The following is a 71,578-nucleotide window of genomic DNA, read 5'->3' as shown; positions in this document are numbered from 1 at the left end:
GAAGAACACGTCCTCCACGTCCGACAAGTCCTTCAGCGTCTTTTCGTTAAAGCAGAGAAGTGTAAATTTCATCGATCCACCATCTCCTTCCTAGGATACGTCATCGCTGCAGGACATATACAGATGGATCAAGACAAGGTGGGAACGGTGGTGGATTGGACTCAACCCTCATCCAGAGTGCAGCTGCAATGTTTCCTGGGGTTTGCTAATTTCTACTGCCACTTCATCCAGGGTTACAGCATCCTGGCTTCCTCCCTCTCAGCACTCACCTCTCCCAGGGTTCCCTTCATGTGGTTTCGAGCAGCTGACCAGGTGTTCTCGGACCTCAAATGTCGATTTACTACAGCCCCCATCTTAATCCAGCCCAGGACCAAAAGCTGCACCCCTGTTCTTTCCTCTCCCATCGTCTTACCCCTGCTGAGAGGAACTATGATGTGGGAAATCGAGAACTCCTCACCGTCAAGATGGCTTGGAGGAGTGGAGGCACTGGTTGGAGGGGGCGGAACACCCATTCTTAGTGTGGACAGACCATAAGAATCTGAAATATCTCCACACCGCCAAGCGCCTGAACTCTAGGCAGGCTCGTTGGCCCTGTTATTCACCCATTTAAATTTCACTCTCTCCTACCGCCAGGGGTCCAAGAACGTGAAGCCTGACGCACTCTCACAGTTGTATTGCCCCGCTCCTACTCCATCTGACCCCAAGACCATCCTCCCTACCTCCTGTCTAGCGGTTGCAGTCGACTGGGGTATAGAGAGCCTGGTCCGAAAGGAGCAGCGTTCCCAGCCGAAACCCGAAGGGGGTCCGGCTAACCGGATGTTTGTCCCGGTGCTTGAATGGGCACATTCCGCAAGACTGACCTGCCATCCAGGCTTTCGTCCGACTATGCTTTTGGTGGCCTTCCATGGTGCCGGATGTCTCCTCATTCGTCGCTGCCTGCACTGTGTGTGCACAAAATAAGACTCCCCACGGCAAGCTCCGGCTAGCCATCTTCAACCACTCCCTGTTCCTCACCGCACCGGTCCCATATATCCCTGGACTTTGTTATAGGGCTTACCCCGTCAGACGGCAACACTACTATCCTGACGGTGGTGGATAGGTTTTCTAAAACCACCCATTTTATTCCCCTTCCCACATCTTCCGGATCCATGGACTTCCGGTCGACGAGGTCTCCAATCGTGGTCCCCAGTTCTTGTCCCAGTTCTGCAAGGTATTCTGCACCCTCATTGGCTCGTCAGCCAGCCTGTCCTCTGGTTTCCACCCCCAATCTAACGACCAGTTGGAGCGAGCCAACCAGAACCTGGAGACGGCCCTTCGTTGCCTCGTCTGCCAACCCCACCAACTGGAGCCAGTAATTCGTGTTGGTGGAATATGCCTGTAACACCCTACCCTGCTTGGCCACTAGTCTCTCACCCTTTGAGTGTTCCTTGGGATATCAGCCCCTGCTCTTCCCTGAGCAAGAAGAAGTCAGCATACCCTCTGCCTCTGTTCATCCACCGCTGTCGCCGTACCTGGAAGAGAGCCCGGGACGCTCTTTTGAACACCATATCCAGGTATCGGCGACAAGCGGATCGCCACCAGACCCCTGCAATCGGCTCGGGCAGAGGGTATGGCTGTCCACTCGGGACCAGCCCCTCCGGGTGGAGTCCCATAAACCAGAGACTGACTAGTCTCCCAGTCCCTGCCGCTGAAAAATATCCCTACACCATGATGCTGCCACCACCATGCTTCACCATAGGAATGGTATTGGCCAGGTGATGAGCGGTGCCTGGTTTCCTCCAGATGTGAAGCTTGGCGTTCAGAGAGTTCAATGTTGGTTTCATCAGACCAGAGCATCTTGTTTTTCATGGTCTGAGAGTCCTTTAGGTGCCTTCTGTCATGTGCCTTTTACTGCGGAGTGACTTCCGTCTGGCCACTTTACCATAAAGGCCTCATTGGTGGGGTGCTGCAGAGATGGTTGTCCTTCTGGAAGGTTCTCCCATCTACACAGAGGAACTCTGGAGCTCTGTCAGACTGACCATCGGATTCTTGGTCACCTCCTTGACCAAGGACCTTCTCCCTCGGTTGATCAGTTTGGCCGGGCGGCCAGCTCTAGGAAGAGTCTTGGTGGTTCCAAACTTCTTCCATTTAAGAATGATGGAGGCCACTGTGTTCTTGGGGACCTTCAATGCTGCATACATGTTTTGGTACCCTTCCCCAGATCTGTGTCTCGACAGAATCCTGTCTCGGAGCTCTACGAACAATTCCTTTGACCTCATGGCTTGGTTTATATTATATATATATTTTTTTTTTCAGAAGACTTGGGGTGGGGGGGACAAATAAAATCAAAAATAAAATTTGGTAGTTGGGGAACCCTGCCGTAATGTCTTAGGGCCCTGAGGCTGGGTTTCTACTAAGCTAGCCTCTTCGTGTACCAGGCTTCCCTAATATGGGTAAGCCTGGGAACATTCATGGCAGAAAAATAACTAAATAGGGGTGTAGACCCGGTGTAAATCAGTGACGCCTCGCAACACGTCAAACCAATCAAATGCCTTGCTTGTCCGGTGCTCTAATAGTGCTCACTAGATTAGTATCGTAGGTGCAACAGTGCGTGACGATTCATTTTACAGCCAATTTTTTTTCACCTTTATTTAACCAGGTAGGCCAGATGAAAACAAGTTCTCATTTACAACTGCGACCTGGCCAAGATAAAGCAAAGCTTTGCGGCAAAAACAACACAGAGTTACACATGGGATAAACAAACGTACAGTCAATAACACCATTTTTTTTTTTAAATAGAAAAATCTATACACAGTGTGTGCAAATGTAGTAAGATTAGGGAGGTAAGGCAATAAATAGGCCATAGTGGCGAAATAATCACAATTTAGCATTAACACTGGAGTGATAGATGTGCAGATGATGATGTGCAAGTAGAAATACTGGGGTGCAAAAGAGCAAAAATAAATAACAATTTGGGGAATCAGGTAGTTGGGTGGGCTATTTACAGATGGGCTGTGTACAGGTGCAGTGATCGGTAGACTGCTCTGACAGCTGGTGCTTAAAGTTAGTGAGGCAGATAAGTCTCCAGCTTCAGTGATTTTTGCAATTCGTTCCAGTCATTGGCAGCAGAGAACTGGAAGGAAAGGCAGCCAAAGGAGGAGTTGGCTTTGGGGATGACCAGTGAAATATACCTGATGGAGAGCGTGCTACGGGTGGGTGTTGTTATAGTGACCAGTGAGCTGAGATAAGGTGGGGCTTTACCTAGCAAAGACTTGTAGATGACCTGGAGCCAGTGGGTTTGGCGACGAATATGAAGCGAGGGCCAGCCAACGAGAGCATACAGGTCGCAGTGGTGGGTAGTATATGGGGCTTTGGTGACAAAATGGATGGCACTGTGATAGACTACATCTAATTTGCTGAGTAGAGTGTTGGAGGCTATTTTGTAAATGACATCGCCCAAGTGTAGGATCGGTAGAATAGTCCATTTTACGAGAGTCTGTTTAGCAGCATGGGTGAAGGAGGCTTTGTTGCGAAATAGGAAGCCGATTCTAGATTTAATTTTGGATTGGAGATACCTAATGTGAGTCTGGAAGGAGAATTTACAGTCTAACCAGACACCTAGGTATTTGTAGTTGTCCATATATTCTAAGTCAGAACCGTCCAGAGTAGTGATGCTAGTTGGGCGGGCGGGTGCGGGCAGCGATCGGTTGAAAAGCATGCATTTAGTTTTACTAGCATTTAAGAGCAGTTGGAGGCCACGGAAGGAGTGTTGTATGGCATTGAAGCTCGTCTGGAGGTTTGTTAACACAGTGTCCAAAGAAGGGCCAGAAGTATACAGAATGGTTATCTGTGTAGAGGTGGATCAGAGAATCACCAGCAGCAAGAGCGACATGTACAGTATGTGGAATGTGTGTATAGAGCACACGTCTGGCGAAACACAATTACGTTTCTCCTTCAGGTTTTCTTCAAATTTCTGCAATGTTGCAAACTAGCATATGGACCAACTCTCTGCAAACTGTCTGACAACAATGACGAACATATAGTAGCACCAACGGGCGTGTGTGGGGGAGGGTTCTTTAAATGTAACATCCAATCATAATCTTGCTGCTGGGAGCCTGTGTACTATTCAAAGGCGTGAGAGCGACGTGATTTGAGGTATGGCAACATGAGACTACTAATAAGCTAACATATGGAATTGTTTTAAGATGGTCATACCAAGGATCATTTTGCTATTTGATTTAGAATTGTAGGACCCCTGTAGATATTAAAAAATTCATTCAAAAAAAAGTATTGGACGAAACATTGAATTTGGCCTTACTGCCATTAGCCCATAGAAACACATTTAATAACAGATTCACACATGGAAAAAAAAGATAGTCAAACATGTAATCAAAAGGAAGTATGTGTTGAAGTGTCTCTCCTATATTTGAGAGATATAAGAACGCTCAGGAAAAAAGTACAATCATTTTTATCCTGGAATTACCTGTATACCTAAATGCCCTTTCACATCCATTCATTTTTCGGCCCAGGATTTTTTTATTATTTATTTATTATGCCTCGAGTGGATCATGTGGAGCCTCAAGCGGAGAAATTATTTTATTTTATGCCCAGCTCAAGAGGCCCCTTGATGATGTGAGGCCTGAGGCAATTGCCTCAACTGCCAAATGGTAAGTCTGCCAGTGTGAATGGGACACACTGGTAGAAGGCAACAAATTAAATTGTATTTTTTACTTTAGATCAGAGAGACTTGAATCAGATTAAATCGAATAAGGGCATATGGTATAGCTCAGTTAGTCTCCATTGTCTAGTCAGGGTCATAGTGAACATCCCAGATGGCACCCTATTCCCAATAGTGCACTACTTTTGGCCAGAGCCCTCAAAAGTAGTGCAGTATATAGGGGATAGGGTGCCATTTGGGATGCAGAGTCATCTAGTCAGAGCAATTGATTCATGTAGCCCACATCCCATTTCAATCCCCAGCAGTGTCAGATTAAGTGTCCTCATTAACACAGCTAGCGACTGTACGTGACAATGTGAAGGCTAAGCCACATAGGATTTATAACACCTCCCGCTGAATTTATGATACACTCTCATCTATGATATTAACCAGCGAGAGCGAGAGGGGGGGAGAGAGATAGGGGGAAGAGAGAGAGAGAGAGAGAGAGAGAGGGGGGAGAGGGGGTGGGGAGATAGAGACCGAGAGTGAGAGGGGATAGAGAGAGCAAGAGATGCAGAGAGCGAGAATGGCTTAGCCATTCAGTGCCATCTAGTGGACTTGCTAGGGCAGTTCAGTGTCTTACTCAGAAAGCACCAACTCAAGGTCAGATTTATATCTCACTGTAAATGTCAACTATAACAGTTTAATTTGTAAAATAGGTAATACAAACCTCTGAGCATAGTAACCTTGGACTGTGCAAAACGAAGGCTATGAGGTCTTATGAACCACTTTATATGGTAAAGAGTGTTTCAGGGGTATAGAAAACTAGATGGAAGTCTGTATTTGGGAGGTAACCAAAACACATGGTTTGAGTCATGTAGGTGGAGTAGACTATTAAGGTAACGCCCAAACAACGTATTTAACGCATTGGACTGGTAAATCAAATGAGATGTGCAGGCTAAGGCTTGAACCGAGATCAAACGTAAAATGACGTTCAACTGGATCCTGGCAGACCTTCTTATCAGTCTGACAGGATCCAGTGGAAAATGTTAGACATGGCTTAAAAGCTGAATCATAAACAGATATGTGGAGAGAGACTGTGTCACACTGACCCTGTTGGTTGGTCTGTGAGATAATCAGCCTTGAGCTAGGTAAACATAATTTGACAGACAGACATAGTGAGAGAGAAAGAGACCCAAAAGAGAGGAATACAGAGATAGCAAGAGAGTAGCAAGGGTGCAGTGCCTCTGGTGACTCATTCTGATCCACATTCCACGTCAGTCGTTTCAACTTCAAACTCCCACTGTCTGCAATTCCACAAAGCCCTGTGTTCTCTGATGACCTCCAACTCTCTCTCTACCGTCTGGGCTCTATCGCCTGGGATAGAGCCTTTTAAAATTGTAAGCTTGGATTAGCTAACAGAAAGTACCATTGGAACACAGGAGTGATGGTTGCTGATAATGGGCCTCTGTACGCCTATGTAGATATTCCAGTAAAACCTGCCGTTTCCAGCTACAATAGTAATTTGCAACATTAACAATGTCTACACTGTATTTCTGATCAACAATGTTATTTTAATGGACAAATTATTTTTGCTTTCCTTTCAAAAACAAGGACATTTCTAAGTGACCCCAAACTTTTAAATGGTAGTGTATATATATGTGCATTCAGACCCCTTGACTTTTTCTACATTTTGTTCATTACAGACTTATTTATTCTAAAATGGATTAAATCGTTTTCCCCTCATCAATCTACACCCAATTCCCCATAATGACAAAGCAAAAACAGGTTTTTAGAAATGTTTGGAAAAGTATTACAAATAAAAAACTGAAATAGCACATTTATAGAAGTATTCAGAGCCTTTACTCAGTACTTTGCTGAAACACCTTTGTCAGCCTGTATTTGGGGAGTTTCTCCAATTCTCTGCAAATCCTCTCAAGCTCTGTCTGGTTGGATATAGAGTGGTGCTGCACAGCTATTTTCATGATAAAAATACAAACTACACAATCTTTAGCTTTGCATACATTATTGAAGACAGAGTATTGAAGACAGATTTTAAACGATTGTGAGGTGTCAGATTTTGTATGTTAACATTCTTTTGTTTGATAATTGAAAAGAGGACTATAAAAGAAATGTAATGTACAGACAGACAGACAAGAGAAATACGGTTCCAGCCCTTTGAATATCATAATTAGCAGCAGGTGGTTGATTTCAAAATATAAAAAAATTGCAGAATAAAAAAAAAAGGTAAGAGCTAATTTTGCAAGATTACAAAACTGTACAATAAAATCAAGTAGCAAAATCAGATGTAAACTATGTAGCATTACAGTAGGCTATTCAGTGATTAAAAACCATTGACTGGCCCCACGTAAGCCTAGCTATGCCTTAAATCTAATCTAGACAAACAATTAGACTAGTACATGTGAGAAAATGATTTGCTAAATATGTGAAAATATACACTCGTTATATTAGCAAAAAACAAAAGTGCAGAGTAAAAAAAAAAGTGTTAGAATTCAGTGCAACATTGCACAAAAACAAATATTTGTGCCTGCACTGGCACTGTAGAAGGCTATATCAGTCTGCTAATATAAGACTATTAAAAGGCCCAGTGCACTTCTGTGAAGAATTTATTTTTCTTCAATTAAAAAAAAAATGATTTTACAATTATATTCAGATTTCTTTTTTTTTCAGGGGGTGCTGCAGCACCCTTACTTCCAACAGCTATGAGGGAACCTATTGGTAGATGGGTAAAAATAAAACAGCAGACATTGAATATCCCTTTGAGCATGGTGAAGTTATTAATTACACTTTGTATGGTGTATCAATACACCCAGTCGCTACAAAGATACAGGCGTCCTTCCTAACTCAGTTGCCGGAGAGGAAGGAAACCGCTCAGGGATTACGCCATGAGGCCAATGGTGAATTTAAAATGGTTAAAGAGTTTAATGGCTGTGATAGGAGAAAACTGAGCATGGATCAACAACATTGTAGTTGCTCCACAATACTAACCTAATTGACAGTCTGAAAAGGAAGCCTGTACAGAATAAAAATTATTCCAAAACATGCATCCTGTTTATAACAAGTCACTAAAGTAATACTGCAAAAAAAATTGGCTAAGCAATTAACATGTTGTCCTGAATACAAAGTGTTATTGGATTTACCTGAAACATAACACATTACTGAGTACCACTCTCCATATTTTCAAGCATAGTGGTGGCTGCACCATGTTATGGGTATGCTTGTAATTATTAAGGACTATGGATTTTTTCAGAATAAAAAAAGTATTTAAAATTAACAGAATGGAGCTAAGCACAGGCAAAAATCATAGAGGAAAACCTGGTTCAGTCAGCTTTCCACCAGACACTGGGAGATTAATTTACCTTTCCGCAGGACCATAACCTCCCGAGTGGTGCAGCGGTCTAAGGCACTGCATCTCAGTGCTAGAGGTGTCACTACAGACCCTGGTTCATTTCCAGGCTGTATCACAACCGGCCGTGATTGGATGTCCCATAGGGCGGCGCACAATTGGCCCAGCGTCGTCCGGGTTAGGGTTTGGCCTTCATTGTAAATAAGAATTTGTTCTTAGCTGACTTAGTTAAATAAAGGTTACAAAAACTCAAACACAAGGCCAAATCTACACTGGAGTTACAGTTTTGACTTTAATCAACTTGAAAAACAATGGCAAGACCTGAAAATGGTTGTCTAGCAATGATCAACAACCAATTTGAACAGAGCTTGAATAATATAGAAAAGAATAAATGGGCAAATGTTGCACAATCCAGGTGTGGAAAGCTCTTAGAGATTTATCCAGAAAGACTCACAGCTGTAATCGCAGCCAAAGGTGCTTCTATAAAGTATTGACTCAGGGGTGTGAATACTTTTGTCATTGAGATATTTATGCATTTAAATTTCAATATATTTGCAAACATTTCTAAAAACATGTTTTCACATTCTCATTATGGGGTATTGCGTGTAGAGGCTCTCCTGGGTCAGCAAGCTGATAGCTTGTTGATATAAAACCACTGGTGCATAACAGATCAGAGGGTAGCCTACAACTTGATACCAGACAACTGCAACCTTAGACAACTCAAAATAAGGAGCTATGATCAGAAGGTCATAAAGTGAGTATAACTACATAGTATAATTCAAGGTGGACTGTGAATAGTTATGAAACCTGATCTTTCATCATAGCACTACACACAGCAGGCCTACCATACACTCATCAACACTCAACAACAGCGTACCTTGTGACACATAAAGCTCCTCTACTGATCCCGATTACAGACTTAAAGGACCAGAGGCCTTTTCATTGGCCTCCAATCCTCCACTTGAACACAAAGAGGAAGTAAATTCCCACCTCAAGTCTTTCAGGTGGACTGAATGGCATCCACCGCAGGAAAGCTGGATCAATAACGGTTTAAAATCAAAGTGCTTAAAGCAACTTAAACATAAAGGGATAATAAATTCATAGCATCACTAACAGTAATAAGATAGAATTGCTCCCAAGCATTGTGAAATCAATTACATTGTTTCTACCATGTGGTCAAATAACTTGAAGTTTAAACTTCCCATTAGGCAAAAACAGGTTGAGTCAACCTTGTTTCCATGCCATTTTAACCAAATAAATGTAATATGAAGACGTCAAATCAACGTGGAAAACTGATTGGATATGGATATGAAAAAAAAAGTAATCAATGGAAGATAATTTCATATTTTTAAAATCACCCAAATTTTAACCCAAATCCAATGACATGGTGTCATTTTATGTTGATTTCTCATTGAATTCACGTTAGTTAAAAACTCAACGAAATGTAAATCAAAACTAGACGTCGAACTGACATCTTTGCCCAGTGGGTTGCAGGCAGCTTTACATGTACGTTAAGGGTTAAAGCAGACGAACTGTAAAACCTCCTTGGCTACTTCGGCATGATAAGAGGATTAAGACAGAAATATTTAGCCTAACCAGGGCTGGCAATCTGGCCAGTTACTCAATAGATCATGTAATACCGTATTCTGTTAGTTCAGTATATTCATATAATGCCTGGGGTAAAAACCCTTAAGTATGTGTAACACCAGACATGGCCTATGCCACAAAAAAACAAAACACTTGTAGCATCAGACTATACCGCATTGTGTCTGTCATCCTGCACTGTAATAGTTCATTTGCTCTTTGTCGAGTGTACTTAGAGGCTATTCTTCAACCAAACAGATTTGACATGGGTCTGGATTTAAATGAGCTTTTCCTGGACCCGTTAAGCTCCTCTGTCTCACAGTGCGCTGGGAACGAAGTGCTGTGAACTATCTGCGAAGATCTGAAGCAGATCTTCTGAAGTTTTGGCCTAATCTTGCTAAGGGATGATTTCCTTCGCAAGGGTTTCTGTCTGGCCTGCCCTGCTCCATCACCTGTGTCCTCCTCACTGTGATTGTGCAGTTTGAGGGGCATCAGATTAGACTGGAGAACTTTAGACAACCTCCAATGCCCCCCATCGTCTGTGTCCTCTGAGTCCGAGTCGGCGCCACCACCCGCCCCGATGATGTCACGGATATCAACGGCCACACTGTTCGTAAGATACTGACACGCCCTTTTCCCATTGTAATCTCTGGCCTCTATGTCTGCGTCATAGGCTCCTACCAGTAACTTCACCACTTCAACATGGTTGTGCATTGCCGCTAGATGTAGTGGTGTGTAGCCGGCACTTGACCGGGCATTGATGTTGATGGGCACTGTGTGTTGTTTGGCAAAGTTCACGATAAGTGCCAGCAGTTCTTGTTTGCCTTGCTTGGCAGCCCAGTGCAGGCAGGTGAACCCAGTCACAAAGTCCTTCTTCATGGCAAGGTTCGGTTCACAGGAAAGGAGGCGGTGGAGACTCTCCCATTGGCCGTCGGCTGCACACATCATCCATTCGTGTTCCAATGGGTCCAGGGTGACTGAAGCTCGGTCTTCGTCTGTAGTAGAGGAAACCACAGAGGCAGAGTCACTGTCGCTCCGGGCACAGTCCCTGTACTTTGTAGACAGGTAGACGGAGTTCCTCAACACCATGCTGCTTCGCACCTGGAGGGAGCTGTTCATCATGAGCTCAATAAAGTTATTATGGCTACTTTTAGGTGTGTTGCTGTCACTCCCAGATTTGCTCAGTAGCGAATCATAATTATGGCCTTCGTCTGCCCCATCCTCTGATGAAGGGTGACTGGAAAGCAGGCTGTCCTGTGTATTAGTTGGGAATGGACGTCCAGGTAAGTGGAACATAGAGCCATCCGCGGCTGTAGGTAAAGATGACGTCTCAATCACTGCAATTTGCGGTGTGTCGTGCGGTTGCAATGTCTGAATGTCCTCCTTGGTCAATTTCTGCTCTCCATTGCCACCAAGGCCTAACGCATTTCCCATAATGTCTGATAAACTATTATTCTGAACTACAGACCTTGTTGACGCAGCTCTTTCTAAAATGTTACCTTCCAATATAATTCCTGAAATGTCAGGCGGTCTTACTCCTGCGGCATTGTCAGTTCCGTAACCCGAGCCAAGTGACATTTCTTGTGCCTCCTCGTTTGCAGTGGTTTCCCAAGAGCGCACACGCCCAGCAGAAGATGCTGACAGATGCAGCTGTGGTGCACAATCTTCTATCATGTTCTTATATGATTTTGATAGGACAGGGGTGCTGCTATCTTGTTCCAAAAAGGTGCCTGTCCCGTTGCCATTGCACGCGCTGTCTTTTGCCACTCGATACTTATTTTTTAAACATACACATTTCACTCCATTCTCAAACTTTACAAATGCGACGTTGTCCACGTATCCCTTGAATTTCTCCCGAACAATTGCTTTCTGGTCATGGTCTTCGGGGAAAACAGCTTTGAAAGAGTCAATGAATTCCTGTTTTTTCACTCTCCCTCCTCGCTCGGTCAGAAATTGTACGACCGCTTCTTGGGTGCACTCGGTCGCCATTACATTAGATTAGCTGGTAAAAACAAATACATACAAGTAGCCTTCGGTAAACCACTAATATACCCCAAAAATGATCTTCCCTTTTTTATGTTTATAAATTACCTAGAGTTGAAACAGCCAGTATAATTACGGGTTTCACCTGCCCTGGTTGGTGTTGTCCCATCACATCATCCTCACAGACCTTGTTGTGCTTCTTTGATACAGAATATAAATTAATAGAACCGTCACCCCTCCCCCCAGAGTTGAGTCGGGAAGGACCCTCTTTTGCAAGCAGACCTGTCTATCCGTTTTATTTATATGGTCACAGCGATCCACCCCAGAGATATTAGAGAAAGGAGGAGATAGGAATCATGTTTGGCAATGAATGGAGGAACGTATAACTAACCCAAGATAGACCAGAGCCTGTCGTTTCCAATGGGAGCAAATGAATCATGGTGGGCAGAACAAGCAAGGAGGTGGGCAGAGGCAATCACGAGCTAGTGAGATCCTATTGGCGCGTTCTAGCATTTATTTGCGTCAGAGAACGCATACTTTGAAGTGCGAGTGTGCAATAACTCAATTCGCACTCCTTAACGTTTTTTTTTTTACTTTGACAAAGGGTAAAGTCAGCAAAACGCAGTCCACTCTGTTTGTTACAGATTATAGTTTGGGAAACATAAAACTTTACGGAGATCAAAAGTTTAATCGATTAGAAAATTTGCAGAATGTTGGCCAAACTCCATCTCACTCCATCATCTCACACTGCCGGCCACTGGCCTTCCTCGCATCACCATATTTGGTAGTGAGTGGAAACGCCAACCGGATGCTTCACATTTACACATCCGGTTTAATATCTGTCTCATTGTTCTGTGGTATAATGCAGCGTTCAAAACACCTGGGAACTCGGGAAAATACGCTGTCAAATTGTTTTTACATTTAACTAGGCAAGTCAGTTAAGAACAAATTCTTATTTACAATGACGGCATAGGAACAGTGGGTTAACTACCTTGTTCAGGGGCAGAATGACAGATGTTTACATTGTCAGCTCGGGGATTCGATCTAGCAACCTTTCGGTTACTGGCCCAAAGGCTCTAACCACAAGGCTACCTGCCGCCTCAAATCATGAAGTCAGTGATCTTAAGGTCGGAAAGTCAAAGCTCTAGACAGAGTTGGAATTCCGAGTTGGATGGCTGTTCAAATCCATTTTCCCAGTTGTCTTGAACGCGGCATAACGCCCCAACAACAGACTGTCAAACGACCGCGTTCACTTGTAATGCGGCACCACGTGGTTGCAAACTAATCTTCTCATAATCCCTTCACAAAATCAGGGTATGAGTTGAGAAACCTGCCTATTTTCCTTGAAAGTACGTAATGTCACGATTCCAAAGCTATACGATATTTCAGAGAACAAGTTGATTATCTCACATATCGGAAATACTTATGTTGTACTTATTGTTCACTAAATTCATGCTAATGTTGTGTTTTTGAGCTAGCGCCCAGTCGACTCCCATTCACTGTTTGTCCCAGAATCCCAGGAATGCACCGCGTGGCCCATAGACGATACATGGGCAACGTACACAATGAACGTTATACGACTCCAATGGCGTTTTCCATCTCCTCAAAATTATCTCTGTCCACGCCTCTTTATCAACCACTACATTGGGAAACTGTGATCCTTGAAACGCCATTTTGGAATCTAAATTAGCGGCCCTTCAGTCAAAGTCGCAAAAGAACCAAAATGTCTACTCAGTTTCACACTATGTATGTCCAACGAATTTCCGGAAAATTGGTTTATACCATTCATTCTATGGGGGTCGCTATATGGTAACAAACAATCTTGCAGTTCAAAATAACTACTATGTACTCAGAATTTGATAAATACATATCACAAAATCAGAACATGTAGTACCTCATATGTTTGTAAGATATATCGTTTCTATTGTTTAACACAAAACTGTCACTCGTCTATCCCCAGCCATGGAAAAAGTTTGCAAGCCTACATTCCTTTCATGGCTACGTAGGTAGTCGATTTTTCAAAGTTTTTAGTTGAGGTTATTTTCTTTACAACCTGCTAGTATTTGTAGCTATTAGCTCCTGTATTCCGAGATGACTACGTCGGATATTGCTCAGGGGGTAATTGTTGTGTTTAATTTAATCGCTAAATAATGTAGGTTTACATTTGTAAAACTGACGGCTCGTTTAGCTTGCTAGTTAGCATGGTTATGTTCCAGGTCGTCTTTATTGCTGTTGCGCTGCGTAATCCTGAAATGTAAAATGTATCTGGGCGTTGTGAGATCTGACCGCCTGCATAGCAGGATTACAATAAGACGACCTGGAACTGATTCAGTAACTTTTTTACTATCCAGCTAGCTATGTGGCTAACACCTTAACTCCAACCAGAGTTTCTAAAAAGCAGCGTTTTACTGCCGGTTTGTTTACGCCCTTTGAGCAAGAATGAATATATGAAATACATATAGAACACAATTAGCCATGATCTGTCTAGCTAGTTTTCCAACGCATGGGTTAGTTTGCCGATGTGGCAGCCAGTGAAAGTTAACTTTCTGTGCTAGCTACAAAATCTAGCCAAATGCTGCTTAAACTGATCTGCCATCTATCTCCAGCCTTTCCAGGTCTATCCACAATCTGTACCACAATCAGTGTCAGTAAAGAAAGGGACAGGTCAGGTAGGGTGTCATTCATAGAAATAGGTCAATGTTTGTGTGTACTGTAGACAAATTTACATTTAGCCTTGTATGGGTAAGTAGTGTACAGACAATGAAAACAGGAATAGAAGATTATCTACCTAGGTTAACCAGTCCAAGCTGTAGACAGTCAGATATAGTCATACTGAGTTGGCCTAATGTTAGGCTATGTCTCCCTATAACAGGACAAAAATGCCCGGCCCCTGTCCTTGTCTGGCCATGTTGGCTTTGACAGCCTACCTCACCAGCTGGTCAACAAATCAACATGTCAAGGTTTCTGCTTCAATATCCTCTGTATTGGTGAGTAACGTTGTGATGTTACATTAAAAGTTCAGCCAGCAGATCAGTATCCCTTTTTTTAGATGGGAAAAATAAGTTGGCCCATTTCCTCTAAATTCATTTCTAAAACTTATTCTGGACTTATGCCCAGAATCCTCAATGTTGTTCTTTGGAACTCTCTAAAATGTGTTTTTTTTCTTCATTTTCCTCAAGTTTGACCCAAAATTTACAAAGCAATGTTATCACTAAGATTAGCAAACAATATTTCCCTCACTATCCAGGCGAAACTGGTATTGGCAAATCCACCCTAATGGACACACTGTTCAACACTAACTTTGAGAACTTTGAGTCGTCCCACTTCGAGCCCAAGGTGAAGCTGCGAGCGCAGACCTATGACCTGCAGGAGAGCAACGTGCGACTCAAGCTGACCATCGTCAACACAGTGGGCTTTGGGGACCAGATGAACAAGCAGGAGAGGTGAGAGAAGTGCAGTCATGATATACCTGGGTCGTATTCATTAGGCACCAACCTAACAGCCTACTTGAACTTGTCCAATAACTTCATTAAGAAACCCTTGTTTTAGTGTTCCGTTTCAAAACGTTTTGCTATGGTAGCCTATGCCCTAATGAATATGACCCTGATGCTGAATGATGAAACAAAGCACATTATTATGTCTTTCTATCCAACACAAATCAATGTTTTACCTCACAACTTCTGATGGAATATGTCCTCTCTGAATGTTTCCTTTGGCAGCTACCAGCATGTTGTGGACTACATTGACACCCAGTTTGAGTCGTATCTACAGGAGGAGTTGAAGATCAAGCGGTCCCTTCACAACTACCATGACTCCCGTATCCATGCCTGTCTCTACTTCATCGCCCCTTCAGGACACTCTCTCAAGTCCCTAGACCTGGTCACCATGAAGAAACTGGACAGCAAGGTGAGGGCCTAAAACTAAAAGAAGCTGTCACTATTGCATTTTTTTCTCTCTTTTGATTTTGTTTCTGGCACAGTTATACAGCATTAGTCTATAAATATAAACTTTCATAATTGTTGTTGTGTTTAAATGTAGAATTAAGGGGGTGTTTTTAATTTTATTTAGTGTTATGGAGTATTTGGGCAGTTTAGGAAGTGTCATGGCGGTTGATAAAAACTGCATGATGAGTAATTACTACTGTGTTACTGTGACAGGACTGAACAAGTCTGACAAATCAGAATGTTGACATTGGGCAATCACAGAAGTCTGTCCTGACTGTGCTTTAGTTGTATGTATTTTAATTTTTTTTAACCTTTATTAACTAGGCAAGTCAATTAAGAACACATTTTTATTTACAATGACAGCCTACCCCTGGCAAACCCTAACGACTCTGGGCCAATTGTGCGCCGCCCTATGGGACTCCCAATCACGGCCGGTTTGTGATACAGGCGAACCAGGATCTGTAGGGATGCATCTAGCACTGAGATGCAGTGCCTTAGACCGCTGTGCCACTCAGGAGCCCCATAGTTGTGTTCTACAGTACTGTTCTTTCACAAAGGGGAATTTGTTTCTTGTAAAATTAATTTGATGTCCTGTTTGATTCTTGAGGGAATAATGTCAATTCAGAAAGAAAATGTATTATTTATAAGACAAACTATGTATTTTTTGTAGGTCAACATCATTCCTGTTATCGCCAAAGCAGACACCATCTCCAAGAGCGAGCTCCACAAGTTTAAGATCAAGATCATGAGTGAATTGGTCAGTAACGGTGTCCAGATCTACCAGTTCCCTACCGACGACGAGACAGTCTCCAAGATCAACACTGCCATGAATGTGAGTTTAGAACACTCCCTTGGTTCCAGCCAACACATCCCTTGGCATCTTTCAGGATCTCTGCCCAATTCCATTCCTCACAGTGGTGAATTTGACTGTGCTAGACAGTGCACCTCAGTGAGTATGGCTACATGCACACAGTAACACGATTATTGTGGGTAGTTTGATGAAAACATTTACATGCTTTGCAAGAAGAACGATTTGCCTAATTATCCTGTTTACATGGGACTACCTGATAGGGCTTTGATCAATACAGAAAATATGCAATAAAAATAATGTTCTACGACAGCGACGTGTTATTTTTTTTTTAGAAAGAGTTCGGACATCTAAAGTTTGTATGGGAACTACTACAAATATTCCTACTTTCATTTTTTCCCGAACTCACTTCACTCACGCTAAAGAGGGAGGCTCACTCGGCTGGTGCTAGCACATGCGCAGATAACTTATTCATACCTCGCCTATTCCTCTCTGATTTAGAAGATACTGTTGCACAAACTACATGCTGATTTAGGCCTACAACAGCACTGGTATCAGGGTGTATTAGCTAGCTATGTTTGCTCTGACTCAGTACATGTATTAGCTAGCCAGCGGCTAACAATAAAAACATTTGCTAAGTAAAGGCACACTATCTGTTTGCAGACAGTAATATACACAAACTAATAGTGTCATTGTAGAACGCTTGTGGATGTGACAAGTACAATTGTGTTTTATTTTGATTAATATTAAGAAGCTAAGTGGAAAGCAGCATCGTTATCATCAACATATTCATGAGAGACGAGTCGCATATCACATTCAACAAACCAAACATTAAGATAACGTTATAGAAGGGAAAAAAAACGGTCCATGCATCAATACCGGTATATAGTAAATTAGAAGATACCGCCCAACCCTAGAGTATGCTTTCTTCAATTTTGACCGTACTCCGATTTAAGATATGCAGAGTAAGGTGTTTACATGACTAATGCCATACTTATCCTACTGCCAAAATCTGTTTCATATTGACTTAGTGTGCATGTAAATGTACTCAGTGTCTTCTATGCCTATGATCTATTTGCTAATGTCAGGGTATCCTGCCTTTTGCTGTTGTGGGGAGCTCAGAGGAGGTGAAGATTGGAAATAAAATGGTCAAAGCTCGGCAGTATCCCTGGGGTGTGGTGCAAGGTAGGTACACCTGTTTTACCGTGTAGGCTTCAGACTTATAGCTTGCTTTCTTTGAAGTGAAGTGTCTATGGCTCTGCAGTACAAATGCCAGGGGGTAAAGGTATGTCTGTCTGTCTTGTTTCAGTGGAGAATGAGAACCACTGTGACTTTGTGAAGCTGAGGGAGATGCTGATCTGTGTGAACATGGAGGACCTGAGGGAGCAGACCCACACACGCCACTACGAGCTCTACCGCCGCTGCAAACTGGAGGAGATGGGATTCACAGACACAAACCCAGAGAGCAAGCCAGTCAGGTACGGAGAGAGCAGTGTGTGCACGCACAGTTATCATTTTGGGCCTGTGATAACTAGATAAGCTGCATAGATTAAAAGGTCTGAAAAAGCATTTAACGTTATACAGCGAGAGGAGGCTGTATATTTGTATTAAACTGTGTGTCTGCAGCCTGCAGGAGACCTATGAAGCCAAGCGTCACGAGTTCCTGGGAGATTTGCAGCGGAGAGAGGAGGAGATGAGGCAGATGTTTGTCCAGAGAGTCAAGGAAAAGGAGACTGAGCTGAAGGAAGCCGAGAGAGAGGTACTGAACACACACACAGTGTCCTACTGTGACAGCATGCTATACAGGTCAGCAAGAGACATATAGGCCTAGACGTGGCGTTCAGACTCATGATTTGTAACCAAAAAATTGTAGGGGAAATCATCACAGAAAACCCATCTTCAATGATCTTTCATATTAAATGAATGTATTTTTGGTTGAAGAGATCCATGTGAGAAGCGTCTTTGGGTTTTAGAAAAGCGCTAGAAATTCGAGGTATTAAAAACACTGACGTTTGATGTTTTCCCCTCAGTTGCAAGGTAAGTTTGAGCAGCTGAAGAGACTGCACTCTGAGGAGAAGAGCAAGCTGGATGAGAAGAGAAGGTCTCTGGAGGACGAGATCAACACCTTCAGCAAGAAGAAAGCAGCTGCCGAGCTGCTCCAAGGCCAGTCCTTCAACACTAACGCCAACCTCAAGAAGGACAAAGACCGTAAAAAGTAAGATAAAAGTTTTGATACTTACTTAATCACACAGGCCTAAATGGTTGCAAAAAGGACAAAGACCGCAAGAAGTATGATGCATGTCCTTGTAAAATATGTTTCAGGACGGCTGTTTAATTCCCTTCGATGTTTATTGCTGAAATGTTTTGGGACAGCTCAAAGCTCTATTACACATTGTTAATCACATTCAATCATAACTTATTTCCCCTATTCAAACTTTATTTCCCCTCTCAATTTCATGATGCATGTGCAGAGACTAACTAAAATGTATGTACACCAGAATTCTATATTTTGTGTGTGGACTGCAGGCGTTATACAGTCATTTTAGTTCATCAGTGTGATTGCATTTCTGATTGACAGGAGTCCAGAAATGGAAGCTAAGGATGTTAACTTGACTTGTGACGAGGCTACTAACCAAAACCACAACTGTTGCTTCAGAAACCTGTGAAGTCAGTGAGATGATAGGGAGGGAAGTAGGGTATAAAGAAAACGTCAGTTTGTTTTTAGATGAGGAAACTATTGATTTGACAGTTGATAGGAAAGCTTAGTTAAGGAGTATAGATGTGTTGACACATTTCGCAAATGAGTGATTTTATATTTCCTCTTTTTCGTTGGGTCTCCTTTAGCTCTGGGTTCATGTGAAGAAATAAATGGACAAAGACCCCCTCCCATCAGTCAGAAGACAAATAAATACAAAATGGAATACATTCACCGATAGTCATCATTGTTTGCCTTATTAGTTAAATACCAGCCAGAGTATTGATAAGGCTCTTTTTAAGACTGGTAACCCTTTGTATTACTTTACTTTTCACTTCTACAGCTAGAGGGTGCCAAATGATCAAGGTCTGGTTAGGGTTATCGTTTGAAAATACTGTACTTTACACTAAACAGAAATACAATTTGTTTGACATTCAAGATGTATTTAATTGTCCAATCTCGGAATTTGTTTTCTTACCGGGTTGTCTTGAGTATTCACTTTAAATTGGATATCAGATAATGTTTGTAAACCTTCACTTAATTCTGCAGATAGCAGAATATATATTTGCATGTCTTTTAAAATATGCTATTCACCAGTAGTGTGTATTATATAGCTTGATATTTATTCCATGTGTTATTATTGTAGACTCGTGGGTTTCTGGATGGATTCCATGTTTAGAAATACCTAGCTCTGATCCAGGACATTAGTGCACGTTCCTCACATGTTACATTAGTGGAGGAACGCGCACCAACGACCAGGACCGGAGCTAAGTTATACCCACCGCATGTTACATTCCAATCACTGAGGTATTATTGATATTACATTCTAAAAACACTTATTATATGCCTTCCTGGTATTTTATTCAAACGCTAAAGAATGAAGCGGCTGCTGACATGGGAATTCGTTTTTGAAGAGTGAAACCATGTTTTTTTTGCTCAATGATCTAAATAGAACACTAGGTCAAGTGGTTTTGACATTGTAAAGAACCGTCATGCATCTAATGTCGTGTGTGGAATAATGATTGCCAAACATTTTTTTCCCCTCAGAAGGGATAGCTTTGAAAATAACTCTTACCTGCAATGCTTTTTTCTTAACTCTCAAATATGAACTGAGGTTTGTTCTTAGGTGTGGAGAAACAAGGGTTTATATCACTAAAAATAAAACATATGTTTCTCATACATACATGTCATGTTATTTCACTGTACTAATGAATTGAGAGTTGTTGGATGAGGTATTAATTCATGTTTATTTACATATCAAAAGTAGAACTCCATAAAATCACTCCAGCAAATACACAAAACATAAAAGGCTTTGTTACATAATTACAAAGCACCGGTGTTACTCTGCTCTTGACTTTAATGACCTCAGAACGGGCATGATGTCATCCAGACAGTCCACATCTGTAAGATCAACCAAAATAGACGTACTAATAACCACATGATCAGTAAACGATTTCAAACAAATGCATTATTGGATGGTAATAACATTTCCCTACCTAGAGTCTGGAGCAGCTCCTGAACCAAAAAGTAGAATGCAGGGAAGAACACCTCATGTTCCTTTACCTTCAAAATAATACTGACAAGCACACATATTTAACCCCAGACAATAGGCACATTTTATTACATTAACACATTACTCAACATAAATTCTGCTGCTTGTACCTGTCAATATCATTGGTTCCCAGGAGGACGTGGAGCTCGTGGCCAACCGTGGCCTCTGGGGAATTAACCAGACTGGCTACCTGGTTTACCACCTCACTAAGGGGTGCTCTGTCATCTGAAATTAAATTGTGTTAGAAGAAAGAAATGAATTACATCCCTCAGCCAAGTATACTGAACTAAAATATAATCACAACATGTCAAGTGTTGGTTTCATGAGCTGAAATAAAATGTTCCATACACACAATTCTTATTTCTCTCAAAAGTTGTGCACAAATTTGTTTACATCCCTGTTAATGAGCATTTCTCCTTTGCCAAGATAATCCATCCACCTGACAGGTGTGGCATATCAAGAAGCTGATTAAACAGCATGATCATTACACAGGTGCACCTTAAAATGTGCAGTTAAGGTATCTGTGACCACCAGATGCATATCTATATTCCCAGTCATGTGAAATCCAGAGATGAAGGTCTAATTCATTTATTTCAATTGAATGATTTCCTTGTATGAACTGTAACTTTAAAATTGTTGCATTTTTATTTTTGTTCAGTGCATGTTCTGGAGAACATGAATTGACCAGTACAGTATGTGCTGTAGAATAGCTCATGAGTTAGACACAGTCCTACCCAGGGCCAGGATGTCCCTGAGATTCCTCATAGCGTTGGTCATCTCCCCAAGCCTGGTGTAGACCTCGTTCATACGTGGATACACCCCGCTGAGGGAGGTTATATCAAACAGCTTCTGGAAGTGGGACACCATGGACTGGAGAGTGTTCTTAGTGGGGCTCCTCAGCACCTGGTTAGAGTTAGTTTCACATAAAGAGTTCGGCTTTCACCTATACACACAATTTTTCATACATTTTTATTAAGAAAAAGAATTGGACAATATCACTATCACAAACATTGTACATGAGAAATGATCTGAGGTATAATGTTTTGCCTCATCTAAAGTTGAGCTGTAATTTCCATGGTTGCTGTAAACCAGGACTACCAACCTTATCCTCCCCAGAGTTGGTCTCCTCTAGCAGAGTGTCCACCAGTAGCATAAGGTCCTCCACTCGAACACTTTCCATAAGACTAGTAGGGCCTGCTGGCTGCCATGGTAACAGTCTCAGCATCAACTTACTCAGGGCACAGTGCAGGTCCTAAGCACACAAAGAGACAGACAAGTAAAGACTTGGGTCTCTAGACGAGAGACAATGATAAACAGACGTGGTTAAAGCCTATTCTAGCCATACATATCACAGAAAACAGATGTTGTAGATATGAAGAGTTCTTCAACTCTGGCTTTCAGTGACAGGGCAAGTTGACACTGGACTATTGGACCTGGCTGCATACATGTTAGATGCGCTTTATAGACAGTCAGTCAGCTCTCACCTTCAGTGAAGCCAGTTGGTCAGCCCACATCTCCAGAGTGGAGAGGAGTTCGTCAAACTCGACCATCTCTGAGGCCCTGTTGGACAGCGGATGGCTGGTTGATGGCCTCGGTCTATGGAGCCTCAGTGGAGCCCCGGAAGTAGTCAAAACCGCTCTGATGTCATTCAGAACCTGAAAGTCAGGTAAGACAAATAGTCCAGCAAAGTCTGAATCAAAAACATAAAGTAAAGTGAGTTGATACTCGCTCCCGCTTTAGACAAGGGGAGATAAACGGAGTACCTTCTCGTGTCTGGCAGCCAAGGCCTTTGCCTTCACCACCTCCTGGTTACTCAGAGCAGCCCTCTCCTCCTCTTTAAACTCCTGAGCAGACCTGGGGTGTAGGTAAAGGTGATATGACTACCAATAGGACAGGCAGCATTCTAGGTTAAGGTAAGGAAGGGGTTAACTATGGGGTTAAGCTGTGGTGCTCGTCATATCCAAGAAGAATGACAGTTGCGTAATTTTTTTCCCCACCTCATGTTACTCTGGCGAATAAGTCTGTCCATGCGTCTCAGTTCTTTGTATGACTTCAGCTCTTTCACTGTGGGCCTAGATTCCAAGTCTTGCTTCAACTGCTGAATTTCATTCCTAAGCTCCTCCCTCTGAGCTTTGGTGTCCTTTAACTGTTCCTGATAGGACTATTGGGGAGAAGTAAGATTCAGAACTAAGATCATGATCATGGAATGTGGGGAAGAGGAACAGTTGTTACACTGTTCAAGACAAGTCATCCAGAACCATGAAGAGTTCTGGTGTTCATGTTCGAAAAGTACAGGAAGTCACCTTCAGGAGAGCTTTGTGATTGGGGGAGACCCCGGTGGTGATTCTCATGCTGCTCTGCGATTGGTCAGATGTTTGTGATCCCCCAGAATCTGCTTTGAGGGACCTGAGGGAAGAAGTAAAGGTTGGTTAGTGACATCCGTCTACTTTTCTTTAGTCTTACAGTGAGAAAGGGTGTTGTCATAAAAATGATGCAAAACATTGAAAATAACATTGTCTATACAATATTTACTTGATATCGTCGCGGAGCTGTTCCATTTGGGCCTCATAGATGTCAATTACATCCAACACCCTGATGGAAAAGAAAGGTATTTGAAATCCTATAACTTCCAGCCATAAATCTATAATAATTTTGTTAAGCAAGGGTAAAATGTTGTATTATGAATCCTAATCTATGGTCTTAACGACAGCAGCGGTTTATCTTACTGCTGGTCCACTGGTGAGCTGGGCCGAGCTGATCTCTTGTGGATCTGCTGAAACACCTGGTTCTGCCTAGCAACCCGCCTCTCTTCCTCTGTCACAGTGAAGTAGAGCTTCCTCTGTAGCTGGGAAACCACATCTTTCTCCTCAGACAGCTTCTGCTCCAGGCCCTGGCCCCATTTCTACCAGCGGCAGAGCAGACAAACAAAACAAGAAAAGACAAACAAGAAAGTTACAGTATAATCAGGGGATATCATGTGCTGTCGGAAAATAAATATTAGTGCCCAACTCTTGTGGCTAGTTCCCCAGACACAGATTAAGCCTCGACCTAGACTAAAAAGCATGCTAAATAGAGAATCTCAATTGAAAGTGCTTTTTAGTCCAGGACTAGACTTAATCTGTGTCTGCTGGTAAACCAGCCCTGGCTATTTCCAGGGCACTACCTACCTGTGCATCTCTCGTGTCCTGCTGAAGTTGGTGCACTTTGCTGTGCTGCTGCGCGGCCTTGCCAATGTAACTGTCTTCCAGGTCCTGCAGCTTGCTCTTCACCCCGTCCAGAACTCCCTCCAACTCAGTCACCCTCTGGGACTGACGGGCAGCGCGGCTAATGTGCTGCTGAGCCTCCTCTCTGGAACAAACACCGGTAACACTTTACTTAAAGCTGGCAGGTATAATGGATTATGATACAATACAGATAATTGTAAAGCAACACAAAGACAGAAATTTCACACTTCGAAGCATTGCTACTACTCCTTTAGGACACACACTTAACCTACTCCTTTGGGGCACACAATTAACCCTTACTAAATGCTTGATAGGATTTAATAATCCTATGTAATCCTACATTTACATTGGAACATTTAGCAGACGCTCTTATCCAGAGTGACTTACAAGACCAATTAGGGTTAAGTGCCTTGCACAAGGGCACAGACAGATTTTTCACCTAGTCAGCTCCAGATTCGAACCAGTGACTTTTCGGGTTACTGGCCCAACGCTCTTAACCGCTAAGCTACCTGCCGCCCTCCTATTTTATTGGATAATAAAAATTGAGGAGGGCCATATTGAACTAATTGGGATAAGTACATATCAAACTGAAGATCTTTCGCAGGAAATAATGGTTAAGAGAATATACATAATTATTCAAGTGATCAACAATATGAAATATAAAATCCAACTTTCAATCATATATTGATTCGTCAGATACATCAATAACCTATCCTAAAAAAAACATAGTCAAAAACCATCAATTATCTTTCCAGGAGAGAAGCTAAAGTGAGGTAGACTGGAATCCAAACTGATGTTTTGGGGGAAAAAATACCATATCAGATTGAATTCCAGGCTAAAAGAGAGGGTCTCTGACAGACAGGCTTAACATGGTGATAGATTGATATTCAGGCTAGGTGATCTCCCTCCGTCACGCCCCAATGGTTAACACTTGCTGGCTGAGCAGCTGGTGTAAGCCGGCCCCATGTCTACCTCTTACCCCTCTCTGTCTCACTGTATTAGGCTTACTACTCATGTCCACTAAGACTATTGTGTGACAACAGCTGGCAGGCACATGATCACGGATCTATATTATTAGGTAGATGGATGAACAACAGATCTGACAAAAACATATTTCTTTCTGACATGGAGATTATTCTAATAATCATATAAGGTGATGGAGGAATTTTTTGCGAGGTTAGAAACAGGATCAAGTAACTGTGGGTTCAAAAAAATTTGGCTTCAAGAAGTGAGGTTTCCTACATACTGGAAAAGCAATGTTCTGCATGTCCGTGAGTGTCTAAAATGATAAATATAACCATTTAATATGAATTTTATAACTACTTAAGTTGGTTGTTGGACTGGATGAGCTCCTGAATCAAGGTCTGTCTCCTCTCCGAGTCTGTAAGCATCGTCCGCAGCATAGTCCTGATGTCACAGGCCGACTTCTTCTCCAGAAGAACCAAGTCTATGAGCAAGATGACACACATTAAAGTAGAATATCTTATTGTCCATTTTCCTTCCAGTTCTTTTTACTTATAGGCCTATATTGTTTGGGCACCATGACCACTGCCTCACTAAATAACATTGAGAAAACTAGCCAGAAACATTGAGACCCTGGCTGGCAGCCTACCGGAAATAGAAGAGCCAGTAAGTAGAATAGGAGCAATGCATGCGCCAAATGGTTTCCCTTTGGGAAAAGGCTCATCACACAGAGGGGTGAGTTTGAGTGCTAACTTAGACGAGACAATGCACACCTAGAGCCAATAATTATTCATTATTTGCACACACAGAAACACAAGACAGACTGTAGAATGTTCAGCGGTCTAAAACATTAACACTCCTCCTTATAGACTTGTTCAACATGATCCAAGAAGTGAGTTAAGACATTTAGCTAAGATGTGACAGTTCAGAATGTTACAGCAAGAAGATGATACAAAAACCATACTAAACCATTACCTGCAAGGTTCTTATTCGCGACGGGATCAGCAAAGTGAACCGGCTTGAACCCATGGTGCTGGAGGAGTCTGTTCACAGCATCCCACTCTGTCTGCTCCTGCTGCTAGGTCCAAACACACAGCAAAACCACCACATCACACAGTCCATTACAATACAACACACAAAGAATGTAGTATGATGCAGATTATTCCCAATTATTAAAAAAATTCATGCAATGCTTAATATGAGCTCTGCTCTACCTGAAACTGGCTGTAGGTCCACAGAAACACGTATGTTTTGTCTCTTGAATGAAACACAGCATTTGTGTTCTCCCTATCCATTTCCTCAGTATGTTATACACTTTAGGCTATGCACACCACCCTGTCTGTTCCTGATGAGATAAAGAAATTCTAAGCGTTCCTCTTGCTCCATCTTCTATTTGACAGGAGGGTGTCGGTGTGTCAGCCGGCTACTGTACCCTCCCCCCCAGTCAACGCTTAACGTTATATGGGGTTATCGAATTACTTGGTCCCCCTTTGAGACCACCACCATGACAACACACAAACACAAATAGTTGTAATACCTGTTCCATCTCTTCTCCACCTGCAGAGGTGAAAATAGGTTAGTTTACTAGCTAGCTGAGATAGCAGTGATGTTGAACACATAGGCTACCTAGATAGCTATCTACTGTTAGCTAGCTAGCAATCTACGTTGCTAACTAGTTAGCCAAGTATTGCATGTTTCACCAAACAAAAGATAGAATTCCTAAAACATTCTGAATACTAATTTCCTACAATAACGTTTGGACATAACATATTCACCATGTATGTGCTTGTTGTGATGATTGGCTTCTCCAAAAATGTCAGTTCCCAAATTTCAAACCAAAAGCGCGGAAGTAAAGTAGAATTTATTGTGGACCGTTTCAACCAATAAAATAAAGCAAAATGTAGGGGATAGTTGATGTTGGATTTTGATTGGTGAAGCCAGATTTTTCTCAGACACTGGCGAGTTTGGTTTCTCAGTTCCACTAACCGAACACGTCAACCTTAAAAATACGTTCCATATCGTTTTATTGCAGTCACGCTGCGCAGGTAATTGACATATCGTGTGTCAAGATGCTCATTGCAAGTTGCTTTCAATAGTAAAAAGGTCAGTAATCATAATAGCTTTAATTCACAAACTATTCTTTGGCATATTCGACATCGGGTAATATGACAAAGAATAGTTTATGAATTAAAGCAATTATGATTACTGACCTTTTTACTATTGAAAGCAAGATGCAATGAGCATCTTGACACACGATATGTCAAACTTGCTCCAGTTGAATAAAGCCATCTATAAATCTCAAAATAACCTTATCATTGGTGGCACCTTAATTGGGCAGGACAGGTTCGTGGTAATGGCTGGAGCGCTATTATTGGAATGGTATCAACAATATAAACACAACATGTAACAATTTCAAAGATTTTACTGAGTTGCAGTTCATATAAGAAAACCAGTCAGTATCTGGTGTGACCACTGTTTTTCTCATGCAGCATGACACATCTCCTTCGCATAGAGTTGATCAGGCTGTTGATTGTGGCCTATGGAATGTTGTCCCACTTCTCTTCAATGGCTGTGCGAATTGGTGGATATTGGCGGCAACTGGACAACGCTGACGTACACGTATATCCAGAGCATCCCAAACATGCTAAATCGATGACATGTCTGGTGAGTATGCAGGCAGAACTGGGACATTTTCAGCGTTCAGTAATTGTGCACATATTGTGCACAAATGAGGCTGTGTATTATCATGCTGAAACATGAGGTGATGGCAGCTGATGAATGACAAGACAATGGGGCTCAGGATGTTGTCACGTTATCTCTGCCTTCAAATTGCCATCGATAAAATGCAATTATGTTCGTTGTCCGTAGTTTATGCCTGCCCATACCATAACCCCACCAACACCATGGGGCACTCTGTTCACAATGTTGACATCAGCAAACCACTCACTCACACAATGCCGTGCACATGGTCTGCGGTTGTGAGGTAGGTTGGACGTACTGCCAAATTCTCAAAAATGACATTGGAGGAGGCTTATGGTAGAGAAATTAACATTCAATTACAGTGCATTAGGAAAGTATTCAGACCCCTTCCCTTTTCCACATTTTGTTACGTTACAGCCTTATTCTAAAATAGATTAAATACATTTCTTCCCTCATCAATCTACACACAATACCCCATAAGGACAAAGCTAAAACAGGTTTTTATAAATGTTAGCACATTTATAAAAAATGTAAAACTGAAATACCTTATTTACATAAGTATTCAGACCCTTTGCTATGAGACTCGAAATTGAGCTCAGGTGCATCCTGTTTCCATTGATTATCCTTGAGATGTTTCTACAACTTGTTTGGAGTCCACCTGTGGTGAATTCAATTCATTGGACATGATTTGGAAAGGCACACAACTGCCTATATGTACAGTGAGGGAAACAAGTATTTGATCACCTGCTGATTTTGTACGTTTGCCCACTGACAAAGAAATGATCAGTCTATAATTTTAATGGTAGGTTTATTTGAGCAGTGAGAGACAGAATAACAAAAAAAAATCCAGAAAAACGCATGTCAAAAATGTTATGAATTGATTTGCATTTTAATGAGGGAAATAAGTATTTGACCCTCTCTCAATCAGAAAGATTTCTGGCTCCCAGGTGTCTTTTATACAGGTAACGAGCTGAGATTAGGAGCACACTCTTAAAGGGAGTGCTCCTAATCTCAATTTGTTACCTGTCTAAAAGACACCTGTCCACAGAAGCAATCAATCCATCAGATTCCAAACTCTCCACCATGGCCAAGACCAAAGAGCTCTCCAAGGATGTCAGGGACAAGATTGTAGACCTACACAAGGCTGGAATGTGCTACAAGACCATCATCAAGCAGCTTGGTGAGAAGGTGACAACAGTTGGTGCGATTATTCGCAAATGGAAGAAACACAAAAAAACTGTCAATCTCCCTCGGCCTGGGGCTCCATGCAAGATCTCACCTCGTGGAGTTGCAATGATCATGAGAAAGGTAAGGAATCAGCCCAGAACTACACAGGAGGATCTTGTCAATGATCTCAAGGCAGCTGGGACCATAGTCACCAAGAAAACAATTGGTAACACACTACGCCGTGTAGGACTGAAATCCTGCAGCGCCCGCTGCTCAAGAAAGCACATATACATGCCCGTCTGAAGTTTGCCAATGAACATCTGAATGATTCAGAGGACAACTGGTGAAAGTGTTGTGGTCAGATGAAACCAAAATGGAGCTCTTTGGCATCAACTCAACTCGCCGTGTTTGGAGGAGGAGGAATGCTGCCTATGACCCCAAGAACACCATCCCCACCGTCAAAGATGGAGGTGGAAACATTATGCTTTGGGGGTGTTTTTCTGCTAAGGGGACAGGACAATTTCAACGTATCAAAGGGACGATGGACGGGGCCATATACCGTCAAATCTTGGGTGAGAACCTCCTTCCCTCAGCCAGGGCATTGAAAATGGGTCGTGGATGGGTATTCCAGCATGACAATGACCCAAAACACACAGCCAAGGCAACAAAGGAGTGGCTCAAGAAGAAGCACATTAAGGTCCTGGAGTGGCCTAGCCAGTCTCCCGACCTTAATCCCATAGAAAATATGTGGAGGGAGCTGAAGGTTTGAGTTGCCAAACGTCAGCCTCGAAACCTTAATGACTTGGAGAAGATCTGCAAAGAGGAGTGGGACAAAATCCCTCCTGAGATGTTTGCAAACCTGGTGGCCAACTACAAGAAACGTCTGACCTCTGTGATTGCCAACAAGGGTTTTGCCACCAAGTACTAAGTCATGTTTTGCAGAGGGGTCAAATACTTATTTCCCTCATTAAAATGCAAATCAATTTATAACATTTTTGGCATTTTTCTGGATTTTTGTTGTTGTTATTCTGTCTCTCACTGTTCAAATAAACGTACCATTAAAATTATAGACTGATCATTTCTTTGTCAGTGGGCAAACGTACAAAATCAGCAGGGGATCAAATACTTTTTTCTCTCACTGTAGTCCCACAGTTGACAATGCATGTCAGAGTAAAAACCAAGCAATGAGGTCAAAAGAATTGTCCGTAGAGCTCTGAAATAGGATTGTGTCAAGGCACAGATCTGGGGAAGGGTACCAAAAAATGTCTGCAGCATTGAAGGTCCCCAAGAACACAGTGACCTAAATCATTCTTAAATGGAAGAAGTTTGGAACCACCAAGACTCTTCCTAGAGCTGGCCGCCCGGCCAAACTGAGCAATCAGGGGAGAAGGGCCTTGGTCAGGGAAGTGACCAAGAACCCGATGGTCACTCTGACAGAGCTCCAGAGTTCCTCTGTGGAGATGGGGGAACCTTCCAGAAGGACAACCATCTCTGCAGCACTCCACCAATCAAGCCTTTATGGGAGCGTGGCCAGACGGAAGCCAATCCTCAGTAAAAGGCACATAACAGCCCACTTGGAGTTTGCCAAAAGGCACCTAAAGGACTCTCAGACTATAAGAAAGAAGATTCTCTGGTCTGATGAAACAGAACAAAGTACAGAGAGATCCTTGATGAAAACCTGCTCCCAAATGTTCAGGACCTCAGACTGGGGCAAAGGTTCACCTTCCAACAGGACAACGACCCTTAGCACACAGCCAAGACAATGCAGGAGTGGCTTTGGGACAAGTCTCTGAATGTCCTTGAGTGGCCCAGCCAGAGCCTGGACTTGAACCCAATCAAACATCTTTGGAGAGACCTGAAAATAGCTGTGCACTGACGCTCCCATCCAACCTGACAGTGTTTGAGAGGATCTTCAGAGAAGAATTGGAGAAACTCCCCAAATACAGGTGTGCCAAGCTTGTAGCATCATACCCAAGAAGATTTGAGGCTGTAATCACTGCAAAAGGCGCTCCAACAAAGTACTGAGTAAAGGGTCTGAATACTTTGCTGAAATTTGCTAAAATTTCTAAAAACCTGTTTTAGATTTTGTCATTATGGGTTACTGTGTGTAGATTGATGAGGGGGGGAAAACTATTTCATCCATTTTAGAATAAGGCTGTAACCTAACAAAATGTGGAAAAAGTAAAATACTTTGCAAATGTACTATGTCTGGCAACAGCTTTGGTGGACATTCCTGCATTCAGCAGGCCAATTGCACACTTCCTCAAAACTTGAGACATTTGTGGCATGGTGTTGTGTGACAAAACTGCACATTTTAAAGTGGCATTTTATTGTCCCCAGCACAAGGTGCACCTGTGTAATGGTAGTGCTGTTTAATCAGCTTCTTGATATGCCACACCTGTCAGTTGAACGGATTATCTTGGCAAAGGAGAAGTGCTCACTTACAGGGATTCAAACAAAATTTGTGCACACAATTTGAGAGAAATAAGCTTTTTGTGCATATGGAACATTTCTGGGATCTTTTATTTCAGCTCAGGAAACATGGGACCAACACCTTACATGTTGCATTTATATTTTTGGTCAAACAAATGGTTTGATTCCATTCCATTCGCTCCTTTCCAGCCATTATTTTGAGCCGTCCTCCCCTCAGCAGCCTCCACTGACTACTAGGTATGAATTTTATCAATAATTTCATAGACTAAAACACAGTATGGACATTTGAAAATCACTCTGCCCTAAGATAATAATGTTAGTAAGAAAGAGACTAAAAGGATATCTGTCAACCTCTTACACACGAGCTGGTGCAAGCTGGTGGCATTTGATGTCTTTCTCCCGTCACTGGACAGCCACACTGGAGAAAGGGCAAGCCTGTAATTGTCTCAAGAAGGTCAAAATGCAAATCTTAGCCGCCACACTATCACCCATACAGTATACTCGTGAATAAACAGACGGTCTGTTTTTTAATTATTCTTTTGGCAGGCAAAAAAATATGAATATTGTACATTACCTGATGTCTCCCTTATTGGCCAATGTGGTGATGAAAAAAACAGTGGTCAGATACAGTAAACAACCACTTGAGACTATTGGATATAGCTGAACCATCTAAGAAATACCATATGTTATCCCTAGAGTATGTGTGAATGCTGTGAGGCTTTCAAATTCAGCTAGAGAATTTCTGTAGGCCTTATTCATTCTAGGCATCACCTGCCTCCCTGTGGAAGGTAGACTGGAGTTCATACAGGCAATAAGGAAAGGTCATCCCTTCCCTATACCATATGGAAATACATAGTGTTGGAATAGAACCATCCGAAGAGCCTCCATGGCTACTCACTGTCCCCACATACTGTACATCAAGTCCACCAAGCAGAATATTTTAATGGAAATTTAAGCCTTGAACTAGTGTGAATCCTGTTGACATAAGGCTGTGTTTACACAGGTAGCCCAATCCTGTTGACATAAGGCTGTGTTTACACAGGCAGCCCAATTCTGATATTGTTGGGATAGAACCGAGCTGATCTGATTGATCAAAAGACAAATTAGTGAAAACAAATCTGAATTAGATCCGAACTGGGCTGCCTGTGTAAACGCAGCCTTAGATTAATGATTCATGGTAGATGGGTGGTCCCTATAGAATGATACCTGTGAGCAAAGTGGATACTGGATATTGGATAACCACCATTACCACCAGCCATATAAATAAATGTCTTCAAATTTCGAGGAAAACAATGTTGTCTCAATAAATATTTACTTTGACACTTCTAAAAGTGTAAGATATTTTGCAAAGAACTAGTTAATTAACCTCATGTTGTTATCTGAAATGTAGTTAAATGCCACGTAATGTCGCCAAACAATTGCCTCCTGATTTCAAATGCCAAAAGCTGACATTCACATCACCTCATGCCACGGTCAGCTCTGCAACGTAGAATTTGGCATCCTTCTTTGTAAAAAAAAAAACGTACTTGGGGATTGTATAATCTTTTTTTAAATGATGCAGGTTTTTTATTGTAGTTTATTGTTTCTACTGCAAGTCGCCTATCTTCAGTTTGTGTCAGTTAATTAATGTAAAGAGCTTTTAATGCTGTCCTTGTGTTTTAAATGAAACAGTTTGGTGGCATCTGTTTCATGTGGCCTGATGGTAGAAATGTGTTTCCTTCTGCAGCCTCAGCAGAAAGCATGGCATTGGCTTCTGTTCTGCGGTTCTTCCAAGTCTCAGGAGACTTATTCTACGAAATAAACAACTAAGCAACGTGTAATGTGCCATCTGATATCTATTCTAAGGCTATTTGCATGGCACACTGGTTCATTCTGTTGTAGCTTTCTCTTTTGCTGACCAATGACTAACGTACTGTATATAAGTCAGCATTGTATCACCACTATTTGCAGTTGAGAATGAGATGCTCCCAAAACTAACATTAGGCCAACACAGCAGTATGGTTATAGTGCGGGTGTTATACTGCTGATGAGGATGTCTTTCTGCTGTTAGGAATGCTGCTATAGGAACTGAATGTTGTTAGGAACTCAAGTTTAGTTTTTATTGTGCAGTGCATGGGGCTGGGGCTAAGAGGGGAGGATAAACACTGCTGATGTAGAGTTCTGTCTGTTTCCTTACCATCTGTTAAGGACTAGTGCTGGATGTACGTTGGGTCCACCGCTCCATTAGGTGGGTAATGGAGGTTGATCATCATCGTCAGGGCAAATGAGCTGTGATAAATGAAAAAGATGTTCAATAGGATGGACCACTACTGTATCCAAGTCAGGAGGTGGGAAATAAAGGGGGGGGGGGGGTGTTACAAAAGTATGCACAAGGTATAACAAAAATAAATTGAAGCTATATGAACGTAAGTTTATGTCCATGTTGTATTATCAATGTCATGCAATTTAATAGACACAATATTATTGGAAAGCCAAGAAAGTAGCTTCCATTTTGACCGTATTCTACAACCAAATAATACTGCATATTTACATTTGTTAACTGAAGAGTATTGTCTTTTACAATAATATAACTTGATGTATCGTTTTGGACTTTGGAGAATTGTCTCTACAATACTATGAACTGAAATAGACAGGAGAGGGCTACAACAAATCTCCCAGCAGTCACATCTGTCAAGGTCATGGACGGAGAACCGTTTTATTTTTCACCTTTTAGAGACTTAACTTCCTGAAACATAATTTGCAGATAAAACATGAAAGTGGGGAAAGCATGAAGAGCACTCTCCACTAATCCCACTTCCCCTTGACACATAGCCACTTCCCAGCATCATTCTTTCATTTGTCAATTTCATTCATTCATTAATTTCTTACAACTGTAATGGGCAAAAAAACAAACATATTTGCCACATTTCCATCTAACAAATCTTTTTTGTTGTTTTGTATTTGGTCAATTATTTTTAGAAAGGTGTCAACAATCGGAATTGGCATGGAACCTGATTATTGAGAAGGTCTCTCTCGCTCTATTTTCTGTTTGTTTTGCTCCCTGTTGAGGCAGAGAGGACAGGTAATCCACGCGGAGATTATCTGGCTCTCATGTAGCACAGGTGCAAGAGGCTGATATGACACAAAGTAACATCCCTGCACCACCTCATGTGGAGATAGTGTAAGGGATTGTCCAGATAACATTTAAAGTCTCCGTCCTGCGTTCCAGATTTCTATGAAATATTTACCTAAAATTAAAGGTAGACCCAATGAAATGACGTTGCCACAAGCAGAACTGGAGATATTGAGATGAGCGAGATGCAACACTTCGCTCTCACACAGTATCTGCGCTTGTGCACGGGTTCGCTTCACACTGCGTATAGCGTGGTAGCCACAGGACCAAAACAGCGGAGAAATTGAACCTCGCGCTTCAACGCTTTTAGTTGTTGCAGAAATTGACCCATTATGCAGTTTACTTTCTGCATCTATGTCATATCGCTGAGTCCACCTTCAATTAAAATATGAACGAAATAGATGATAATTAAGGATGTTAAAAAGCTGATTTTCTATGTGCCCCTGCTTGGCCTGAGTGGAAACAACAGAGTGGTTTGGGCAACAACAACAAAAAGCATACACTTGGATATAAAAAGTAGCTACCAAATCCATATGGGGCAGGGCTGCACACAGCCTAGCAGGGCTAACCCTTCCCCCCCAAATAGCTAGTATGGATGTTCAGGATTTGGAAATATGATGGAACTACTAGGTCACTTTACTATAACAGCAGTGATTATTTCACAAGCGTGAGTCGTTTCCGTCCATTGCTTTCATTATTCCTGTATTTTTGTTTGTGGTTTCTAGGCGCTACTGTAAATTAGCTAGCTAACTGCTGCTACATATATCAGTCAATCACAGCAAACTATGTTTCCCCATTGACATCCAACATTTAACTACAAACCACAGGATTTAAAATAGAAGGGGACGACGAGATGGTTGTTGTGTGGAGGATCTACTTTGGCTGGCTTTCTTGTTGGCTAGACAGCTAGCTAAGTTAGTCTCGATAGATAACGTTAGCATACTAGTTTACTGCTTCTAAACAGCCAGCAGGCCAACTCTTACAAACCACAACATTTGAAATAGAAGTGACTGGCGAGATAGTTGTATAGGCTTTGTCCTGTTTGCTAACACTCCTTCTCCCCACCAGAGAATTTGGGGGTAAAAAGGAAAGAGCTGCTGGACCAATCACAGACAGGCCTGTCCCGGCCAAGGAGGATGATATCATTCTCCAAGCAAATTTCAAGCATTTTTTGAGATGGGGTTTAACTGAGTGGGTTTTCTCAAATGTATTATTTGTCCACAACTACAAGTAAAGGACGAGTCAACATCATTATTTGGGTATGAGCAAACAGAATATAAGCTTTTAAATTTTGATTTTCACTGGACAGTTTAATGCAAACAGAGCAGCTGCCTAGCATTGTGTTAACACCATTGCTATTACACTATTTTCTATATAATCATCATAGTGCCACTTTTTACTTTTCATACATTTCTGTTACATGTTTTAAAAGTATTGTATTGTCAATATATATATATATATATTAAAAAAAAAATAAAAAATAAGAAATTACTTAATGCAGTGAACTTGGCAGCAAATAGTGTAGGAAATAAAGACAACTATATACAACATCTACCTATGTTACCGTTTATTATATTTCTCATTTATAGGTCTTTTCTCATTTTCTACATGTATGATTTTTGTTTATCTGGTTTGTTTTATTTGATTTTTTCCTCATGCTTTATAGCGAGAGCTCATGCATTAGGGTCCTTATTCTAGAGACTACAGTGGACTGGGCACATCAATCAAACGGTGCATGAACCACTACAGGACGGCAAAAGACCCGGTCAAAGTTCACAGTCAACGCTCAAAACTTGGTCAGAGAAAGCAAACATACGTAGAGCAGACCCCTCATAGCACCCAAAGGTTGGGAGGGAGTGATCAAAAGTTATTCACAATGGTTAACCAGCCATTCACTACTGATGCAGTTCAAGTGTTTTTTTTGTTGTTTTTTTTAAACATCACAAGTTGTGCTTGGTCCCCTTTCAAAAACTGCAATTGCCTTGATTGTTGTGGATTCTTACAACTCTATTCAAAATAAACAAATAAGAAAACATGCCAAGTGCGGATGAGAAGTGTGACAACACAGAAGGGGGGAAAATTACAAAATGGGCTTTTTCACGAGAGTTGTCTGATTCCAATGAGTATACTTAGATAAAGTACTGTACATGAACATTTCCGAGCCTGTTAGAAATACATTTTGGGTATATTTTCTTTTTTTGGTAACATGTTAATTGTTAAAAACGACACAGAACAGGTCAAAATGATCTACAGTTTCATACTTTTAAATTGCTACATTAAAACAAGGATCCATTTCAATTCATTTAAAATAAATAGTCCACAGAGATGACATTGAGCAGTATAAAACACAGCAATCAAAATGAAGTGACCAGAAACTTTGTTCAAACAAACATTACAGATTAAAGAAATAAAAAGCAAATAAAAATAATCTTTGGTGAGGTAAGGCTTATGATGACAGACAAATAAAATTAGCTCAAGTTACCTCAACAGTCATGGCTAAATATGAGCTAAAATAATTTCAGTCGTTTTTTTTGTCAAGCTCCCAACAAATGCTACATGATGATAGCAAAATGTTGTCTGTGTGTTCAAATAAAAAGCAGTACATAAAGTCCACTGCATCTGTCTGGCAACCACTAGAGTGTGAGCCATTCTGCAATTGCATAGCAAATAACCGCGCTGCAAGAATATCTTTCCATAAAAATGTACGTTTCAAAGGCCATATGCACTTTAGTATAATTTATGTCATTCACTGTAAAGGGAAAAAGGAATCAAATATTTTTCAGCAGTTAATTAGGCCTACTTCAGATAGACTTAGATAAAACATGTCATTATCAGAAAGCATTCTCAATCAAATTTTTGGAATCAAAAAACACACGTATCTATCACTATTCAAAAACAAACAAACATATCGTCCTCAGACAGTGCAATGCTTTACATCTCACAGCAGAAACGAAGAAAAGACTGCACATGAAAAGTGCAAGAGAGGACATCAGCCTTCAAGACAAGAGGAACGGGCACAACACTAATACTTAGGAAAAAGACAGCAAAATAGTTATTGTTATGACCACTACTGGGAGGTAAGCTTGAACGCTTTCTATATATTTGGCATAATCATACAGTGAGTGTAGACAAGGTTTGTCTGTAGATAGCCAACTGATTTCAGTTGATTTTTGCATGTATTGATTTATAAAATGTAATCAACAAAATCCGTTTAAAAAATCCCAGGTTTCCAGTTGTACAGCTGTCATATGTCACGTGTTAGGTTACTAGTGTAAGTGGAATAAACAACATTAAACTAACAAAACATCAATAACAATCATTCTGTTGACGCCAACAATAATGAAAACAAGGCTTTACAGTGAGTCATTGAGGAAAAACAACAAGACAAAATTCAACCAAATTCAATGTCTCAACGGTGAAAAGTGGAGTGATCGGGAGAGGGAACAAGGGGTTGGGTGAGCGTCATCCACACACGGAACAAATAAAGTCGAAACAGCTGGTAGGAGTAGTATCTTCATCTGAGCCTCCTCTTCCTCCCGTGACAACAACCATACACATTTTAGAACAACACAGCCATTCTATTTCTACGAAAACAATCCACTCAGGACTGGAGTGAGAACTGGTCCTGTTCGATAGGCTTCTTGACCCAGGCTCCCAGTCCTGCCTTGTGGAACTCCTTGGTCAGAGTCTGCTTGGCAGCATGGTACTCCATCGCTGCCTGTTTGGCGTCATGGTACAAGCTGGGTTTGGCACCTTTGATTCTCAGAGTCTGTGAAAGCTAAAAAGGCAGGAAGGGAGAGGTTTTAATTGGACAAGAACAAAAAACACAGTAAGAAATGATTCAACAATCAAGTGAACAAACAGAATGTTAAACCTTTTAAATGGAGTTCTTGGAACATAATACGTCTCAACTACCCAGCCACGCACAGCTACAGCTACCTGAGAGTATATAAGGTGTTGTGCGGGTTAAGTAGCCTACCTTGCAGTATAGGCGCACCCAGCGGCTGTAGAGGGCGTGCTTGCAGAGCCTCGAGGGCCGTCCCAAGTCGTCCTTGCCTGTCATGGCGTTGATAACCTCTAACCCCTGGTCTCCCACAGCCCAGTTCACACTGAAGTTAGGAGCTTTACCCGGTTGCCGTGCTTCTGCGTTGCTTATTCCTGCAGAGAAGAGAAAGTGACATAAAAAGATTCCTTTGTGAGATATATAGTACCAGTCAAAAGTTTGGACACACCTCCTCATTCAAGGGTTATTCTTAATTTTTTACTATTTTATACATTGTAGAATAATAGTGAAGACATCAAAACTATGAAATAACACATGGAATCATGTAGTAATTTTATATTTGAGATTCTTCAAAGTAGCCACCCTGTGCCTTGATGACAGCTTTGCACACTTGGCATTCTCTCAACCAGCTTCTTGAGGTAGTCACCTGGAATGCATTTCAATTAACAGGTGTGCCTTGTTAAAAGTTATTTTGTGGAATTTGTTTCCTTCTTAATGTCTTTGAACCAATCAGTTGTGCTGTAACAAGGTAGGGGTGGTATACAGAAGATAGCCCTATTTGGTAAAAGATCAAGTCAATATTATGGCAAGAACAGCTCAAATAAGCAAAGAGAAACGACAGTCCATCATTACTTTAAGACACGAAGGTCAGTCAATGTGGAAAATTTCAGTGCAGTCGCAAAAACACTCAAGCGCTATGATGAAACTGGTTCTCATGAGGACCGCCACAGGAAAGGAAGACCCAGAGTTACAGTACCTCTGCTGCAGAGGATAAGTTCATTAGAGTTACCAGCCTCAGAAATGGCAGCGCAAATAAATGCTTCACAGAGTTCAAGTAACAGACACATCTCAACATCAACTGTTCAGAGGAGACTGCATGAATCAGGCCTTCATAGTCGAATTGCTGCAAAGAAACCACTACTAAAGGACACCAATAATAAGAAGAGACTTGCTTGGGCCAAGAAACACGAGCAATGGAAATGTTTTAGATTTTTGGTTCCAACCACCATTTCTAGGTGAACGGATGATCTCTGCATGTGTACAGTAGTTCCCACCGTGAACCATGGAGGAGGGGGTGTGATGGTGTGGGGGTGCTTTGCTGGTGACATTGTTAGTGATTTATTTAGAATTCAAGGCAGACTTAACCAGCATGGCTACCACAGCATTCTGCAGCGATACACCATCCTATCTGGTTAGCGCTTAGTGGGACTATCATTTGTTTTTCAACAGGACAATGACCAACACACCTCCAGGCAGTGTAAGGGCTATATGAATCCATATGTGTTCTTTCATAGGTTTGATGTCTTCACTATTATTCTACAATGTAGAAAATAGAACAAATAAAGAAAAACAATTGAATGAGTAGGTGTGTCCAAACTTTTGACTGGTACTGTATGTTTTTCAGGACAATCCAGGGGCTGCTGTCTGACATAAACAAAGTGGGAGCAGGATGTAGGACGAGTAGGACGACAGCCAGACCCCTTACCGCTCAGAAGTGGCCGGTTGAGGTTGAACGTCTGAGGCAGGTCCTCAATGTCAGCGATTCTCTGGTACATGGCTCTGGAGAGGTGGTCTGCGTGGTACAAGCTGCCCAGGATAATGCTGGAGAAGTAGATGGGCTCTGTGAAGTAACACATCAGAGAGCCCTGGATCCCAACTACGTTCCACCTGAGAGAAGGGCGGCAGTGAGAGGTGGTGTTCATAGGGAGGCACTGCTTTTTGAGTCACATGACCTTTTGAGTCTCACCACCACAAAGCACAGACGTTCCTGAGCGCAAGATACGAATAAGACCCAAGTCTAAGTTCAAAAACTCTCGACATTTCGGATTTTAACCTGAACATTTTGATCAATCTGAACGCGGAGGTTGAATTTGAAAATGTCTACTTGTACCCGGTTTTTGTCCACCTGATAATGCAACCCGGGTTGAAGAAAATAATATGTAATAGCCTCTCTGTTGGACATTTCCTATTTTTCGAACATTAAGCTCCACTTTTAGTGATGAAGGGTGTTTATTGCCTGGAGTCAGATGCTATTCAGATGATTCTGATTAGTGCATTCCTCAGGCTAGCTACCCTTTCTCAAGTCCCAATCACTTGTGTATCACTCTGCCAACAGAGCAGTGCTACAGGTGTGATTATGCTGGAGCCGTGATTAGCCCTTTGATTAATCTCCACGGAAATGGCATCCCTGCTGGGAGTGCCCTAGCAACTGTAACAGCTCGTCAAACTGCAGGTGTGTAATCATGAACAATATTGTTGATTACACACTTTAGATCTCAGTAAAGTTTGTTAGATTGTTCATTCGGGGCTTGTTCTCTGGGCTTTTTCTGTTCATGTGATTTGCTCAAGCAAAAGCCTTTGCGGCTATCTCTGACTTGTGAAAAGTCGGACAAAGTTCACAATAATGGCATAAATGGTAGATTTACATTGTTGGTGTTTTTAATGAATATCACATGTACATTTTCATTTCATGAAAACGACTAGACAACTTCTGTATGGTCACAGTTTGACTGGTTGTTGAACTGTAGACATAGCAAAAAGGAGTGGTGTCAAAGAGAGATACAGACCTGGCGATCTTGTCACTGCAGGACATGGTGAGCAGCCTCTCTCCCTGCAGTACACCGTCCCAGGTCTGGATGGTGTTACTGACTTTCACAGGGATGGTCCCCTCCCCAGACTCTATCTTGGTCCTCAGCTGACCACGAGCTTTCCTGTTAGGGTGCCTGTCTCCCTGATCTGTGGACGAAATTAAAAGGAAATAAGCCTTAAAAGAAGAAGCAGCATTTTTAAAATGAAGAAGAAGAAGAGCCACCTAGGGAGAAGTCTCACCCTCAAAGGCAGCCTCGTGGGGTGAGAAAATGCGTGCGTCTCCGCAGGGCGACGTGCTGATGTACAGGTGGAACTGCACGTTGTCCTTTAGACGGAAGCCCTGCTTGTTCTCACACCTTGTGAATATCGACTTCTGCTGCTCCTCTCTGTTGTTACTATGGCAGACGGACAGACGGACAGACAAACGCGTGGTAAGAAAAGGGTAACCGTTTCTCTACATTGGCATTTGTTTCTTCCAGTAAAATGTCTTTTTTTTTTGTCTTGTTGACCAGTCAGTTTCTACTAACCCAGTCTCCGTGGTTACAGTGACTTACCTGAGGAAGTGTTCGAGCTGTGCGTACAGGTACCTAAGGAGGGAACGACGAGCAATGATCTCAGCATGGCAGTCATTCAAAGCCAGACCGCGGTCGCTCATGTACTCGCCGTTAATACACTTGGTCCCCGTGGAAACACAGATCACTTGTGCCTCCTTGACATCGGTGCCTGGGTGGGATGTGTGGATTGTGAGACAAAAATGGTTTAAAATGGTATATAAACGACATAGTCTAATCAATACAGTATATCATTTGTTCCTCTTGTTTCATGATGCAGTGATAAAATCAACTAGGAAATGTGAATTGATACCTAATCTACAATGTAAATTACGCAAACATCTTTTGTGATTAGTCTCTAATGAAACCCCCCGTTGTGATCCATGCAGCACCAGCGGGGCTCTCTCGATTTGACAGAGAGTCAGAGATTAACAATCAGGTTGAAGTAAAAAAATTAAGTTATTCTAACAGTACCTGTTGTCATGACAATGCCTGCTAGGACTTTCCGTCGTGCGTGAGGGGATGTGAAGTTATCCGTCAGCTCACTGAACTTGTCAACTACCAGACCGGACACAGCATCAGCTAGAACCTGAAACAACCACCGAGCAGAGCATGAGATACCGAGGTTCTGCATCATAACATCAGAAGAAAAACCGAGGCCTTAAAACCAGAGACTAAACCCAGACAGAATAGAACGTTCCTGGGGAAGTTTAAACGTTACGACGATCACCTTCTGGCTTATCATATAGCTCTGATGAAACATCTATGATCAATTGAAAATCTAACCAAAACCTCCACATGAATGTGTACATTAGAAATCACAGAGGCAATGACAATCCAGGGTACCCCTAAGAGACACTGCTTTCTCAAACTGAAGCTCAGGTAGCAGAACAGAAGACAGGCTAGTGCAGTATAATAGATTAGAGGTGCCTACTTCTTCAGGGATCAGACATGCCAACTGCAGATAAAAGGGTTTAGATAGGGATGAGTGACAGACAAGACACCAGGGAGCTTAAACGCTGCAACGCAAATCATCCATCCGCTTCATTGACTGATCTGCTCTAAAACAGGCCAACGGAGCAGGCAGCTTGTCTAATCAATAGGTATGTTTGAATAGCATTCAGGAGCTGATGTTAATTAAGATTACAGTTAATTTACCTTGCCTCGTCAGTCGTTATCTCAGGCAGGAGGGATTAGGGGTACGGGATTAAGTGACGTGTAAATAGATTTGAGTGTACACAATGCAGCGTGGAACATTCAAGGATGTAATGCACCACTGTCTCTCAAAGCCTCGTCTCCTTTTCAATTAAGCCCTGTCAGAGGCTTATAATGAGCTGGTTAAACCATTAAGTCAATTAAACTGAGAATAGTTCATAGGAAGTGAACACTGAATACTTCCTGCGATGCAGGATGAACCAAACTGACATATCTTGACAACTGCTCTCTTATTTTATGGGGTTAAACCACCCAGATAGAGTTTACTACTACAATTGTTCTACTGCTCCACAAGATTTTTGATGGGGAGAGGGAGTTTGTCCTGCATTATGAGTTTACTATGTGCTATTCTATGCCATACATTCAAAGTAAAGCTTTTCAAATAACCATATGAAACAAGCATGGCATCCAACAGTCTCCTAGTGAACATGGTGTCAGCAGTAGTAGTTCTTACCTGTGGCAGGTGCAGTTGCAGGCCCTCTCTGGGTATGGGCTGTCTGGACGGTGTCTGGTCCAGTTGCATGTTAAAGAGGGCAGAGAGAGCAGCCTGCGCCGCCCGGGCCTTGGCCAGCTTCTTATTGCGCCCTGAGCCTTGGAACGTCTGTGTGTCCACCACCACGGACATGGCAAAGTTCTTGGCGTGGCTCTCTCCACTCTCTGACACAAAGTCGTACTTTAGCCCGGGTCGTAGTTCGTTGAGGATCATGACAGGGTTCTTGGCAATAGCGGGGGAGACAAAGGCTGGGACGGAGGGGGTGGGTGGTAGGCCTAACGAGGACTGACTCAGGCCGGTAGTACCTGAGTTCGCTAGCAGGGGGTACTCTACTAGTCCCAGGGAGCTGAAGGAGCCATTGGTACCGTTAGAGCCCAGGTAGAAAGACTCCTCCGGAGGGGCCTGGGTCTCAAACCCATTAAACAACATGTCCGGGAAGTCAGCCTGGTCGGAGGTAAAGTCTGTGTTGACCGTTAGCGTCCGACCCATTGCCATGTGCGCCTCGGAGGCGTTGGGGAACTGAACGAACGACCGCAGAGCCTTCTCAGCCGAGTTGAGCTTAGCCTTCTTCTTGGTGGGGCCGGAGCCCTCGAACAGCTGCCCATTGACCTCGACAGTCATGACGAACACGGGCGCGTGGACCGGACCGGTCTGAGACAGCAGCTTGTACTGCAGTCCAGGCTTGATCTCATTCAGCTGCATCAGGGCATTTTTGGGCAGAATGGGCCCGGGCATTTTCTTACGCTTCTTGGGCCTGTACTTGTTATTGTGATGCCCGTTATTACCCTCTTCTAAGGGACGCTTCCTGCCCCCTCCACAACCTGCAGTGCCCCCATTAGGGAGGTGAGCTGCCCCCTCACCCCCCAACCCCTCCTTGGAGGAGGAGACCACGTTGTCCAGGTTGCGGTTTTCCTTAACGTCGGTGCTGCTGGAACCTGCGGTGCCCAGAATGAGTAACTTACAACGCCTTCGTTGCAGGATCTTGTAAATGTAAAATTTATAGCTTCCTTTATCTCTCTTTGTAACTGGACAAGTGATGTGTGTTCCTTTGTATGTTAGATTTTCAAAGAGTCATAAGTAGTCATTACAGAAAACAGTGTATGTTAAATACACAATAATATTAGTATCAACATTAGCCTTCAATACAATCAAAGGGGGGCCTGAAAAAAACTTGATGAAAGGACAGATTTCTGAGGAAAATCGTCATTGTTTATTTCTGTATTTTTCAGAATAAGCACTACCAAAGACATAGTCAGTGTAAATATAAAAGTAACCCCACCAAAATGTCTAAACATTTCAGTGTGATTCTATTCATCTGCGTTATTGAAGAACAGGCTCAAAACTTCTAGAAATGTCCTGTGAAGGACTGCATGACCAATTAAACTGTAAGGCTTGTATTAATCATGGTATCAATAAATTAGGTGTAGCTGTGGTTGAGGGAACACATATCGCCACGTCCTGATTATAAAGCTGATGGAACTTGGTGTAAATTTTCATTTATAACATCCTCCAGCAAAAGCTCGATAGGTTACTCCTTTCGGCGCTCAGGGATTAAATACATCCTTGTACAAAATGCAGGAGGAGAGAAGAAGGTAGCGACCACGGTGCTTGGAAAGAAGAGGGACAAAATAAGGATATCGCCACCTCCCAAAACGGACGTGCAAAGAGACAAACAAAGTGTTTTCTGGGATTTTCATGCACCACTGCAGTCAAAAATGTATTCAAATAATAATTTTATTTTCATTTTACTTAGCTCTGGACCAAGCTGTATATCATAATTTTCTAAAACAAAGTTTACAAAGTATATATATCATATTATTTTTAATGACTAGGCTGGTGGTTGTGGTAAAGTAAATAACAAGCATGCAAGAGAAAATATAAACAGTGTAAAAAACACAATGCGGCTAACGCCCTGCACAACAAGAGGGGAGTAGTGATTACAACCCTGTTGGGAAAGAGATTTTTTTAACAGAGCATTGTGATTGACCACGCCACGACAACACTGTCCGTCGCCAACCATGCTCAGTTCTGACCCAGACACACATACACACAAACACATCCACCAGAAAGCCCTCGAGTAACCTTGGCAACGTCTGCCCGTCGGCCTGCCAACAACCCTCCCTGCAGCGAGGACGTCCCTGACCAACACAGTAATCCAAGCGAGCTCCCGTCTGGGTTGGGCTTGGTGTAATAGGGAAGCGGGAGGATTAGGGTTGTCCTAACACATAACATGTCCTAACATCATAACTGTCAAGTGTGTAATGGGATCTGCATGATGTTCCTGGCGGAAAAAGCACTGCCAGCCAAAGCACTGAATTCAACATCTGCTCCATACTGTGGGCATAGACACATACAGCCCCTCTCCCTCTATGTACCTTACAACATGAAAAAGCCTCATTGGGCTTGGAAAAAAAATGTTTTGTTGCCAAACCCTGTATTTTGACTATAGAAAGAGCACCCTTTCCTCAATAACCCTCCCAGGCTTGTTGCAGGCAGTTTAAGGCTGAACTATAACTGCTCTCAGAACTTAGAGGAGGTATTCCGTGGGGCTTTAGAAGCTTTGAGAAGAGGACCAGGGGGTCAAGCTTAGAATCTGTCTCTTAAAATGGTCTGAAATAACGCAGGAGATATCCCCTCATCTCCCCCTGAATGGGAGATTTAAACTCTGATCCTACCCTCCTGAGCCAGGAAACCCAGTCTGATGACACGTTCTCAAGGTCAATCCTACAAAAACAAAATCAGGAAGAGGAGATTTAATACATCTATAGGCCTACAATTCTCCTCCCTGGATTCCTTCCAATAATATGGTGTTATTGGTAACAGTATCCAACTTGAAAACATATAACCGAGTAAATAGTTTTGCACAACTAGGGATATTTTACTATTAGTATGTGTAAGCACTTCACAAGCAAATCAACATGACTGCAAGTAGAGGGACCAGTGTGGTGAAATGGGGGGGGGGGGGGGGGGCAACTCACTCATGCTCTCTTCTTCATCTCCCTCCATGGTGAAGAACCTTGGCTGGTTACGGGGCTGCTTCACACCAGCTCGACCTGTAAGACAGACAGACAGACAGAGACACACACACACACACACACACACACACACACACACACACACACACACACACACACACACACACACACACACACACACACACACACACACACACACACACACACACACACACACACACACACACACACACACACACACACACACACACATCAGAAAGGAATCAAGAGATATCCTGCTATACAGCGCATTCGAAAGTATTCAGACCAATTGACTTTTTGTTCCACATTTTGTTACGTTCCGGACTTATTCTAAAATTGATTGATTCCCCCCCCCCCCCTCTCATCAATCTACACAAAATACCCCATAATGACATAGCAAAAACAGGTTTAGATTTCCGTCTGGCCACTCTACCATAAAAGCCTGATTGGTGGAGTGCTGCAGAGATGGTTGTCCTTCTGGAAGGTTCCCCCATCTCCACAGAGGAACTCTGGAGCTCTGTCAGACTGACCACCGGGTTCTTGGTCACCTCCCTGTCCAAGGCCCTTCTCCCCCGATTGCTGTGTGGCCAGGCGGCCAGCTCTAGGAAGAGTCTTGGTGGTTCCAAACTTCTTCCATTTAAGAATGACGGAGCCACTGTCTTCTTGGGGACCACCAATGCTACAGAAATATTTTGGTATCCTTCCCCAGGTCTGTGCCTCGACACAATCCTATCTCGGAGCTCTACGGACAATTCCTTCGACCTCATGGCTTGGTTTTTGCTCAGACATGCATTGTCAACCGTGGGACCTTATATAGACAGGTGTATGCCTTTCCAAATCATGTCCAATCAATTGAATTTACCACAGGTGGATTCCAATCAAGTTGTAGAAACAGCTCAAGGATGATCAATGGAAACAGGATGCACCTGAGGTCAATTTCAAGTCTCATAGCAAAGTGTCATTATACTTATGTAAATAAGGTATTTCTGTTTTTATTTTCACTTTGTCATTATTTGGTATTGTGTGTAGATTGATGAGTGAAAACATGTATTTAATCCATAAGGCTGCAACATAACAAAATTTGAAAAAAGTCAAGGGGTCTGAATACTTTTCAAATGCACTGTTAATAGAATTTATTGTACATTTTGTTATGTACATTTTACTGCTTGCTTTTGGAAAAGATATCATGTCTCACAGTTAAATTAAAAAACACAAAATGTTACTAGAGGAAATGTACTCTTCCTTTAAGGTTAATCTTAGAGTATATATTATACATACATTACCAGTTAAAAGGGTTTTTCTTTATTTTTACTATTTTCTACATTGTAGAATAATAGTGAAGACATCAAAACTATGAAATAACACATATGGAATCATGTAGTAACCAAAAAAGTGTTAAACATATTTTAGATTTTAGATTCTTCAACAAAGTAGCCACCCTGTGCCTTGATGACAGCTTTGCACACTCTTGGCATTCTCTCAACCAGCTTCAAGAGGAACGCTTTTCCAGCAGTCTTGAAGTTATTCCCAGATATGCTGAGCACTTGTTGGCTGCTTTTCCTTCACTCTGCGGTCCAACTCATCCCAAACCATCTCAATTGGGTTGAGGTTGGGGGATAGTGGAGGCCAGGTCATTTGATGCAGCACTCCATAACTCTCCTTGGTTAAATAGCCCTTACACAGCCTGCAGGTGTGTTTTGGGTCATTGTCCTGTTGAAAAACAAATGATAGTCCCATTAAGCGCAAACCAGATGGGATGGCGTATCGCTGCAGAATGCTGTGGTAGCCATGCTGGTTAAGTGTGCCTTGAATTCTAAATAAATCACTAACAGTGTCACCAGCAAAGCACCCCCACACCATCACACATCCTCCTCCATGCTTCATGGTGGGAACCACACATGTGGAGATCATCCATTCACCTACTCTGCATCTCACAAAGACACGGCGGTTGGAACCAAAAATCTCAAAGTTGGACTCATCAGACCAAAGGACAGATTTTCACCGGTCTAATGTCCATTGCTCGTGTTTCTTGGGCCAAGCAAGTCTCTTCTTCTTATTGGTGTCCTTTAGTAGTGGTTTCTTTGCAGCAATTTGACTATGAAGGCCTGATTCATGCAGTCTCCTCTGAACAGTTGATGTTGAAATGTGTCTGTTACTTGAACTCTGTGAAGCATTTATTTGGGCTGCAATTTCCAAGGCTGGTAACTCTAATGAACTTATCCTCTGCAGCAGAGGTAACTCTGGGTCTTCCTTTCCTGTGACGGTCCTCATGAGAGCCAGTTTCATCATAGCGCTTGATGTTTTTTCATGCCTGCACTTGAAGAAACGTTCAAAGTTCTTGAAATCTTCCGCACTGACTGACCTTCATGTCTTAAAGTAATGATTTTACATTTTTACATTTTTTTACATTTTAGTCATTTAGCAGACGCTCTTATCCAGAGCGACTTACAGTAGTGAATGCATACATTTCATTTTTTTCATTTCATCCATTTTTTTCGTACTTGGCCCCCCGTGGGAATCGAACCCACAACCCTGGCGTTGCAAACACCATGCTCTACCAACTGAGCTACGGGGAAGGCTAATGATGGACTGTCGTTTCTATTTGCGTATTTGCGTATTTGCGTATTTGAGCTGTTCTTGGTCTTTTACCAAATAAGGCTATCTTCTGAATACCACCCCTACCTTGTCACAACACAACTGATTGGCTCAAACACATTAAGAAGGAGAAAGAAACTCCACAAATTAATGAGTAGGTGTGTCCAAACTTTTGACTGGTACTGTACATATTCAGCATTTGGACTAATCCTGTCCATGCCAACTGACAATATAGGTCTGGGCAGTCTTCAGTGACTTTAATATCTGTCTCATTATCCCTCGGTTTCAACTACCTCAGAGTTTCCCATACTGAAATAAAATCAGTTAAATTGCGCTTGGTTCATAGAGCCGCTAGATGCAGTTCCTGAGAAGTTCCTGTTTCTTCCTACAAATGTGTCTCTATCTTTTAAACCGTTTAAGCTAGAAAATATTATGACACCATCACTGGAAGATAAGACTCTCAGGAACAGTCTCTCAGTCTTCTGTTTCCCTCTACAAGCCGTACACAGGACTAAATCAGACAACAGGGAAAAGAAAGATGTATTCTTTCCTACACAGAAGATCATACAAAAGTATGATCTGATGATCTTCTGAACTTTCCAATACCTTTCTGATGCATTTCAGTCACTTCCTTCAGATTGAAATATTGTCAAAAGTACTATCAGACTGATTTGTAATGAACTGTCATAGCCCAGATAAAAAAAAAGTAAACATTAGCTGTTGATTACATAACTTGGTGGGGTCGCAAACACTTTTTGATATGAAAATGGGGTCGTGGGAACAAAAACGTTGGGGAACCCCTGAACTAGCTCTTCCGGAAAATGCTGCAAGTTCACGCACTATACAGTACATTAGACTATGTTGTTAATTTGAGAATACACAGGAAGTCCTCCAGAAATATAACACCTCAATTATATTTCCCCAGACAGCCATGAAAAAACTTTTCATGTTAAAAATACAGTATCGACGCTACGGTGTATAAGATTGAAACCCACTGATGGAATGGACTATCGGATGTGTGAAAATAGTGTAACCAAAACAAATGTGCATGACAGTGATAGCAACTGCAGGAAGCAACGGGCCGAGCGATATACCCTTGCCGTCGGGAGGAAACTACCGTTCATGGAGCTAATCTCAGATACTATATCAACCCGCAAACAGACGGAGCGAAAAGTCAGGGAGAGAGGGAGGAGAAGAGGAGAAAGGAGAGAGAGTAAATCAATATAATAATTGTAAAACAGAGGAACAGCCTTGAGCTAATTTAACTCTACTGTTCAATTTTACACTGGGCATTTCTCCAGCCAATCAACCCTACAGTCACAGAGCATTAAGGAAGCTGTTGCGTATATTCGTTTGCTGAGGAAATCATATAATTAAATAGTGATTGAATCTACAGTTTATACCTCAGTCAATACAAGCTGCATTGTATCGGGCATACTGTCGTTTTTCCAATACTCATCTCCACAATCTATCTTGACCAAAGCCAAGAAATGTGGAAAAATAGTTGTCTGTTCTCTCTATTCCTCCCTGTGGGATTAAATAGGGTGTTAGATTTGTATTCTGTCCCCCCCCCCCCCCCCCCCCCCCCCATGGTCTGTGGTGTGGCGATAACAACATAGCACTTCTGTAGAGGGAAGAGTAGCCAACAGAATGAGATGCAATAACTTCATAGGAACGCTGAGGGGAAAAAAACAATTGCATTGGCGGGTTACAGAAACTCTCAGTGTTGTCCACACAGCTCTTCTTCAGAAGAGAGGGGAGAGACCCTTGAAGGACAATTGTAAATAGGCCCGAAAAGAAGCAGGGATTTCTAATGCACATTTTCAGAGTTTCAGAGTGGATATATCCAACTAGGACCACAGCAGCACCTACTGCTCAAACATACCATTTCAAAACACTACTGGAGTAATCTCGACACACTTTATTTATTTTGGGGGGAAATAAATGACTGAGCGTTTCAAATAGAAACAATAATATTTTGATATAAATACTTCACATAGACCGGGACAGTATAATTGGTGTCCCCTCTCTCAAAAGCAACCAAATGCAAAGTCCTCCTGCAGATGAGAGAAAATGGAGGGAATTGAATGGAGATGATCTGTGATTGCCGCAGAAGCATTTATTTGGTGCCGTTGCCTTGAAGCGGTTGCATTTGATAAGCATTCCCACAGAAAAGCAGCCTGCTAAATCTATCCAATCAGGCCAGCCACTACAGACGGAGTGATTGAGGAATACAGACTCCATATCACTTCAGTAATGACACTTTCAAGAAGAAGCGGGTGCAGACACAACTAGATATAGAACACATAAAAATGTCCAACTGAAAAGTTTTTTGCTTTTTTACAACTTTTCTCATTCAATGACCATGAGAAAAGACAATACTGTTTGGGAGCAAACGGCACGTTTGTTGTTGTAGTCAACCTGAAAGCAGAGTAGATAATAGAAACCATTCATTTAGACAGCGCTTCTGCAACTGACAACTTATTGAGTCAAATCAAATCAAAGTTTATTTGTCACGTGCGCCAAATACAACAGGTGTAGACCTTACAGTGAAATGCTTACTTACAGGCCCTAACCAACAGTGCAATTTTTAAGTTAAAAATAGGTATTAGGTGAACAACAATAAAAGAGATAACAGAGAGTAGCAGCAGTGTAAAAAGAGGGGTTGTTGGGGGGGGAACACAATGCAAATAGTCCGGGTAGCCATTTGATTACCTGTTCAGGAGTCTTATGACTTGGGGGTAAAAACTTTTGAGAAGCCTTTTGGTCCTAGACTTGGCGCTCCGGTACCGCTTGCCATGCGGTAGTAGAGAGAACAATCTATGACTGGGTTAGCTGGGGTCTTTGACAATTTTTAGGGCCTTCCCTTGACACCGCCTGGTGTAGAGGTCCTGGATGGCAGGCAGCTTAGCCCCAGTGATGTACTGGGCCGTACGCACTACCCTCTGTAGTGCCTTGCGGTCGGAGGCCAAGCAGTTTCCGTACCAGGCAGTGATGTAACCAGTCAGGATGCTCTCGATGTTGCAGCTGTAGAACCTTTTGAGGATCTGAGGACCCATGCCAAATCTTTTTAGTTTCCTCAGGGGGAATAGGCTTTGTCGTGCCCTCTTCACGACTGTCTTGGTGTGTTTGAACCATTCTAGTTTGTTGGTGATGTGGACACCAAGGAACTTGAAGCTCTCAACCTGCTCCACTACAGCCGCGTCAATGAGAATGGGGGCGTGCTCGGTCCTCCTTTTCCTGTAGTCCACAATCATCATATGTTGAGGGATAGGTTGTTATTCTGGCACCACCCGGCCAAGTCTCTGACCTCCTCCCTATAGGCTGTCTCGCTGTTTTCGGTGATCAGGCCTACCACTGTTGTGTCGTCTGCAAACTTAATGATGGTGTTGGAGTCGTGGCTGGCCACGCAGTCGTGGGTGAACAGTGAGTACAGGAGGGGACTGAGCACACACCCCTGAGGGGATCCAGTGTTGAGGATCAGCGTGGCAGATGTGTTGCTACCTACCCTCACTACCTGGGGGTGGCCCGTCAGGAAGTCCAGGATCCAGTTGCAGAGGGAGGCGTTTAGTCCCAGGATCCTTAGCTTAGTGATGAGCTTTGAGGGTACTATGGTGTTGAACGCTGAGCTGTAGTCAATGAAGGGAAGTGAGTCTAAGCTATTAAATGAACTCGCTCACATTTCTTCCTATACCCCTTTTGCCTACCCCTTCCTGCCTGCCTGTCAGAGAGCCATCACTTCCCTAGACCCCCCCCCCCCCCCCCCCCGGCGTCTTAAGCAGTAGCGCTCACCGTGAGACAGCAGTGCTCGCCTTCCAGGACGATAAGGGACGCGACGCTGCTGTTATTCACGTTAGGTTAATCACCAAACTGCCACTCTACATGTCATCCACTGGGCAGGAAATGTATGAATGAATGAATTACCAGATAATTATCATCGCTGCTTTCTGGGCTGAAACAAACGTTGACGGGATGGTTTTTACTGTGACACTCTTAGCTAGGGATTAGGGACCTTGCTTTCCTGGCTGTGAGGGGAGGTGACTGAACGGTCACTTCCTGGAGAGTGGCCTTGTGGGTAATCGCTGGCATTTCCATGACAGGGGTCTGAGGTTAAGGGAGAGGAAGTGTCATATTTGCATCACTGAAGATTAATGAAGGTCTGGGTTAAGTTACAGTCTTATTCATTACTTTGTATAAATGTCATCATTGTTTGGTTTGCTCTCACTTTCAAGTGGACAAATGCTGAATGCAGCACCAGGTCTATGATGGTTCATATTACCTTGGCCCTGCATGAACAGATCAGTTTAGCTGAGTGATGAAGCATGTGTCAGCGCCAAAATGAGCTCTCACTGAACCAAGGTGTCTGTAGCTAGTGATATCTAACCTTGCTATAATGGTATCATCCATCCAGACCCCGTACAGCCACCCAGCTGCACCACGTCCTATTCCACTAACATGGTGCTGGAGGGAACTGCGTGGCTGTTGGCTCAACATGTGTCAGAGTCATAATGGCCAGGCACAGGGAGCCAGATGGGTATTAAAGAAAGGGCAGCGGCCATGGCTGCCATAGCCTCCATAATAGGTTTCATTAGGAATATAGTAGCTCTTTGTCAGCACCATGGACAGCGCTAGTGCTGCACAGCTCTCAGCACAGCAGGCCACTGAATTGGCCAGAACCATAGCAATAAGCATATGGTGTGGTAATGTGCCCATTGCTATATTTCTCCAAGGCCACATACATAGCTGTAGACTGCTAGGGGCCATAGATGAGCTAATATTCCATGTAAGGGAACAACAACAACCAGAATCAGCAGGATATGAATGCTGCTCTTAGCGCTAGGAGCTGGTGAACAGGGCTGAGAAGAGGGTCTTTACCTTCCTTTCTTTGACACATATGGTATTGCACAGTGCTACATACAGGGTGCTTTTGTTAACCATATGCCTCCTTTATTCTTTATGGCAGTTAGCTTTCCCAGGGGGGTTTCTAAGAGCCTGGTTTTAGACAGTCTTAGTAGGACGACACACAAGAATTAAACACTCAACAGTGAATGGTGCACATCATAGTAAGTAAATCACATAAGTGAACCAAGTCGAACAAAGAAAGCCTTGTTGTTAAGCTGCTTTGGTTGTATGAAGACCAGAGCTGGCTTTTGTGTTAACCAAACCAGCCTCTCTCTCAGCCTGAACAGTGTAATCTCGTCTCTCTGCGTGACAAGAAGTGGCCTTGTACCCCCCGCCGCCACTCAACTCCTTCCTCCCGAACATTAGCACTGACAATGTTATCAGGCCGCCGAGCCCTTAGCGCCTCGCTGGAAATGCTGGCTGCTTGCTTTGTGTGTGCTGGATTGACGGAGACCAAGGCTTAGGCTGTCATTCGCTCACCAAGATAATGGGCGACAGAAATTAGCTGGGGCGGAATGAGAAAATGTAAACAAATGTAGTTATCTGTGAGAGAGTTTGTGTACACACGTTTGAAGAAAAGGGAAGTAGGGAGACAGACTTCAAGGATTTGGAGTGGCATTCTGTTCACTGTCAAAGCTCACAGATATCAACACTGGATTGTATCCACAGCCTGTATAGCTTCTGTTAGCCATTCATGTTAAAAGGTTTCACATTAAAAACATGATTGAAGTTTTCTTGTAAGAACTTTAGCTAGCATTCAGTTGAAGTCCGAAGTTTACATACACCTTAGCCAAATACATTTAAACTCAGTTTTTCACAATTCCTGACATTTAATCCAAGTAAAAATTCCCTGTCTTGGGTCAGTTAGGATCACCACTTTATTTTAAGAATGTGAAATGTCAGAATAATAGTAGAGAGAATGATTTATTTCAGCTTTTATTTCTTTCATCACATTCCCAGAGGGTCAGAAGTTTACGTACACTCAATTAGTATTTGGTAGCATTGCCTTTAAATTGTTTATCATGGGTCAAACGTTTCGGGTAGCCTTCCACAAGCTTCCCACAATAAATTGGATGAATTTTGTCCCATTTCTCCTGACAGATTTGGTGTGCCTGAGTCAGGTTTATAGGCCTCCTTGCTCACACACGCTTTTTCAGTTCTGCCCACAAATTTTCAGGGCTTTGTGACGGCCACTCCAATGTGTTGTCCTTAAGCCATTTTGCCACAACTTTGGAAGTATGCTTGGGGTCATTGTCCATTTGGAAGACCCATTTGCGACCAAGCTTTAACTTCCTGACTGATGTCTTGAGATGTTGCTTCAATATATCCACATAATTTTCCTCCCTCATGATGCCATCTATTTTGTGAAGTGCACCAGTCCCTCCTGCAGCAAAGCACCCCCACAACATGATGCTGTCACCCCCGTGCTTCACGGTTGGGATGGTGTTCTTAAGCTTGCAAGCCTCCCCCTTTTTCCTCCAAACATAACGATGGTCATTATGGCAAAACAGTTATATTTCTGTTTCATCAGACCAGTGGACATTTCTCCAAAAAGTATGAACTTTGTCCCTGTGTGCAGTTGCAAACCATAGCCTGGCTTTTTTTAATGGCGGTTTTGGAGCAGTGGCTTCTTCCTTGCTGAGCGGCCTTTCAGGTTATGTCGATATTGGACTCGTTTTACTGTGGATATAGATACTTTTGTACCTGTTTCCTCTAGCATCTTCACAAGGTCCTTTGCTGTTGTTCTGGGATTGATTTACACTTTTCGAATCAAAGTACGTTCATCTCTAGGAGACAGAACGCGTCTCCTTCCTGAGCGGTATGACGGCTGCGTGGGCCCATGGTGTTTATACTTGCGTACTATTGTTTGTACAGATGAGCGTGGTACCTTCAGGTGTTTGGAAATTGCTCCCAAGGATGAACCAGACAATGTTTTTCTGAGGTCTTGGCTGATTTATTTTGATTTTCAAATTATGTCAAGCAAAGAGGCACTGAGTTTGAAGGTAGCCCTTGAAATACATCCACAGGTACACCTCCAATTGACTCAAATGATGTCAATTAGCCTATCAGAAGCTTCTAAAGCCATGACATCATTTTCTGGAATTTTCCAAGCTGTTTAAAGCACAGTGTAAACTTCTGACCCACTGGAATTGTGATACAGTGAATTATAAGTGAAATAATCTGTCTGTAAACAATTGTTGGAAAAATTACTTGTGTCATGCACAAAGTAGATGTCCTAACCGACTTGCCAAAACTATACTTTGTGAACAAGAAATTTGTGGAGTGGTTTAAAAAGGAGTTTTAATGACCCCAACCTAAGTGTATGTAAACGTCCGACTTCAACTGTATGTTTACAAGGATATGTAGCATCAACACATTTGAGCTTAATGCTATTCACAGTCACTATCCCCAAGTTATAAATGTTGGGAGTCTTAGGACTATGAATATCAACCCGCGATATTAGCAAATCAATGCGAGCACACTATTTCATCCTAAAGACCAACATGTCAAAGCCATAAAGGATTGCTACAGCCATATTTACATTGCTGATCCACCATCAAATATGTGGTTCTACAGTAGCGAATCTATAGCAGCATATGCTATCTGTGTGGTGTAAACATGCGTTTAATAGGAAACCCAGGAGAGTCTGGAGCTGTATGTCCGATACATAGATCTGTCTGGAGCCTGTCATTCACGTCCTATGGAGAAACAGACAGTATCTCACACAGCCTGGACCACAAGAGACCAACACCTAGTTACCTATGTCTGCCGATGTTGTTCACCTTCAAAGAATACACTCCCGTCTCAGACATACGTAGACAATTCACGCACCACTGCACACAGACACACAGGCGTAACATATCTTACAAATCTTGTTATGTACTCATAGTATACTGTACACACAAGCAGGCTTGCACGTGAGCGCACACACACATGCTGTGAAATGCCAGGACCATATTAAAGTGTGTTGAAGTAGCATAGAACTAGACAATATGAGCAACATACCTTCTGTCATTGCTTTGCTGATAGCACCTATGAAAATAAGAGAAAATAAGAATATTATTATTATGATGGAAATATAAAAATGATATTTCATAAAATCTGAGGTATTTTCCCCTGATAAGATAGGATAATCCCATTCCATGCTTTCTGGTGATGAAAAAGAACAATTTGAATTTTTGGGAGTCGAAAATGTGGAAATATGAAATGTAATGTTATGATATACTAACACGAAGTTCACCACAATATGTATTTAACCACCTGGTACCCTGCTCTCAATCAGCAGTCAACCATCATCAACTCTTGTCAAGAGCTGGTAATAGACTCCATAAACCACTGACTCAAATCCAATCAGAGAGGAAAACAATGTTAAACTCATGATGATGATGATGGGAGACGCTGTGAGGAAGACACCAGCCAGAGGTGTCAGAGCTAACCAGACAACTCATGAGGAGACACCGATGAATGGAAAGTTGGGGAAAGTTCTGGTTCTAGAAGTGGAATAGTACCACAGCTGGAGGGGGAATTCTGAAACCAACTGTCAGAGCCACCCCTCGGTGGCCTAATGCAGATGGATCGATCCACTGGGTTTGGGCGGACTGGGGAGAAATAAGGTGTCGGTCCCGGCACAAAAAGCTTCCTTGAACATTGCCGGCAGCAGCGGCAGCATATATTTCTCTCTCACACCCTCCATTTTCTCTCCGTGAAATATCATTTTAGACACGCTGGATAGGACCCTCGACCAGGCACCGTCAAGCCACAGGCGTGACTTATCGATGTGCCATGGTGAGGTGATGAGATGAGATGGTGGAAGGGAGACAGAGGCAAGTGAGAGCTGAAAGGAACAGACAGAGGAAGCAGACTCAGTTTTTTTTTAAATGTAACCTTTATTTAGCCAGGCAAGTCAGTCAAGAACAAATTCTTATTTACAATGACGGCCTACACCGGCCAAACCCTAACTCGGACGATGCTGGGCCAATTCTGCGCTGCCATTTTGGACTCCCAATCACGGCCGGTTGTGATACAGCCTGGAATCGAACCAGGGACTGTAGTGACGCCTCTAGCACTAGAGATGCAGTGCCTTAGACCGCTGCACCACTCGGGAGCTGTCTGTACCTCACTACTTTTTATTTGCCTTCCTATAACAGGTTGAGAGAGACAATCCAAACATAAGATGTATCAAACTGGAAAACCAAACCTCCAACCAAATCATCATAGTTCCTACTGTACATCGTACCTCATTGGTTATAAAATTAATCACAATCAACTACCAGATTGAGAGGGAACTGAGCAGTAGGCTAGTTCATAGCTTTTCCTTTTATTTTCTTCACCAGCAATAGTGTACAAACTGAGGGAACTTATTGAAGATGTAACAATGACATGTTAATAAAATCCCACAATTGTTGACCTTATAATGCAATCGGGTAAATCAACCTTATTGGTTGACCTTTTTCAGTTTGTCAGTTACAAATGTTGTGGCTATTAAACTGAAAGTTCCAAGGGGGGAAAAATCATTTTGCAGTAGTCGATGGAAATGTGACAATTGGGGCGAAATCCCATGAAAATCTAAATTAAGAAAGTATACCTATCTAAACCTTGAAATGGGCTGAAACTGAACTGCAATAAATCAAAAATCATTACAGTATATAGCAATCTGTCTGATATACAGTACCAGTCAAAATTTTGGACACACCTACTCATTCAAGGGTTTTTCTTTATTTTTACTATTTTCTACATTGTAGAATAATAGTGAAGACATCAAAACTATGAAATAACACATATGGAATCATGTAGTAGCCAAAAAAGTGTTAAACAAATCAAAATATATGTTATATTTTAGATTCTTCAAAGTAGCCACCCTATGCCTTGATGACAACTTTGTACACTCTTGGCATTCTCTCAACCAGCTTCATGAGGTAGTCACCTGGAATACATTTTAGATTTTTTTTCCCCCCAACCTTCTTAGTAAGGGTGAGTCCTGTCCATTTTACTGTAAATGGTAAACCTAGCTAATATAGATCTGTGCTCCCATTGCTGCACAGCTAATAAAATCTCCCCTGGTCTTCAAGGACATTAAGTGGCTGCAGTCCCTTTACCATTTTCCCCATAGGAACCAATGAAATCTTTATGATGGCGCAGGGGACAACAGGGATGCTGTATATATTCTACACGCTAATCAGTGTCACTTAACGGGCTAGGGTTGGGGCGTCAGCCCCCCCTGTGGGTCTTCTCCAATGGGAGAGACGTCTCCAGATCTATGCTGATGACAGCCTGGCATTCATACGCGGTATTCAGTCACCTCTCTCTCTTAACTCACAAACACACATTATGCCATCACCTCTCACCTTCACTCTAAGAGCTAGGCAGAGCAGAGGGGTCTGTCACTGTCATGCTCAAGGGTAAACAAGGGTAAACAAGGGTTAACCTTATAGGCTTATATCTCTCAGCCTCTGGTCTGCAGGTCTGATGACGACAAAGGCAGAACACACAATCATAATCACAAGGTGATATTATTTGATCTTTCTGGGAGTACCAGGTCAGACTGGAAGCCAATATTCCTGTTCAATTCTTCTAGCCGCCCCGAGTCCTGAAACCTTGATGCAACCCACCGAAGCAGCCCCTCGTCCTTCCTATCCAGCTGGCTGACTGCCAGTTGGATCAAATCCATTTAACGCCATCACAGGTTGCCCTGTGGTCCCTGGCCTCAGTGCTGAAAATTGCTACTGTGTAAATGCCCTGCATGTGACGGTCCAACTGTGACACATGTAGCCAGCTACCTTCCTAGACTCAGGCAGGTGATTTTGTACTCTCTCCCACACCGTACATTGAGGAGGCACACCATTTTTTTCAGGTGCTCAGCAGGTAGGTATACGACAGATGAGAGATGCCAGGTTCCTAGCTCTGCCTAGCTCTGCCACTCTCTTCCCATCCCCAGCCATTCTCTCCGCACCACTACCCCCATAGCTCACAACAGATGACTATCGCTGTCTTCCCCCGCTGCCGCTGCCATCAAGGCCGGGCTAGGTGCTCCTCTATCTCTGGGAGAGAAGGGAGGGAATGGAGAGAAGGGAAGGGTAAGATGTTGAATTTCACACCTCACGGCTCCTGGATTAACCAGGTCTGGAGGTAATGTTGACAGACAGGCCGACTACCCAGGAGAGGGGTGAGGTGGGGGATGGAGAGGGAGAGGGAGAGGTGGCCCCTGTTTGAGAGGGTCAGCTGCATGTAACATTATAGTTAGTGGTGTAGTGGAGGTTATATGCAGGTATACGGTGTATACCCATTTATTTTTCAGTGGGCATTGCATATGCTCAATTCTTAAGCCCCATGATGCATATCATGGTAGTGTAGTGGAGGTATATGCCGTATCAATTAATAAGGCTGATAGATCAGATCAGAATGTTTAGCTTAAAATGTTGCTAAACTTATTTCTTCACATTTTCAGCGCAGCAATGTGCACATGGCAGTAGGCTAAGCACAAATGTTCTAAAATACAATTTGCAGAAAACACATGTTCTAAAATGCAAGTGGTTCCATAGACATAAATATCCATTCAAAATGTAGAAAGAGGGGAGATCTAAAGATGCAACAACTATCATGGGTTGCTAATATGACTAGGATAATGCCTTCTAGACAGTGAAAGAAAGTTTAAAGAAAACCAATAGAACAGGAGAATGCAAATGAGGAAGTCTTTATAAAATAATTGCTTCCGCATTTCTATGGTGGGATTCACGCTATAGGCTACTTTGACGCAAGGTGAGATGTCTTTATAAAATAATATGAAGTAAAACGTCCAGGTTTCAAACAATTAAAGAACAGGCAAAATAGCGACGCTAATGATAGGCCTAACCGTCTTCTGGTAGATGAAAATGCTTTCCCAAAAACCTTCTCAATTAAATGTTACCTACAAAGTAGCCTATGCTTACCTTGCAGAATGATATCATGATTATTTGCATTAATCCAGTGGCCATTTGTTTTGCAAACTCGATCTCATGTGCAACAGTGTGTCCGCTAACCAAACAGTGCAAGGTGCCTGCACACTTCAATTAAAGGGTAACTACACAAAAAAATCTACATTTCATAGATTTTTCCCAGACCTCAAAGGTGGTCTCCTGATGTGGTTTAAGCATCGTTGTGGACTTTGAACATCCGATTATGTTGTTTTTCTGTAAAAAAAAGTGAAACCTGTGTATTTTGGACTCAGTTGACAGCCTCATGTATCTGTTTCAATAGCAGACCTACTATTAGCCTACTTGCACAGTACAGCTTGGGTTGGCCTGACTGTTAGAGACCAATACGGGATTTATCAATTTAGGTCATTTAGTGCATGTCACTGTTTCCTTCGCTGGGTGGGACAATCTATTTTCTGTGTGCAAAATTGGATTATACCCACTTCTCCAGGTGCCACTGATTATAGTGACGGTGGTACCAAAGCCAAAGCTACAACACAACCTGGGTTCATTAAATCATATGCCTAGAACAACCTAGAACGGAACGCAGCCATCCAAGGGTTCACTGGAGACCGGGAATATCTGGATACAGCAGAGCCACGTAATCAAGTATCACTATCAACCCCACCTATCAGAGAAGATGATACTGTTATGTCTGACAGACAGACTGACTGACAGAGATTCATGACGTACGGCTCAGGCAGACTAGACAGACACATCCTTTAGCATCACAGGGCGGCTAGGTACGTCTCACAGAGCAGCCGTGTGCGCCGTCCACCCACTTACCTTGTCCGGAATTCACTTTCCTCCCCAGTAGATTAAACTCACACTTCACCTCACCTCGCAGCGCACCAGTTAGCATAAAGGTACAGTGGAAATTATGGTACGTATAGCTTCCCAGTGTGCAGGGTGTAAACAGTGGAAAAAATCTTAAGTCATATTTTTGAACTATTTACCTTGTTTTTACAATGGGTGACAGCTAAATGTATGTATTTTATACATGGGACAGAATGAGACAAGAGTAATTGCTGCATTGCCTTTTGAGAGTCTCAAGAAGACAGGGCATCTGCATTCAAAAATTATGTGAGGGTTGTGCCGAGTCAGCTTCAGAGTTATTTAGCCACTGAAATATTAGCAGCCATTGACAATCATGTCTAAACCCAACGAAGCGAGAATATTACAAAAATGACTTCAGCATGCAGCACAGCACATTACAGATAATGCTCTGAGAGACAACAATATCTTCAGTCCCAAATATACTTACTAAACGTTCCACTACAATAGATTTGATTTACTCATTCAGTCACGGGAGGCTGCTTTATGCCAGAATATTAAACGTGTCTAATAATTAAAAGGTTCTGCTGAACTTCCCTTTAATTAATTCATATGATTAATCTGCCAAGGTGGCAGCTCATTGTTTACCTCTTGACAGACTATTATAGCAACAAAGCAATAACCCCGACTGGCGTCCTTCCTCGTAATGCATCAACAGATAGATTATTATGTAGCTCTGAGGAGTCAGACCAAGCACTTCCAAGAAATCATCGGAAGACTGGGTAAAACTAGATTCCTCGAGTTTCTTATAAAGTTAGACATTGTCTATAGCGCTCGCCAGCTTGTAGCCCTGAGCAAGGGCAGTTAACCCACTGTTCCACGGGCTCCGAAGACGTGGGCGTCGATTATGGCAGCCCCCCCCCTCACCTCTCTGATTCAGAGGGGTTGGGTTAAATGCAGAAGACACATTTCAGTTGAAGGCATTCAATTGTACAGCTGACTAGGTCTCCCCCTTTCCCTTTCCTAAAAAACGGGAACGAGTTACCTCTGGTTCGTTCAGCCATTCCTATGGGGAAAATGAATGGAGAAAGAATGGGGTTTTGGCATAAACGCCAAAAATAAGGTCTGAGATTAACACAGCCTTAGGAGATCTAATACGTTTTGTTCTATGAGATAATATCTGTCAGTTAACATTGCCTTTATGAATTATGAAGCCTTTACGTTCTTTACGTGCTTTTTAAAAATAACATAAATGCTTAAAAAAATCACAAAAGGTAACATTAGCTGGTGAAGATTATCTCATAGAACAAAACATATAAGATATCCTCAGCCTGTGTTTACCATAGACCTTATTTTTAGCATTTATCCCCAAAAACCCCCCCAAAAACACTCATTTCCCCATAGGCTTTGACCAACGAGGCATGGGGAAGAGACGCTATTACTATTTCTCTCTATACCTTCCAGACTCTATATAGGGTGAACAACTGAAGAAACAATTGCACAAGAGTTCATCCACTTCAGGAATATGATTTGATTTGTGTATTTTTTTAAATCAGATCATTTTTTTAACTTAACCATCACACTCATAATCTCCTTTCATATCCACCTTTCTGTAGTAAAGCTTTGGATCTCAAAGACTGTGTATGATGGGGACACGTTACAGTACGCAAAGAGACAAAACTGCCTATCACCATGCTGTATCCACGCTCCAGAGAATTAAGCCCAGGAGTGGAAGGAGGGTTTATACTTCCCGCATGGACACCTCTCTGAATTCAAACTCCCATCTGCTCGTCTTGCAATAGACTACCGGTTCCCCCGTCGTTGCAGAAAGTTAATATGTCTGCCTATTGCCATCACCCAAAGCAAGGGGCATGGAACTGAGCCTGTATCCTGTCATAGAAAATGACAGAGTACATAACGCGTACTGTACATAGTGTGTGAAGTCTGAGTGGCACTGACAGTACGGTTCAGAGTTAAATGTACGACAACTATAGTGGTGTTTAAAGGAGAAAAACTAGATCCACAGAGAAAATGACAACAGATGTGTGGCCTGAGGCAGGGCCGGTCCTGGCCGTTCTGCCACCCTAGCATGACTGCAGCGCTTACTAGAATAGTCCAAGTAAGCAAAATGATACGTGATATAAACACAGTTCTTGATCCTTCTAACACAAATACGACAATACAAATGGATGTTTCCGTTTCTGTGGAAAATAAAGTAATACTATTCTACTACAAATACAGGTTTGCCTCAAAAACTTTTAACATGCATTTCAGGCACTCAACCACAACACTGTACATTTCTATGCCTGAAGTCTCCACCATATTGTTATCACAAACTCAATGACATATTTCCAGTATCTGAAAACTGTCTGCATCATTCTCAGAGACAACATACGCAGTAATAACGCTCACAACTCTGTAAATACCAAATACACAAGCACACAAGAGCAATCCTTGCACTATTCAATCAACCAATACGTCAATGTTACGTACAGTGACATAAAAAAATCACAGACCTACAGATACACACACAAGCCCACACGAGCACTCCCCTCCACACACACAATGCCTAACACTTCGAGCTATCCTGGAGAGGAGTACCTTTGCGCTCAGAGCGTTTCTTGCGCCTCCTCTTGAACCTCCTCCGGATCAAGCAGTAATAGGCCCCCACGGTCCCCATGGCCTGGGAGCTATCCAGAAACAGAGCCATGCCAAACAGGACTCTTCTGTTGCCCCTAAGCAGTCCTTTTGCCCCTTAGGCTGCCCTGTTGCCCCTAGGCTCTCTTTAGCCTGGAGAGTCTAGGAGGCACTGCACTTCCCCTCCCTCTCTCACTCTGCTAAGTACTGGCGCCAGGCTCAGACCCTCCCTCCTTCCCCTCACACTCAACTTTGGGAAGAGGAGGAAGGGCAAGGAATAAGTGGAGGAGGGGTAGTCAGGCTATGACAGAGGAGGAGGAGGGTGATGTCTGGCATGTTGATCCAGCATGGTAAACAGCTGTCAAATGAATATAGCAAAATATGCCTCTCTTTCTTGCTCTCTCTCTCCTGTCTGTCGTTCACACCCTCAGATGTCATGAGCTTTGCCAGCCGGTACTTTTATATGAATGCTGTAAAACGAACGAACGTCACTCCAGTGGTAGCCAATACTCGCCCTCTCCTTACGGACCCTCGTGATCTGAGGAGACACATGTCACAGTCACACACACACACACACACACACACACGTGCGCGCACACACACACGTGCGCGCACACACACACACACACACACACACACACACACACACACACACACACACACACACACACACACACACACACACACACACACACACACACTTTTCTGGCCCCATCCAATGACGATCACCTTCAGATGGCCAACAAAGACCATCTAAGAAACAGAAACATATCGATTCGTACTGATTCAAAGGATCTATATTGTCCCATTGCTGTCATGGTGTCACAGTTAGCCCAGTGTCAACATTCAGGTATTGCCTAACCCCTGTCCCCCATCCAGACCTCTCTAATCCTGGGGGTAATTATTGTCCTGACATGCACCAGTGGCTCCCTGGCTGGGTGTCTGAAGAAGCGCCACACCACTTAGCGTCCATGTCTACTATCATTCAGGCATCAGCTAAATCTGTCCGGGGTTCTTATGAAACTCTTCACCCTGATAAAGAGAGGGAGATTAGCTGTAAGTGTATATTAATTACACATACAGTAAGAAAATACATACAAAAAGACGGTATAACTTACTAGTGGACCTCTGTCTCCCTCCAGTGAACAGTGAACAGCGATCCAGATATTTTGGAACCAAAACCTGACATGGTATCACAGAGTTTTTAAACCCAGAGGCACAACATCGCGAGACTTCCGGGAACGCTTGCGAAACAGACCAAACAGACCAGGCCGGAGTTTTGGTTTTGAGAAGTCAATGAGAGAAGTGAAGAATTCTACCCTTAGTTGTTACTTTTCTCGAAATCTAAAGGCACAACCTCGATTAGAGCCAACGTCTTCCATAGTTGAACATGTTACTACTCCAACCTCGTGAAAGTGACAAACTAACACCTTTTCATTTCCGACAAAAACAACTTCATATCGAAGGAGTGCCTTTTATTTGACGGCCTGCACATGCACGGTTAGACGCGATGACGTGCATCTGCTCGATGGTAATGCTGTAACAACGCCCGGATGAGAAACCGGTTCTCAGGCCTACAGTGCCACCCTGTGGGATGTCTTGGAGTGGTGGATCACCACAAATGAACCAAGCCCATTTGAACAACATCATAACAGACCCATTTCCCGGCCGCGTCCTGAAAAAGTTGCACGCCGTTTCGAATCAGCTTGTTTACATCGAAGGGAATATGAACACATACAACTTCAGATGCAGCTCATGTAAGTTAATATACTTGTACCTGTATACGGGTTGAAAATGGCAGATTTGGGCATTAATAAGTGCCCGAATTGGAACACATTGGTTGTACAGTGACATACTGTCAATGACGTCAGATCTCAGGCTCTGCGATTCACAGCATTGTATGGGTTTTGACTGACAGACATTCTGAACTTGTGCACCCCATGAAGAATTTGCCCCCCCCCCCATCTTTTCCGCTAATTGGGCAACTTTTGCTAATGTTTTGCTGTCTGAGTGAGGGAAATGCTGTATACTAAGAGAACTCGACGTATTCTAAAAGATGAGACGTTGAGGATTATAATAAATAACGCTTTGACGTCATACAAGCAAAACCCAAACACCCGTCCAAATGTGCACTTCACATTTCCAAATCATAAAACTCATGTCAAATACAGTGTCAACGTTCATGATCCGTATGTTTGATGTACAGTTACAAGATGACATGGCATCATACCCTGGGCTGTTCTGAACAGAATGAGCCTGTGTCTGTCTATTGTGAAGAACACGCACCTGAATGCACTCATGACTCCTTTCTATGCCCAACCAAAATGGCAATTTGTTTCTACGAATTGCCTTGTGAAAGCCTATCACTGTAAGATTATATTTTATAACTTAACTAGTCATGTTGGCAAGAGAACAAGCTTTCCAATGATGCCCACCTGACCCAGATTGCGATTTGTAATGGGCCGTTTTTCGATTGCGTAAACAACAAAAGTAATTGTGTGATGGGGGGGGGGGGGGTGTCTTCCAAACAAAACAGCTACAAGTGTGCTTGCTCTAGTTCCTCAACGGCACAGCTAGGAGATCTCAAAAAAGCACCGGGAGACTATTCTTTGAGTCATAAAAGTGCATTGAAATTACATAGGAACTGTGCACACTTTGGTGAGGTAGGTGGCCACCTCTCACTAAAACCCTTTGTCTTCTCACTCAAACCCTTGTCGTTTTTTTGTTTTGTTTTATGTAGCACCTACCCCACATTTTCCAGGAATATTCTTATCATGTTACTGAATGTATCCAGAGTATTTTCAGATGTTGTTATCAACAAATGCGGCAAAAAGTACAGTAAATGTAAAACGCACATCAAATCAACAGTGTCATGTTTGGACTGAGTCTCATGTGTCCCCTCAACTTTGGTCTAATAATTTTCCCATAATCGCCAAACTGTTCCCTTTCTATTGCGTGCATGCTTATGCATATGATTTTCACATTTCTTCTGTAAGAAACATTTCAATGTATCCCTATCCATATAGGCCAATTCCACACAAGTCTAAAGGGTTAACAAACATGTAATAAGACAGTTATCCTCTACAACATTGCAGATGTCAACGGATGATCGATTACCTAGCAAGCTAGCAAGCCTGCAAGGCAAGGTAAAATATCACAAATAGAGCTAGGTAAAGCCAGAAGAAGAATATACTTGTTGAGCATAGCTAATCAGTCTTGTGCGTTGACACGGCAATCATTCACTCACTGCTAAGTTTGTCAATGTCCGGACATCTGTGTATAGCTATTCTGCTACAGGGCTTTTTGATGCTAGCATGCGCAGCGCACGTATCACTTAACATGACATTCGCTTGTAAACAAAACATTTCTCGATATAAGTTGGCTATACAATGCCAAAGTCGGGACACAAATGCTTTTTTTATTATCCATTTTGTATTTATATTTTTAAAGCCTGCTATTTTGTTAATCCATAGAGAAAATGACAACAGATGTGTGTGGCCTGAGCAGGGCCGGTCCTGGGCGATCTGCCACCCTAGCATGACAAAAAAAACTGCAGCCCCTACTAGAATAGTCCAAGTAAGCAAAATTACGTTGAAAAGACGTCTAAAATATGTATTTTTCCAGACGTTGAAGTTAGGTTCAATTTAGGTTCTGAATGAAAGGTGAAAAGACGTCTTTTCCGGGCGTTGAAATCAGGTTCATTTTCGGTTCTGAAAGAAGTTGAAAAGACGTCATTTATAGACTTCTATGTTTGAGCCAAATCAAGGCTGCGCCTCCATGTGTTGATGGAGGTGCATCCTGGTCAGTTTAGCTCAGAAAATGCTGCCACGGGCAGCCGCCTAATCCTGCCTAACGAGGACCTGAAAATGAAATGAAAAGTCAATCAAATTAGAAAATGGGTCACCCACCTGATTTATACCTGCTGAGGGCTCTGGGTGTGATTGGTGGATCCAGTGATCTGAAAAATAAAAATAAAAACAGGAAGTAAACTACCTGTACAGTTCAAACTGCCAAACCTTTGCAGTCCTCTGGCTGTGGTAACAGTGGACAATCATGTAGTAGCATCAAACACCCACTAGATGGAACTCTTGAACTACTCACATTTTAGCAAGCAAGCGCTTTCTATGACATTTTGGTATATCACATTGAAATGCAGTGGTGTGGTGTCTGGAAGCCACACAGGGCACATTCATTAATCCTGCTCCTTGGTCAGCTGCAGTATGATGCCGAATCACACCATTAATGCAGAGTTGGGGCTAGATCCCAACCTCTGGCAACACAGCACGGAATAGCCCCACACGACAGTAGGATAATTCAGTGGCTGCTCGATCCTGTTGAGAATACACTGTAACAGACTTACACGAAGGGGTGTGATGGTGATCAGAAGTGGACGCACTAGGAGGGTGAGTGTATGGGACTCCGCTCACTGCTCGGTTTGTCAGTGTGTCACGGGGTTGGTCTGACTTGACAGCGGAGCTGCCTCTATAACCCCAACCTTAAACTACAGGCCAGACATGAACTAAGGACCGGACAGAATTACACTCTCCCCTTATCTAATATCAACACTGTTACAGCCTACTCTGGCAGCCCACAGAACTCAAAGTCAAACAGCTGTAGGTGCAGGGAGCCAGGAAACGAGAACAATTGAACATAGCATTGGTATCGTTACGGTAACAGGGTACCCTCACTCGTGTTCTGTGCAGAAGTCGAACGCAGTGTGTGCTCTTGTTAAGCAGCGAATCAAGCAAAAATAAGCGTGTGCATCTTATTCACAACATCTGAATTGAATTCAAGGGCACAGACGCTGCCTGCTGGACATCACAGAGATGCACTTCCTTTGACACATCACAACTTCCTCTACAGACAGCTGTAAGCCGTTCACGGCTCCAGAATAATGCTAACGAGGTCCTCCATTCCAAAATGGCAGCTTAACTTGCAGCACAATGGTTTGTGCCATGGTTCAGATGTTTAAGCAGGACGCACTCTCGTGTTCTCTTGGCCTTTTCAACATCAACCTGTATTAATTGCTTGTTTGCCTCAATTTTCATCATAGATCATTCCAGGTGTCAAAAACAGTTAGAAAGCCATGGAAGCATTCTGGGATGCATCGCACTGACGGTAATCTGCAGATAAGTGGTGATGAAGAAAAGGCACTCTATAGCAAACTGCCTGCTCTTTCCCCTCCTTCACTATCCTATCTGCATGCAGGTCTCGTCAATACTTTGACAGCTTAATCAGTTACTGGTGTCAGTTGCATCATTTCTCTCCCCCTGCACATCACATAGGGACTAGGGACAGGGGAGAGGGGAGTAATCAGCCCATTCAACATCCAACCCGCTCCGAGGCTCTGGGGGGGCTGCGTCCCAAATGTCACCCATCCTACTCCCTACCTAGTGCACTAGTTTTGGCGTAACACAGGTTTCTTGACCCCCCCCCCCCATAAAACTTACATCGATGTCTTTCTGTGGTACCAGGGCATGTAGCCTTTCTTTAGGCATTTTACATTTTAGTCATTTAGCTGACGCTATTATCCAGAGCAACTTACAGCATTTTCGTACTTTAGCTAATGGATATATATTTATTGGTAGGCCTATTTGGTCATTATTTTCTCATGTTAAGCCAAACATTTCACGAAGCTAAACATGGTGTCGCAAAGCTGCCATGATTTAATGAAATGAAAGACAGCATACTAATCAGCAACCGATATTTATTGGTTTGTTTAAAGCCCTTAAGAAACTGTTCTCCACTAAAGACGATCTGTTTGCATCTGCCAATGTCCAATGTCCTGCCTGTCCAGTATCCAGATGACATATCTGAGTAAACTCCACTCATTCCACTGGCACCGTCGTAGCCTTTACCACGGCATTTGTTCACCGGTATCCCCTTACTTTCAATCAATTATTTCTGTTTCAAGGCCTGAGGCACTTCGATCAGTCACATTCTCGTAGCCCAAGAAACAAATACTTCGCTTCCTAGTGCATATGGAAATGAAAAAGGTTTAGGAATTACTTTTTTGAGGATGAAAATTTTTTTTTTGACATCGATGACAGGCACATGGGCCCCCAGAGCTTGTGGGCCCCCCACGCCTTGCAGGGGCTGCAGGGGGTGTCCGGTACGCCAGTGGCTCTGGTCAAAAGTAGTGCACTACATAGGGAATAGGGTGCCATTTGGGACACAGCCCAGAGGGCTCCAGGGCTATGGGGCAGGTTACTCAGGCAGACCCACATGTGCTGAGGGTAATTTGGTGCACCAGTGATTCCATTTGATGCTTTATGGTGCCTGATGTTTAGGGTAATTTCCCTGTGCATAGAGAGACTGTGGTCACGAGTGACAATGGTTTGAAAACTCAGTGTATTCGACAGAGTATTGGTACAGTTTACAGAGTCCATAGTGCTTCTAATTGCCAAGGAAATATGACACAAAAATAATAATTAGGGCACATTTTGTGGGAGCCACATGCAAATAGCACCTGCACTAGCTCTATTTTAAAAAAGACTGGATATCTCCTCACAGAACCATGCAGAGAAACCAAACATTCCCAAAGTCTAATGTATGAGAGGGTCTCTTTCTGAAGGTGACCCTCGTAAAGGGCTGATAGAGCTATCATTGTCCACAACCAGACCACAGAATGAGAGCGAATGAGAGGAGGAATACCATTTTGGCAGGTAGAAGATTGCAGTTAAGAACACACTTGCATATTGTACTGTGTGACGATGAGCCGATGGATTTTTTTTCCCACCTTCTTCCTGAGGGAAGTTCACTTCCTCACTCGTCTGTTCCGACCCCTCGGCCTGTACGCCTCCCTCCCGATCCAGTACACTTGTCCAAACTCTTCCAGTTGTATGCCTCTTGAACGAGCAGGGCGAGCCCGTCATCACATCAACACAACTCATGTATGGAAATCAAAACAAATTCCTGCATAGTGAAGACGGAGCGTGGAGTAAGCAACCGTTGATGTTGACTCACTGTCAGAGTGCTTTGCTTTCGGACAGTCCTGATGATGAGCAGTCTGGGGTGGCTCTTTTAAACACGTGGGATTTAGTGTATACGGCCACTTCATTACAGTTTCACTTAATGGAATTCATGTTAAATTAAACGTTACACTGACGCTACATTAGCGTTACATTGACGTGACATTAACGTTACACTGTGACGACTGTTAAGTATTGGTGTGTGAAACTTATACAGTAGCCTATGTAATGTTAGGTTCATTTACAAGCAGAGAGAAACATTAAAGACATTCTCTGGTACTTTAGCGACTAAGAAAGCATTTTTTTAAACCTCCCACTTTGGGCTGGATTTGTCAATGTGTAGTTCATACATGCATAATCTATGAGCAGAATTACTGTCATACCTCAATTTGCCACAAAATCCCTAGTTTTGAAAGCGACCGTTTTCTTGAAGCTGTGCCATGCCATTTTCCCTACATTTCCCCCCCACCTTGGCAATTTGAGTTCTATCCAATGAGGTTCAGCCCCTCGCATTTAAGTGACAGCTGGCAAGAGCTCTGCCCAGCGTTATCCAATGAGGTTGCAGGGCAGGCCCAACAACTCAGTGGACACAGCAGAGAGAGAGAGAGAGAGCAACGATGTGGCGCACATATCTGCACATATATGATGTAGTACGCAATTTTCGGGGACCACTTTTGGCTCGTGATTGCTATTTTCAGAACTACAGCCTTCCCTGTGGCTCAGTTGGTAGAGCA

The 71,578-nt window shown here is 42.8% G+C and overlaps 4 protein-coding genes across 6 annotated transcripts; 1 reads left to right on the top strand and 3 right to left on the bottom strand.

Moving 5' to 3' along the window:
• Positions 1-8,271: 8,271 nt before the first annotated feature.
• LOC106574277 (ankyrin repeat domain-containing protein SOWAHC) lies at positions 8,272-12,219 on the bottom strand. Its single transcript, XM_014150066.3, has one exon. The coding sequence runs from the start codon at positions 11,574-11,576 to the stop codon at positions 9,834-9,836; it is 1,743 nt and encodes a 580-aa protein (XP_014005541.2). The 5' UTR covers positions 11,577-12,219; the 3' UTR covers positions 8,272-9,833.
• A 1,300-nt stretch (positions 12,220-13,519) lies between these two features.
• Positions 13,520-20,196, top strand: LOC106574278 (septin-10). The gene is made up of 10 exons (XM_014150068.3): positions 13,520-13,688; positions 14,443-14,557; positions 14,818-15,013; positions 15,290-15,476; positions 16,185-16,346; positions 17,411-17,507; positions 17,632-17,800; positions 17,949-18,081; positions 18,353-18,537; positions 19,167-20,196. The coding sequence occupies exons 1-10, from the start codon at positions 13,662-13,664 to the stop codon at positions 19,180-19,182; spliced, it is 1,287 nt and encodes a 428-aa protein (XP_014005543.1). The 5' UTR covers positions 13,520-13,661; the 3' UTR covers positions 19,183-20,196.
• A 49-nt stretch (positions 20,197-20,245) lies between these two features.
• On the bottom strand, positions 20,246-26,783 carry LOC106574275 (centrosomal protein of 70 kDa). 3 transcript variants are annotated; one of them, XM_014150064.3, is made up of 16 exons: positions 26,532-26,783; positions 26,294-26,313; positions 25,732-25,834; positions 25,117-25,240; positions 23,737-23,917; positions 23,296-23,471; positions 23,102-23,161; positions 22,873-22,975; positions 22,567-22,730; positions 22,333-22,423; positions 22,054-22,224; positions 21,672-21,821; positions 21,304-21,472; positions 20,680-20,794; positions 20,514-20,593; positions 20,246-20,418 (listed from the first exon to the last, which is right to left on the bottom strand). In XM_014150064.3, exons 2-16 carry the CDS (start codon positions 26,300-26,302, stop codon positions 20,357-20,359), a joined length of 1,758 nt encoding a protein of 585 aa, XP_014005539.1. In that variant the 5' UTR covers positions 26,303-26,313; positions 26,532-26,783; the 3' UTR covers positions 20,246-20,356. The 3 variants fall into 3 exon arrangements, with proteins under 3 accessions (XP_014005539.1, XP_014005540.1, XP_082818960.1); XM_014150065.3 differs by having other exon boundaries at positions 25,732-25,831; positions 26,532-26,744; XM_082962834.1 differs by lacking the exons at positions 26,294-26,313; positions 26,532-26,783 and adding an exon at positions 25,971-26,280 and having other exon boundaries at positions 25,732-25,831.
• Positions 26,784-35,720: 8,937 nt separating this feature from the next.
• LOC106574279 (double-stranded RNA-specific editase 1) lies at positions 35,721-64,336 on the bottom strand. The gene is made up of 10 exons (XM_082962833.1): positions 63,838-64,336; positions 45,998-46,072; positions 42,981-43,954; positions 41,786-41,900; positions 41,315-41,483; positions 41,001-41,155; positions 40,739-40,907; positions 39,658-39,839; positions 38,148-38,326; positions 35,721-37,946 (listed from the first exon to the last, which is right to left on the bottom strand). The coding sequence occupies exons 1-10, from the start codon at positions 63,944-63,946 to the stop codon at positions 37,770-37,772; spliced, it is 2,304 nt and encodes a 767-aa protein (XP_082818959.1). The 5' UTR covers positions 63,947-64,336; the 3' UTR covers positions 35,721-37,769.
• Positions 64,337-71,578: the final 7,242 nt, after the last annotated feature.

The sequence above is a fragment of the Salmo salar genome, chromosome 16 (genome assembly GCF_965601325.2).
Source record: "Salmo salar chromosome 16, fSalSal1, whole genome shotgun sequence".
NCBI classification, from domain to species: domain Eukaryota; kingdom Metazoa; phylum Chordata; class Actinopteri; order Salmoniformes; family Salmonidae; genus Salmo; species Salmo salar.
This window is presented reverse-complemented; position numbering and strand designations above follow the sequence as displayed.

Bases quoted from the DNA above. Each gene is read 5' to 3' on its own strand.
- LOC106574279 (XM_082962833.1), bottom strand. From the start codon at position 63,946: ATGGCTCTGTTTCTGGATAGCTCCCAGGCCATGGGGACCGTGGGGGCC. The intron at 46,073-63,837 runs GTACTCCTCTCC...TCTGTCTTACAG, and splicing joins GAAACGCTCTGAGCGCAAAG to GTCGAGCTGGTGTGAAGCAG. The intron at 38,327-39,657 runs GTAAGGGGTCTG...TCTTCTCTGCAG, and splicing joins CAACCGGCCACTTCTGAGCG to GAATAAGCAACGCAGAAGCA.
- LOC106574275 (XM_082962834.1), bottom strand. From the start codon at position 26,051: ATGGATAGGGAGAACACAAATGCTGTGTTTCATTCAAGAGACAAAACA. The intron at 22,976-23,101 runs GTAAATATTGTA...TTCTTCCCTCAG, and splicing joins CAGCTCCGCGACGATATCAA to GTCCCTCAAAGCAGATTCTG. The intron at 20,594-20,679 runs GTACAAGCAGCA...TGTGCTTGTCAG, and splicing joins GGAACCAATGATATTGACAG to TATTATTTTGAAGGTAAAGG.
- LOC106574278 (XM_014150068.3), top strand. From the start codon at position 13,662: ATGACTACGTCGGATATTGCTCAGGGG. The intron at 15,014-15,289 runs GTGAGAGAAGTG...TTCCTTTGGCAG, and splicing joins CAGATGAACAAGCAGGAGAG to CTACCAGCATGTTGTGGACT. The intron at 16,347-17,410 runs GTGAGTTTAGAA...TGCTAATGTCAG, and splicing joins AGATCAACACTGCCATGAAT to GGTATCCTGCCTTTTGCTGT.
- LOC106574277 (XM_014150066.3), bottom strand. From the start codon at position 11,576: ATGGCGACCGAGTGCACCCAAGAAGCGGTCGTACAATTTCTGACCGAG.